This window comes from Lactuca serriola, chromosome 1, assembly GCF_051521515.1.
Source record: "Lactuca serriola cultivar US96UC23 chromosome 1, Lser_US96UC23_V15, whole genome shotgun sequence".
NCBI classification, from domain to species: Eukaryota; Viridiplantae; Streptophyta; class Magnoliopsida; order Asterales; family Asteraceae; genus Lactuca; species Lactuca serriola.
In genome coordinates this window covers 118,337,926-118,410,014 of record NC_136408.1, presented here as the reverse complement: position 1 = coordinate 118,410,014, position 72,089 = coordinate 118,337,926, and the positions used below count along the sequence as shown (strand labels likewise).

At 38.5% G+C, this 72,089-nt stretch overlaps 1 protein-coding gene across 1 annotated transcript; it reads left to right on the top strand.

Annotated features, from left to right (window-relative positions):
- Positions 1-42,643: 42,643 nt before the first annotated feature.
- Positions 42,644-55,010, top strand: LOC145097905 (uncharacterized). Its single transcript, XM_079035569.1, has 10 exons — positions 42,644-42,719; positions 42,937-42,994; positions 43,135-43,886; positions 45,674-46,657; positions 52,390-53,334; positions 53,985-54,068; positions 54,158-54,221; positions 54,329-54,435; positions 54,588-54,653; positions 54,767-55,010. The coding sequence occupies exons 1-10, from the start codon at positions 42,654-42,656 to the stop codon at positions 54,893-54,895; spliced, it is 3,255 nt and encodes a 1,084-aa protein (XP_078891695.1). The 5' UTR covers positions 42,644-42,653; the 3' UTR covers positions 54,896-55,010.
- Positions 55,011-72,089: the final 17,079 nt, after the last annotated feature.

Genomic DNA, 72,089 nt, shown 5'->3' with positions numbered 1-72,089 from the left:
ATAAAAGTGTACACCATCAAAAGAAAAGACGAAAACACACTCATAGAAAGAAACTTACCTTGTCGATATATCTGTTGCTGTTCCTTTTTCTGTGAAAAACTCACCAGGGCCCAACAGACTTTGGGTTCCTAAATCTGCTTAAATTTGCAGGTTATAAGTGACGAGCAGTACGATGGCGAATGGTACATAGACAGTGGCTGCTCACGTCACATGACAGGGAGAAAGGAAGGGTTAAGGGAGTTTCAGTCCCTTAAGGATGGTGGATGTGTGAAGTATTGCAAAAACTCTTATGAAACAATTAAAGGATATGGAATGATAACCAACAGAGAGTTCACAATTTGAAAAGTGGCATATGTGGAAGGATTGAAGCACAATATCATTAGTGTATCTCAATTGGTTGTGGGTACGGGGCTGAAAGTCTCATTCAATGATGAAGGATCAGAAATTGTCGAAAAGCAATCTAAAATAGTCTTGTAAAATTCTGAATGAAAAGGAGACACGTACCCCCTAAACCTCAGTCAAATTAAAGGCTATGGCACCGACGCCTCTCGCGCCTAAACTTAAAAGATATCAATAAGTTGGTGCTTGGTGATCATGTTTGACGTCTTCCATTCTCAAGTTTAACAAGGAACACCTATGTGCAGCATGTGAAATGGGTAAACAGAGCTGAAAGAGCCATCCAACACGTATCAATACCAAGATTGTTGAAGCACTTGAACTTCTACATATTGACTTATGTGGACCTTCAGCTATTGAAAGCATCGGTGGCAGTAAGTTCATTCTTGTTATAGTAGATGATTTTTCACGTTTCACCTAGGTATTCTTTCTTAAACAGAAGTCGGAGGCGACTCCAAAGCTGAACTTACCACCACCGATGCTTTCAATAGCTAAAGGTCCACATAAGTCAATATGTAGAAGTTTAAGTGCTTCAACGATCTTGGTATTGATACGTGTTGGATGGCTCTTTCAGCTCTATTTACCCATCTCACATGCTGCACACAGGTGTTCCTTGTCAAACTTGAGAACAGGAAGACGTCAAACATGATCACCAGGCACCAACTTATTGATATCTTTTAAGTTTAGGTGCAAGAGGCGTCGGTGCCATAGCCTTTAATTGGCTCTTTCAGTCCAATTAAAGGTTATGGCACTGATGCCTCTCGCGCCTAAACTTAAAACATACCAATAAGTTGGTGCTTGGTGATAATGTTTGACGTCTTCCGGTTCTCAAGTTTGATAAGGAACAGCTGTGTGCAGCATGTGAGATGGGTAAACAGAGCTGAAAGAGCCATCCAACACGTATCAATACCAAGATCGTTGAAGCACTTGAACTTCTACATATTGACTTATGTGGACCTTCAGCTATTGAAAGCATCAGTGGCAGTAAGTTCATTCTTGTTATAGTAGATGATTTTTCACGTTTCACCTGGGTATTCTTTCTTAAACAGAAGTCATAGGCGATTCCAAACCTGAACTTTCTGCCACCGATGCTTTCAACGGCTGAAGGTCCACATAAGTCAATATGTAGAAGTTCAAGTGCTTCAACGATCTTGGTATTGATACGTATTGGATGGCTCTTTCAGCTCTGTTTACCCATCTCACATGCTACACACAGGTGTTCCTTGTCAAACTTGAGAATCGGAAGTCTTCAAATATGAACACCAAGCACCAACTTATTGATATCTTTTAAGTTTAGGTGCGAGAGGTGTCAGTGCCATAGCCTTTAATTGGCTCTTTCAGTCCAATTGAAGGCTATGGCACTTACGCCTCTCGCACCTAAACTTAAAAGATGTCAATAAGTTGGTGCTTGGTGTAAATGTTTGACGTCTTCCGGTTCTCAGGTTTGACAAAGAACACATGTGTGCAGCATGTGAGATGGGTAAACAGAGTTGAAAGAGCCATCTAACACGTATCAATACCAAGATTGTTGAAGCACTTGAACTTCTACATATTGACTTATGTGGACCTTCAGCTATTGAAAGCATCGGTGGTAGTAAGTTCATTCTTGTTATAGTAGATGATTTTTCACGTTTCACCAGGGTATTGTTTCTTAAACAGAAGTCAGAGGAGACTCCAAAGCTGAAAGCTTTCATCAAGCAAGTCGAACTTCAACTACGAAAGGTGGTGAAGAACATTCGAAGCGATAATGGGCTAGAATTCAAGAATAAAGAGTTCGAAGACTTTCTGGCTGAAAAGAGAATTTCTCACAACTACTCAGCTCCATATACCCCACAATTGAATGGAATTGTTGAAAGACGAAATTGTTCCCTATGTGAGGCAGTCCGAACAATGCTGAGCTTCACTTCACTCCCTCTATACTTCTGGGTTGATGCAATTGCTACTACATGCTATACTCAAAACTGGTCCCTATTTAACAAGCGATTCGCCATCACTAGGTATGAAATTCTGAACAAACGGAAGCCCAATGTTAAATTTTTCCCCGTGTTCGGTTCCAGATGCTTCATTTTTAACTCCAAAGAGAATCGAAACAAATTTGATGTCAAGGTTGACGAAGGAATCTTTCTTGGCTATTCACTAACTTCAAAGGCTTACAGGGTTTTGAATAAACACTCCAAACGGATTGAAGAAACCTACTATGTAACGTTTGATGACAACTACATGAGGAAAGATTAGACAACCGAGAGTGTCACTGGGGAAATATTTCCAGAATCAAGTCAAGTCTCAGTTCCTATTTCCAACTTGTTTGAAGAATACATAAGGCTGTTCGACGGACCAGAGAATGCCATACTCTCAGAGGTGAAAGCAGCAGACAACAAAACCGACCATCTGAAGAAGTTTATCGATGAAGCTGCAAAAGAGATGGAAAAAGATCCTTTGAAACCAGCTGAAGGTCAACCCTCATCAGATCCTACAAACAAAAGCTCAATGTTCGAGGGGGAGGGTCCATCTGTCACCCACACAGCCGAAATGCCAATCGAGGGGGAGCATCCAACACTAAATCATGACGGTACAGTCGAGGGGGAGAACCCTTCTCCAACTAAAAGAGAACGTCCTACTCCAACCAAGGGAGAGACTCCTGAACCTGACATGGGATATACTTTGCCATTTGAGGGGGAGAATGAAAATACAAATGACGAAGACGATCAATCATAATTTGAAGAAGAGCTTAATGCAGAGTTGGGTCCAGTTTATGACCCCAACTACCCTCATCTCACAAAATAGACTAAGGATCATCCTAAAGCACATATAATTGGTAAATCATCTGAACGGTTTCTCACACGGTCTCAATTGAAAGCGAAGCAAACTACATTATTCTCTCATGTTGAATTATGCATGTTTAATTCGTTTGTTTCTAAAATCGAACCAAAGACGGTCAAAACTGCACTTGATCATGTTGATTGGGTACGTGCAATGCAAGATGAGCTCCATGAGTTTGAACGCAGTTGAGTTTGGAGACTAATACCCACACCAAAGGATGCTTCTGTGGTTGGATTGAAGTGGGTCTTCAGGAACGAAAGGGATAAAGAAGGCAATGTTATTAGTAATAAGGCTCAGCTGGTGGTAAAGGGATATTGCCAAGAAGACGGAATAGACTATGAGGAGACCTTCGCTCCTGTAGCCAGATTGGAATCGGTTCGAATCTTTCTAGCATATGCTACTCATAAAAACTCGAAGTCTTTCAAATGGATATGAAATGTGCCTTCCTAAATGGAGAACTAGAAGAAACGATATATGTTGAGCAACCACCTGGGTTCGTGAATGAGAAATACCCTGATCATTGCTATGTGTTAGATAAAGTTATGTATAGACTGAAACAAGCACGAAAGGCCTGGTATGAAACACTAACTCACTTTCTAAAAATGTCTAAATTCAAGCAAGGATCGGTTTACCGAACCTTCTTTAGCAAGAAAGAAGGTGAACATCTAATGATAGTTCAGATTTATGTCGATGATATCATCTTCGGCTCCAAGAATCCCAGCTTAACAGCTGAATTCAGGAAGCTGATGGAGACTAAATTTGAAATTAGTGCAATGGGTCCAATTAACTTTTTTCTTGGGTTAAATATAAGACAGGGAATAGAAGGTATCTTTATTAACCAGGAGGCCTACACGAAGAATTTATTGGAAAAATTTGGTATAACCGTAGACTCAAAGGTGAAGGTTCCTATGGCGTTTGGCACTAAGTTAACACCATCTCTGGAAAAGCCTATTGTTGACATGACTCTCTATCGTCAAATGATAGGATCTCTATTGTATCTACCTACTAGTAGACCGGGCATGATGTTTTCGGTCTGTTATTGTGCCAGGTTTCAAGCTAATCCTAGTGAACCTCACATGGTGGCAGTGAACAATATTTTTCACTATTTGAAGCGAACCTCTTCGCTCGGTCTCTGGTATCCAGCAAAATCCGGATTCTTTGTTCAAGCCTTTTCTGATGCTGATCTGGGTAGATGCGGTCTAGATCGAAAGAGCGCAACTAGAGGCTGCCAGTTCCTTGTTGGCAAACTAGTTAGCTGGATGTCCAAGAAGCAAACCTGTGTGTCTCTCTCAACAGCCAAAGTAGAGTACATAGCTGCTGCTTCGTGTACCTCACAAGTAGTCTGGATACAAAGTCAACTTAGAGACTATGGACCGAGTATGAAGAAAATTCCTCTTTATTGTGACTCTAAAAGTGCGATAAGAATTTGTCACAATCCGGTGCAGCACTCAAAGACAAAGCACATTGCACGTAAGTACCATTTTATCAAGGATCATGTTGAAGATGGAAATGTGGAAGTCCATTTCGTTAGGTCGTCATATCAACTTGCAGATATTTTCACTAAAGCATTACCAGAAGCAAGATTTAATAAAATTTTGCAAGGATTGGGAATGATGGAAGCAGAGTCAGTACCGAATCCTCAAAGCTCTCTCTGAACAAAAAAAAAGGCAAGCGAAATAGAGGGAACTCTCGGTCTATTTTCGTTCCAAAATTTTAGGAATCGAAATGAATCGAACGCTCTACTTATTTCGGCTCCTTAATTTTTGGGAACCGGAATGAACCGATCGCTCGGTATATATCGGCTCTGGAATTTTAGGGAACCGAAATGAACCAAACGCTCTGCTTATTTCTGCTCCTCAATTTTTTGGAACTGAAATGAATTCATCGCTCGATTTATTTAGCTTCAATTATTTATGTTGTAGGTTCGGTTGTACCTTTTTATACTCTTTCTTTTTGTCCGTTATTTTTTTATTTTTTTTCTTTATTTCTATCTTGTTTTAAAGTTATTTTTTTTTGCTATTTTTATTGTTTTTATTATTTGTCATAAATTGCTAAAATCCAAAAAGATTTTTTTGTGTGTGGTTTGTTTCTTTCTTCTTCCTTAATAGGTATCAAGTGCACATTCATAATATGAACTCGTGGAGGGGCAGGTATGTCAATTTTGTGTGTGGTTTGTTTCTCTCTTCTTCCCAAGAAGCATGTTGTTGCATGTAGACCAAAGCCTCTTAAAACTTTGAGTGAGGCCTTAATGATTCGATTTGTAACTATCATTTCTCCCTAATTAGGCCGTAACATTCACTCAAGTCCTGCGCTATCCTACTCTTCTCAAATAAGTCAAGAGCTTTCTGCTATGTCACTGTTTTAAAGTAGGGGTACATTCTACTCTTTAACCCTGTCATCTATCTTCTCTATCCACTTTCGGTTCATCAATGTAACCCTTGAGACTCTTAGAAATTACCACTGAGGTTTATGGTTACACAAACTCTGTGTTTATGATCTTAGATGCGTACACCACGTGCTAAGTGAGACCCAAAATCCAACACCAATGCTGAACTGACGGTGAATATTTATATTCAAGAACTCACTTGTTACCCAAAAGAAGTCTCTTTTATTTTTCCCTTGCGAGATCTTTATGAAACTGTCTAACACCAAGGCATTTCTTCCCAAAATATTCAATTTAGTTGTGGTTTGGATATTTCTATTATAACTTTTGTTACTTTCAAACTATCCAACCTATTTGTTCAACATATCACATCGGTCTCACAAGTACTTCTTCCAACGTTCGTTCTTATGCTAAGTATCAAGGTTCGACTGAAGATTAGCTACCCTCTATAGCCTATGTTTAAAAAGAATCCTTTCAATGTTTCTTAACAAACATTTGATCATATTCTCACAGGAAAGCACACAAGCACTTCAAGTCTTTCTCGACTTTAAAGGAAGAGATTCGTGCCTGGGATCCTCAGCTTTATGTCATATTTGACATCACTCATATCCCATACACTTTATTGCTTTATTTCTCATTTGTTGGCACACTAATGCACGCAAATCTTCGTGATTTTCCAACACTCTGGTTCGTGACCATTGTGAGTTGTTTTTACTTTCGGCTCTAACAATTAAATAGATTTATGGACGTAATAAGGTATTTTGTATCATGTATGAGTACTGAATCGGAGAAGTTGAATGGATATGAAGTTACAACGTTTCTTTGGATAAGTTCAAAAATGGGCGCATGAAGTTGAAACGGCTTGTAAACCTTCGCCGTATGACATGTATCTGGGGAAAACCAAGCTGTCAAATCTCGCTTTTACAGGCGCCTTTTCAGAGATCGTTTCATCATTATGGCAGATTCTTTCTCTCTCATGGAAATCGTATATAAAGGAGTTCTCGCTCTACTATACCTCTTACCACACTCGAATTCTCTCAAACACACCGGCATTTTTAACAACTGTTCATCGTCTTCACAAGCTTAACAATGGCGGATTCTTCATCTCTTCATGATCAAACTGCATCGTCGTCCCTGCTTTCGATCAAGCCCAACCAAAACATGATCATTCAGATGACTCCATTCCTATATGATCCATACATGCTTCAAGTTGTGGAATGTCTCAAGTATTCCCCTCTTGTAATCGCTCAAACTCAAGTAGAATCCGTTCCAATGTCACTACTTTCTCAAGTATACTCCACAACAACTTACGAAAAAATCAAAGAGTGCATCTACTTTCATATTCATTCTTACAAAGCTTCTATTTCCAAAGGTCGATTTTCCTCTCTTCTAGGGTTTGCAGTAGACACCTCAGTCATCTCACCAGACTTTATCACCACAACTCAATTGTTCTTGATGTTCTACGAGATGGGCTACGCTAAGGTGCTTACCACCCTTCTTCACAAGGGATTAGTTGAGCGTGTTGGTGGATCTGACGGTTCGAACAACTGCTTCATGATGATCCTATACGGACTCTATAAAGGAATCAACCTGGACTACGGGTCCTTGATATGGTCCCAACTGGTACAGAGTCTGTCTTCCTCGACCAAGCATTCTAAAATCTCATGTGGTCATTTTTGGACCATTGTCGCTCAAAGGGCAATAACTTCCCTCAAGGTTCCGGTCATGAAGGATTCTCTGCTCTCCTCTATCTCCTCCTTCCATACCAAGAAGATATTTGTAGCTAATCCAACCCATTTTTCCCATAATGGTTCCATTTCGGAGACAATGTATCGGTCTGTTTCATAGGAGAGTAGGTTATCTCTGAATACAAATTGCTTCCTCCCAAGAGTCCACGAAAATTGACTCCTGAGATGCAAGTTGCCTTAGACAAGGTGGAGAAACATGCTAAACGAGGGAAGAAAGCAATTGTTAAGAAAGAAGAAACCGAAGATCCCTTTTCCAAACGCACTATGCCAAAGAAAAGGAAAGCTGACAAAGGTGATTCCTCTGCACCAAGGAAAGTAAAGAAAATGGCTCACAGAAAACAAACTCCTTCACCTTCCCATTCAGTGCAGAAACATGAGCAGTCTGCAGGTGAGGAAGAGGAAGAACAACATGAAGGTTCACCTAGGGGGACTACACCTCCCCGATCTCCAACTCCAGAGAAGGTTGTTGATGACAATATTCCCACTCATCCTCCATCTCCACCCAAATACATTGTTCAGGATTCGATTCCACCTCCGCCTATATCTCAACCCTATTCTACAACTGCTCCATTACCACCTCCTATTTTTTCCCAAGCCACCTTCACCACTATACCAATCATCACCTCTACCACATATTCTTTGGTCAAAGCCAACACTTCTGATGTGGGGGCTAAGACTGAAGATCTGCCTAAAGTTACTACCGAACCAATTTCCCCAACTCCCTCTAGTGACTCTAATCCAGTTCTTGGAGGAGATGAGTTTCAGTTTGATTCCACTTACTACAGTCCCTACCGAATCCCTAGTGAGGAAGATGATTCTACTCCAGCAACCAAGAACAAGATCGACAATGTTAATGAGAAGCTTGATACATTGATCGAGACATCCAAAAAGTGCAACGATGTTGTCATGAAAGCCTTTATGGACACTGCTCTGGATCAATATCATGAGTCTATTTACAAGTGCATTGTAGCTGTGGATGACTCTACTTCTCTGTGCAAACGAGCTACATTTGATATTAAAGAACTTATCCAAGACTCCAAAGTTTTTCTTGACTCTCTCAAGGGTCATGCTAAGACGAATGCTGTGAAGGTGACTGCATCTGTTGATTCTCTATATCAGTCTCTTCAAAGGGAACAAGCCAAGTTCATACACTACGCTCTAATATTTTTACTGATAACAAAATGTTCCTGGCTTCTGTTGACTCCCGGTTAGAAAAGCTCCATGCTGACTTCCAGGTAGAAAGGCAACTCTGAGATGATCTTGCTCAACAGACTGCTATAAATGTAGTACAGAAAGCCGAACTTGCCAATGCAGAACGAGAAGTTTCCTTGTTAAAAACCGAAAGAGCCATTTTTCGCAGTTGTGTTGGGGATGTTCTTTCTCAGTTTCACAATGTACTTCAGGCTCACGATACCATTCTCACGCTTACAATTCGCAATCATTTAATCTCCAAACTCCTTCCCTCACTTGAACTCTTACGCGAAATGAAGGGTGTTTCCGAGGACAAACCAAAGTCACTGTGAATACCGAACCGAAGGTTAATGTAGCTTTGGGTTCTGGTAACAAAGATAAGAAGCATCATGTTATTGGGGAAAATGATGACAGTGACGAGGATCAAGAAACGATTTCTGAGATCCTGAAACGAAAGAAAAGGGATCAGGAGATAGACGAAACTCTTTGTGTCGCTAAGGAAGCCGGAGACAGAGAAAGAAAGAAGAAAGAGAGGATGATACACTAACCTGCAAGCAGACATTGTTCCCTCCTTGGACCAGGGAAACACTGATCAAAGAAGCCATAGAGTCTCCAAGCACATTCTGGCTGGAACCTGTGACTTCGTTTGACTGTGATAATACAAGGGATTCACAGGTTGATATGCCTATAACACGAAAGACATTAATTTTTCATTGCTTTCATTCAACTGTAGAAGCTCCTTCACCCCATCCTCAGATTGACCGAGAACTTATTGACTTCTATCTTTAGTTCGGTCAGCCTCAATACCTGACTTGGAGCGCAGAAAATATCACAACAGTCAAGGTGTTGAAGTCGTTGCCTACAGGGAAATTTATTAACGTTCAATTCAAAATAACTCGAGGTTCAAATAACTCGGTGTCTTTGATTTCCCTAACAGATCTTCCCAATTTCAATCCACATGATTGGATCCTGCTTTTTAGCATCCTGCTCACTAATGCGAAAGAATATGAACGATCCTGGATCATTTGAAGAGAATGCTGGCTTCCTACATCCTTGAGGTTGCAAAGATAGATCAAGAAGTAACTTCTGTTTTGAGGAAGAAACCAATGGTGAAGCCTACTGGAAAGCCAAGTGATGTCACTAAAATGAACTTTGGACAGATTGATTCGGCTCACCTCACCGTTTTGTTTACAAGAGATAAAGGTGAGAATTTTTTGTTTGCTCTTGTCGAAAAGCACTTGTTTTCAACTGAATGCCTCGAACGCATTATCAACATTATTCATCGGTGCAAAGAGAACTCTGCTTTAGATAAGAAGAACTTCACGGACATGCTTCTGTGGTACATCACATTCAGGAAAATTCTTTTGACCATCATACCGAGCGTGTTCAAGGCGATCAAGAATTCGGCTGTAGCTCAACCGAATTGAGCTCTCAGATCCATTGATGCAAAGGGGGAGATTGTTGGGTATTATGTGTTGCATCATGGGCCAGTCTTTTGTATATCCGGTTTAGGCCTATCCAACCGTGATTATAAATTAGGGTTACATAGTATTATATATAGTGCATGCATGTATGCCTTAAAGGGGATGATAGTCATTTATTATCATTGTGGCTTTGTAACCCTAAACATCTCTACAGTCGAAGATCTTAATCAAGCTCTTCTGAGGTGTTCAAGTTAATCATTCGACATCAGTTTAACCATTCTTGTGTTCATTAATTCTTTATCTTTATTTTTCTGCTTGAATCTAACGATCATTAAGGAGTTTATATTCCAACAGAGAACATGTATGATCCTGACATTTATGTGTTTATTTGCAGTATGGTGATCACACGGCATGGAGTGTGAGGTTCAGGATCAAGATCAGGATCAGGCTCGGATGCAGGATCTGAGCAGGTTGATAACGGGCTACACGAGTTCATCACGTCTGAGATCACGAGAGGCATCTTTGAGTCGACCCCGGTTATTTTCGGGTCGATCAAGGAAGGGATTGTTGAGCTGATGGAGGATCGCCTCCGAGCATTCAGGAGTGACTAGGCGTCCAGCCTGTCGGGTACACACACACACTATCCTTGAAGGACTTTAGAGGGAGTGGTGTGTCGGATTTTCACGGTGTGAAGGACCCCATTGCTGCCAGGAGATGGATCGCAGACATTGAGTCTACGCAGTTGACGAGCTTCTTCCCGGAAGGTTCGAAGGTCCGCTTTGATGCGAGGTGTCAGAGGGATAGAGCTAGAGACTGGTGGGAGTCGTTTGGTTACTCATTGGGATCCCCAGCCGTCGAGGCTATGACGTGGTTAGATTTTGTGACCAGATTCAGGGATGAGTCTACGCTGGCTGTAGAGCTTCAGTAGCTGGCCAGGGAGTTTTCGGATACGAGGCAAACGACTGAGACAGTGGCGAAGATCACCACCAAGTTCAGGGAGAGGTCCCTGTTGGTACCCCAGTATGCGAGGGATGAGGAGATGTGGAATACCCGCTACCATGATATGTCGAGGGTTGATATTCAGGAGCATGTCAGCTATTCAGCCTGCCCGACCCTGGAGTCCATGATTGCATGGGCGAAGGAAAGGGAGCTCGATTTGGAGCATGTTAGCAAGAGGAAATCAGAGACTGAGCAGGTGACAAGGGTTTCGGGGAAGGAACCCAAGGGATCTGACATCAGGTCGAAGCGCCAGCCAAACCAGAGCCGTTGTAGGAAATGCGGCAGGCCACATGAGGGAGCTTGTAGAGCAGGATCGTCAGGCTGCTATAAGTGTGGCAAGACGAGGCACTTTGGCGGGGATTGTACTGCCACCTCCCCCTCCTTACAGATGTTAGACCTGATTTGCTTCTATTGCAATCAGAGGGGCCATAAGAAGGCCAACTACCCTAGATTGACAGTTGCGACAGCCGCAGCCCCAGTGGTGGCGCCGACCCCAGTATTAGCACCGGTTACAGATGGCCGGAAGGCCATGGTAGAGGCTCTATTGCTGCGGAGCCGAGCATTTCATTTGACAGCTGAGGAGGCACGAGCTACACCCGATGTGGTGACAGGTATTATTTCTTTCTTACACTTTTATGATATGTCGCTGTGATTTTTATATGTTATGTATGTGCTCTGTTTAGGATTGTTCCATGTGAATGGTATCGTAGTTCAGGTATTGATTGATTCGGGTGCTACTCGATCGTTTGTCTCTCTTGCGCTTAGCAAGAAGTTTCCTGAGTCTTCGGGCATGTTGGATTGCCCTCTAGAGGTCGAGATTGCAGACAACCCGTCAGTACGAGCATCAGAGGTCTACTGAGATTGTGTTTTGAGGCTATTTGAGGAGTGTTACCTGGTAAATCTGGTTCCCATACCTTTGCAAGAGAACAAGGTTATTATTTATATGGATTGGCTAACTCCCAATGGGGCAGTTGTTGACTGCGCGTAGCAGTTGGTGCGCATCAGGACCCCAAGTGGGGGACCGCTGGTGATTCAGGGTGAAAGGCCACAACGAGGACCATCTTTATGCTCAGCAGCGAGATCTAGGCGCTACCTTCAGTAGGGTTGCACAGGATTTGTCGCCTATGTTATGGATACCCGGGAGGCGGGTAAGGCGGTAGTGGGCAATGTGTCAGTGGTATGAGAGTTTGCAGATGTATTCCTCGAGGAGTTGCTTGGGATACCTCCGAAGAGGCAGGTAAAGTTCAAGATCGACCTAGTCCCTGGTGTAGATCTGATAGCCAAGGCACTGTATCGGTTGGCTCCTCCTGAGATGTAGGAGTTGTCTACACAACTGTAGGAGCTGTTAGACAAAAGATTCATTAGACCGAGTAGTTCACCCTGGGGAGCCTCGATTTTTTTTGTGAAGAAGAACGATGGGTCGCATCGGATGTGTATAGACTTTTGGGAGCTGAATAAGGTAACGGTGAAGAATCGTTACCCACTTCCGAGGATCGATGACCTCTTTGACCAGCTATAGGGAGCATATTGGTTCTCCAAGATTCATTTACGTTCAGGGTATCATCAGATGAGGGTCAAGGAGGAGGATGTGTAGAAGCCTGCTTTTCGGATGTGTTATGGCCACTATGAGTTCGTGGTGATGCCTTTCAGGCTTACCAATGCTCCTGGCGCATTCATGGATCTCATAAACCGCGTGTGCAGACCGATGTTGGATCGGTATGTGATAGTTTTCATCGATGACATCTTGGTTTATTCCAAGACGCGAGAGCAGCATGAGGAGCACATACGAGAGGTTTTGCATACTTTGAGGAGGGAGAGCTTGTATGCTAAGTTCTCCAAGTGTGAGTTCTGGTTGTGCGATGTGTAGTTTCTTGGGCACCTTTTCAACCAGGACGGGATTTCAGTTGATCCGGCTAAGGTGGAGGTCGTGATGAGGTGGGAGGTTTTTAGGTCTCCATCTGAGATTCGGAGCTTCCTAGGACTAGCAGACTACTATCGGAGATTCATTCAGGACTTCTCCAAGATAGTCGTGCCTCTGACCCGGTTAACAAGGAAATCAGTGGTCTTTCAGTGGGGCCCTGAGCAGTTGGCCGCATTTGAGACGTTGAGACAGATATTGTGAGAGGCGCTAATCTTAGCCTGCCAGAGGGCATGGAGGACTTTGTGGTATACTGCGATGCGTCCATCTCGGGTTTGGGCGCGGTATTGATGCAGATGGGGCATTTTATAGCTTACACTTCGAGGCAGCTGAAGCCACACGAGGCGAATTACCCGACGAAAGATTTGGAGCTGGGGGATGTTGTTTTCGCCCTCAAGATTTGGCGTCATTACCTCTATGGGGTTCGTTGTACCATTTACACGAACCACAAGAGCCTGAGGTATATCATGGACCCGCTAAATCTAAATATGAGGCAGTTTCGGTGGCTTGATGTGGTGAAGGATTATGATTGCAAGATCCTCTACCACCCAGGGAAGGCTAATGTCGTGGCCGATGCGCTTAGCCGCAAGGCAGCACCGATCAGGGAAATCTTTCTGAGAATGACAGTTGTGACTCCGCTGTTAGAGCAGATTCGTGAGGCCCAGCAGGAGGCCCATGAAGGAGGAACATCGGAAGAGTGAGCGAATTATAGGTCAGGTTTCCTCCTTCGACTATGATAGTTGGGGATTGTTGACTCTTCACCATAGGGTGCATGTCCCTTATCATGGAGGTGTGCGCCAGGTATTGATGGTAGAGGCACAAAAATCCAAGTTCTTTATCTATCCCGGGGCGACGAAGATGTACATAGATATTCGTCTCGATTATTGGTGGCCCTGTACGAAGAGGGACATAGCTTGGTTTGTAGAAAGGTGCCTGACCTATAGGAAGGTCAAGGCTAAGCACCAGAGACATCACGACAAGGTCCATCCATTGGATATCTCGCTATGGAGGTGGGAGGATATTACTATGGATTCATTACAAAGCTTCCCAGGACCGCACGAGGGGTGGATTCGATTTGGGCCATCATTGATCGATTAACCATGAGCGCCCATTTTATTCTCATTCATGAGAGTATTTCGGCTAAAAAGTTGGCCGACATCTACATCCAGGAGGTAGTGGCGCGGCACGGGGTGCCAGTTTTAGTGATTTCAGACAGGGACGTGTTGTTCACTTCCAGGTTTTGGAAGAAGTTTCATGATGATCTGGGTACTCGACTGCATTTTAGCACCACCTTTCACCCGCAGATGGATGGTCAGAGCGAGCGGACCATCCAAACTCTGGAGGATATGTTGCGGGCATGCGATTTAGACTTTGGAGGTAGTTGGGATACTTACCTTCCGTTGGCTGAGTTCTTCTATAACAATAGCTATCATGCGAGTATCGACCGTCCTCCCTTCAAGATGTTCTATGGGAGGTAGTGCAGGACCCCGATATGCTGGGCAAAGGTTGGGTAAAGAGTCATAGGGAGTACCGAAGAGGTACCCAAGACTACGGAGATGATCCAGCAGGTTCAGAGTAGGCTTCAGACTGCTCAGAATCGGTAGAAAAGTTATGTCGATAAGCGGCGGTCAGACTTGGAGTTTCAGGTAGGGGGTGTGGTGCTCCTGAAGGTGTCACCATGGAAGGGCATCATTCGATTCAGGAAGCGGGGAAAGCTGGGACTAGGTATATTGGTCCCTTCATGGTTATGGCCCGGGTGGGCAAGGTAGCATATAGGCTGGATATGCCATCCGAACTCAGTCAGATTCATAGCACTTTTCACGTCTCCCAGTTGCGGAAATGTCTGGTGAAAAATTCGGCAGCGGTGCCTCTAGAGGATATTCAGGTTGATTGCAGCCTTAACTACATCGAGCGGCCAGTAGCAATCCTTGACAAAAAGTCAAGGGATCTAAGAAACAAAAGGGTGGAGCTGGTAAAGGTGCAGTGGCTGCACCGCAAGGGCTCGAAATGGACTTGGGATCCGGTGGACGAGATGAGGAAGCATTACCCCGAGCATTTTCAGGATCGAGCTACAGACTTCGAGGGCGAAGTCTAAGATAAGTGGGCATATTTGTAACACCAGATTCCTGGTATGCCTATTATCCATGTATTTGTGTTTTTCTCTGGGACTCGACGAGTTGGAGGCCTAACTTGTCGAGTAGAGTCGTGACCCGCGGACAGTTTAAGTGACCTACTTGACGAGTCGGGGGACTGACTTGGCGAGTAGGTTCTGGTTGAGTGAAAACTTAAATCTGAGGCTTTACACCCTATTTTAACACCTTATCTCATCCTCCATTGCCCTTATCACTTCTAGAAAGTTGTATATCGTAACCCTAGCCGTTTTTTAGTGTTCTAAGGCCATTTTGGTACATTTGGTGGTTTGTGAAGCTTGAAGAAGAATAAAGAAGCTTGAGGGTTCGATTTGGGGCTTAGAAATTCAAAGATCTAGTTCCATTTTCAGCACAATCAAGGTAAAATGCCCCTGTTTTGGTCTTCTATGTGTTTATTCATCTTTAGACTTGGGTTTTGGTCACATTCAGGGCTTTCTAAGCCATATTCGGATTTGTGGACTGTTATTTTGGGTCTTCGCTTCAGTTTTGAGTCATTGCAAGGTTCTCAGGGCATAAAGGTGCCAACTTTATGGTCATGAGAGCCCAATGCATCTTGTAGAGCACCTTTTACGGCTTTTTGAGCCAAAGCCCCCATGCATGTGCACCAAGTTTGGATCTTTATGTATGAAATGGATATTAGGGGGCCAGATCTATGGTTTTGAGGTGTTAAGGCTCATCTAAATCAAATGTATAGTGTTGGTCAAGGATGGACTCGCTGAGTTGTTCTTGGGACTCGGCTAGTCGTGATGTAATGACCACCAAATCCTTTATGTGGATAGACCAGGTGTTATGGAGGAAAGTCCCGTAGATATTTAGACACGAAATGGGACCTGGGAATCACGGGACTTGACGAGTGTATGAACAAACTCGTCGAGTCCAAGGCAGTCTCCCAATCTTTGAAGATGGACTCGACAAGTTTTTCATACAACTCGGCGAGTCGTAGACTGGACACGTTCTTAGAGGGAGGTGAGCTCGCTAAGTTTAAGGATGAACTCGGCGAGTCGGATGAAGATGGTCCCGATGGCTTGAATGAAGAAGAACTCAACGAGTTCTTGCTAGACTCAAAGAATGGAGTCGGGGTTGGATCAGGTTAGTGGACTGTGGACTCAACGAGTTGGTAGACCAACTCGGCGAGTCAGGTCAACTAGGTCTTGACTTTGACCAATGTTGACTCTTCCTAGTTTTGGTATTGGCCCTGGTTAGGGTTGTATGTTCTGTTTGATGACTTGAGGGTTGTCGTGTAGGGATTAAGGAGTCGAGGAGAGCCAACCTTCACGCCGAGGACAATTCAGATACTACACGACATCGAGGTGAGTTACCTTCCAGTAGGAGTGGGTCTAAGGTACCAAGGCCGGCTCACTAGTAGTTGTTAGTTGGGATGGTTATCTTTGTGATAACTGTCTATTCTGATTGTTGGATATGTGAGTATGCTAGACTGCTAGATATGTGAGTATGCTAGTTTGCTAATTGCCATGTTATATGAGATAGTATCAGTAGAAGGGGACTAGTCCCCGATTCGGTCGTTAGGACCAATGGTTAGGTCGGACACCCCAGATATGTCTGATAGCATGATTATGATATGATGTTATGTGTTAGTAGTCGGGGGTGAAATAGTCCCCGTGTTCGGTTGAGATAGACCGGTGGGTAGGTCATCACCCCAGAATAGCTCAACATGGGTAGGTCAGCACCCCAGAATGGCTTGACATGGGTAGGTTCGCACCCTAGAATGGCTTGACATGGGTAGATCAGCACCCCAGAATGGCTAGACACGAGTAGGACGAGCGCCCCAGAATTTTCCGATAGTAGATATGCTATGTGATTGTATGGTGTCTGGTATGATAGGGGTACTCACTAAGCTTTGTGCTTACAGTTTCAGTTTTGGTTTCAGGTACCTCTTCGTCCAAGGGGAAGGAGTTGGCGGTGTAGCAGCACATCACACATGCATACTTATGATTTCCGCTTAAAGTTTCTGGGATTGTACTTTGATATTTTGTTATTTTAAATGATTTGGTTTTGAAACATGATATTATGGTTTTATGTATTGACATGATTTTGGCAATGTTTTGATGAACCATTTTAAAAATCACCTATTCAAAAATAAAATTTTTGGCCTCGAATTTTTGGATGTTACATAGATTTTACATTTTTTAAGATTTACTAAAGTCTTCCATTGCAAAATCAATAGTTTCATATTTTAAATTCAATGTTGAACAGTGTATTTCCATCAATTAGTATTAGATCCATCTTTACATGCATGCATAAATTTTATGGATGGAATGAAAATTTGGGTTTCGGAAGCTATGGACAATTTTCATGCTCGCATAAGAGGTTCATTGATGCTTCTTTAGCAACATGTAATTGTCGTTTTATGATAATGTAATTGTCGTTTTATGATAATATGTTATCAAAATTTTTTTATTAAAAACAATTGCATGCTTATGATCAGCTAGATGTTACCTTAGAAAAGAAAACGTTATTTGATAATTTTGTATGATATTATATGCATAAACAAGCCATGGACAATGTGTCGTCTGTTGTTGGACTTTTCAATATGGTTGTAATAATATTTATTCATTCAAATGGTTATAATATTAAATATTTGTTTTCTTTATTTTGTTTGTTTTGTATGTGTTAGATTAATACCTGACTAGTGTATATATCTTAACATGTAACTAGACATGAAGATGGAGGCCGTATTGAAGACCAAAAGATTTAATTTTTATTTTTTCTCCTGCCTTGCTACTCTCGGCTTAAAGGATAGAAAACCAAAATTTGGTTTTTGATTTTTTGATCTAACACTACATGGATTCTTCAACATCTTACATTCATTGGATGTTTTAGAAAGTAAGAGCTTCCACAACAGCTTCACATGAACATTTTGATCTATATTGTCCCCTAGGAAAAAGGACTTGATAGTTTAGGTATGGCTCACATGAAATATCATTTGGTTATGATTTGGCTTTTGCACCTATACATGTTATTATGTTTATGTGGATGAAAGTACAATTTCATATGTCAGACAACCAAATAATAAAACATATATAGTCATGGAGTTCGATAATTAAAATTAATACATTTTATATAAGATTCTAAAATAAAATTTTAAAATAAAATGGGAGTTTTATTGTAAAAGTCATAAAATTTTGAAATTGAAAAAATGGGTTAAAATGGAGATTATAAAACTCATAACGAACTCCAACACTAAAGAAATATGATTGTTCTGATATGTACCATGTATTATTGGATGCATGTAATATACATGATACAACATGTTTTTTAAACTAAAAATATAATACATATAAATTCCTATAAAATTTTAAGTACATCATGTCCCCTTAAGAGACACTCACTCGTCAGTTGTATAATCCTTGTGGGAGTAAAGACCACCTAAACACCTGGATTTATCTTTTAATGTTCGAGGTAGTTTTGCAATTTCTATTGAGATAAAGGTCACCTAACCACTAGTTATGTGTAAATTCTACATGTTTTGCAAGTTCGATGACATGATCAAGAATCTTTTATAGACTCAGACATTAATGAGACTAAACATGCCAATTAATAAATGTGGTTAATGATCCCATATAACTAAGAATTACATCTAGGTGTATTCAATAATGTTACCTACCTTGTTCAAATAAATAACAAGATAAATGTCACCAAACCAATTATTTGATTTGCAACATTGAATAATAGACTCTAATTAATTAATGTTTAAGAAAACAAAAAGATATTACTTATTAATGTAACAGCCGGATTTCCAGGTATCTTTATTGTTTTTGGATTTTGGTGTTTTGAGAAGGGACTCGGCGAGTTAGAGCTCAGACTCGCCGAGTAGGGTCGCGATTCTGGACGCGGGATTCGCCTGGACTCGGAGAGTCCAGGATATGGACTCGGCGAGTCCGCGCTGTTTAGTGAAACCCTAATTTCTTGGGTTTGTGTCACACCCCCGAACCAGGCGGCGGAAACGTCCGGGGGCTGTTGTGACTCAATTGAATACCATAACATTGAATATATATGAAACATAACAACATTCGTCACCATGCATTAATATAGTACAACCAGTAGCGTTTACATGAAATACATTATTTAAACATTACATTCCCAAAAATAAATTGTTCGACTCGTACATAAACAAACTGCAAGCCATCACTGAATATGATTTCCTGTGATTCACTGGTTCCCTGAGAATACAAGTATTTTGAAAAACGTCAACATATGAAATGTTGGTGAGTTCATAAGTAGTGTTTTGAAATCCAATGTTTCGTATTGTTTGAAAAACCACCAGAAAATCCGATATTTTCTGAAAATAGTATAGTCAAAAAGATGTGAAGATCCATAGGTATGCTTGTTTGTTTCTATACTTGTAAAAATTGTTCGTTAAAATTGTATGCATTTCGAATCCAATATGTATTGAGAAACCTAGGAAAACCCGATGTTTTCCTAATCCTTTGAGTTCCATTAAGTTGCGTTGAAACCATTACAAAAATAGTAGTCTCATTCCCAGGCGACGTTGGATTATTTTTTAGCATGATTAATTACTACAAACCCGCATTACACAAACGCCCAGTTTATAGCTATACTAACGATCCCGAAGGCGTCGTCCGTACTAATCACGTTATCCAGCCGCCCTGACTACGTGTCGTCCCACATTCGAAGACAAAGAGGACACGAAGGCCTCGATGACTCTATTAGCCGGTTGGGGATAAAATGTGTACGAGGGGTCCCCGACCCGCGTCGCAAAAATATGTAGACTTTACTAGCAATACCAAAGGACCCTTGGGGACCAGTGGTATACAAGCCATTGAAAGTCCCTCTACGTTGTGCCAAGTCGGTGAAACCCAACACTTCGTAGAAAAAAAAAATGTCTTCGGGCCTTAAGATCAGGTCATTGGGCTAGCTAGGCCCAACAAACAAGATTTTACACTTTTGGGGCCCAAAGATGGTGCGTAGACGTCTGTGCACACTCGTATGTAAGTTGAGTTCCCAAACGTTATTTGTATGTATCGTAGTGTCGCCATGTTAGTAGTTTCAGATTTTCATTGGTTCGAGACCGAACCAATTCGTTTTACAACGATTTTGGTATTGTAGTGTATTGTATTTCGTCGATAGTCGCGGTACCATTGTTTGATCAAATTGCATGTATTGAATTAGCCTTGAAAGTTTTCTGTTTTCAGCCCCTTATTGTTTGTAAACTTTACTTTTTCAACCCTTTAGTTAAATACTTTCCGGTTTGGTCCTTAAATCAATTTTCTTGACATTTTAACACCAAAAATTATTGAAATTAATATTTTTCAACATATTTTTCAATGAAAACAGTTTTAAGTCCCTGAAAATGTAGTTTTCTCGGTTATAACCCTTCTTTTTCGCAACTTTGACAATTTTGGCCCAAATTGTAAAATTTTTGTAACTTTGGTCCTTTTTAAATTTAAAAAGCATTTTAAACCTTTGAAAAGGATTTGGAACACTTATAGTCCACTGTTTTACAGAAAAATACAGTTTTGGCCCTCCAAAACAGAAAATCTCGCATAATGGGCCTCATTGGGCCGAAAATGTCATTTTTAGCCCATTAAGCTTGAAATTTATGTTTTTAATCCTCTAAATGAGTAAATTTCCAGAATTTGTTTTATTGAAACTGTTTTGGCACACCTCATCCATCAGAATTCGTGATATGTCAATTTGGACCCTTAATTTTGTATTTTTCACATTTTAGGCCCAAAATTTGTGTTTTTAGCCCAAAGAAAATTGTTACTAAACTACTTAGCCATTTTTCTTGAAACACTTTGTATGTAGAAACATATTTGATGCAAAAATCATTTAACATAAGATATATCTCGGTTTTGAGGGGTTTTATGGCTAGATCCAACATTTTAGCACACAAAAGCATACATGTAAGCATGGAAATCATACAAGGCATACAAAACACATATAGATCTACACTTTCACTTGTATTCCCCCCCCCCCATAAAACTCATAAAAACAGAAAATAGGGGGTATGAAGCTCACCTTGTTTGAAGCTTTCGGTTTTTGAGGAAAAGATGGAAGAAAGATGAAGTGATTTTTGGCCTTAGCACCCTTTGATGAAGATCTCGAGTTTGAGATGGTTCTAGGATGCAAGATCACGATTTTTGCATAGATTAGGAAAGGATTTTGATAAAACAAAGAATTTAATTCATAGATCCAAGCATAATCTTACCTTAGATGAAGAATTTTGTGGAAATTTCCTCTTGAATGCTTCCTAAAACTCGAGATTTTTGAGTGGAGAGGGAGGGATGTTCTTGAGTGATCTAGAGAGAATTTGTGAGAGATTTGTGAATGTGTGTGTGTGTGTGTGTGTTTCGGCCGAGAGTGAGAGAGAGGAGAGAAGAGAAGTGATTTTGAAGTGATGTGCATGGAGGTATGTGAGATATTTTGCATGGAAGTCCTTTGGTTAATTATGAGGTGTCACTTGAAAGTCAACTCTTCCTTGGATTTGGGCCTTGGGCCGAGAATTTTAAAGGGAAAAGGAAGAATTTGGGCCTTTGCCCCTAAGCCCAATATTAGAGTTAATTTGGGTGAATTTTCTCATAAAAGAATATAGTATGATTTTTCCATTTTTGTTGAACTAGTTTAGGGTATTCATGGATCAAAGCTTTCAATTCATTTCATTCTAGGCCCAACATGGCCCAAAATGTTGAAATAAATTAGTGTGGGTCCAATTAGAGCCCAATTAGGGTTCTAAGCCCTTGATAGTCAAATTGGAAGCTTATTGGTCCATTTGGATCCAATAAGGAAGTTCTAGTCCAAGGTGTACCTAAACAAGAACTTCTAGGGTTTCCAATTGTTTGATGACTATTTGTAGTACTTGTATAATGTATTTGATTGAAGTTTTTGAAGTCATAATCATAGGTGTCAATCATGTCCTTAAGTTTTTGATTCACATTGACTTGAGTGTATGGATTACATGACACAAAATTTCCAGTTGTGACAGTTCGGGACCTATTTAAACGGCCTTATGGCCGTCATTTGTACCCAACAGTCCATAGAGAGAAACCCTAGAGTGCTTTAGCGATTTGAGAGAGAAAGGAAGCATTCCTTGACCTTTGTGTGTTGTTTAGCAAAGAAGAGGGAGGTTCTTGCCAAGAGGAGGCAAAGGAGGCTGCTATTCTGTGGATTTGAAGCTTAGATCTTCGATCTAAAGGTATGATTTCGGCTCATCTTCTGTTTTGTGAAGTATATTTGGTTTTAGGGTTTCTTGTGACCTTTGTTGGCTTGATTGGATGGCCAAATAGTCCCTTGCTTGTGATGAGGTTTTGGATCTGGATCCATAGAGGTCCAGAGAGCCTCATTCATCAAGCTTTATGAAGAGCAATGGAGGTTATGACCTTGAGTAGTGATATTTGTTGATAATCCTTCATTTATGGTCATATAGAGGTTGTATGTGCACCAAGTTTGGGGCTTTACATGGTGAATCAGTCTAGGAAGGCCAGATCTATGAATTGTTGGAACAGATCTGAACTTAGAAGCGAGTTTGAGTGATTGCATGGCATGGACTCGCCGAGTCCGATGAGCAGACTCGGCGAGTAGCTTGAAGATTGCCTTGGATCGGCCAGTGAGTGGTCAAGTCGAGTCACGGGTTGACTCAGTGAGTCAGGGCGAGTTGAGTCGGGGTGGCCCCGCGACTCTCCCAGGTGGAACTCGTCGAGTCAGGGGAAGTACTCGACATGTAAGAAGGGAATCCTAGAGAGTTGGTGAAAACGTCTAGACTCGCCGAGTTACCCTTGTGCACTCGCCGAGTCCGGTCAAAGTTGACCATTGACCGTTGACCAGAGTTGACCTGTGTTTGACTTCTTAGGGATAGTCAAGTCTAGAAGATAAAAGTGTTAATAAGAGATGTGTAATGTTATAGGGAGATTGTAGCTCGGAGGATCGAGCACGAGTGATTCCGGGATTTGATAGCTATCGATATTCACGAGGTGAGTCTTCTCACTATACTGTACCCGGAAGGGTTTGATTGTGTGACCGGAAGGTCGGATATGATATGAGACATATGTGCTAAATGTGATATGTTATATGTGCTATGTATGATATGCTTAATGTGGGCCGGAAGGCATTATGTTATGGGCCGGAAGGCGCTGTAATATGGACCGAAGGGTTGGCGTGGGTAGGACCGGAAGGTTTACCCAGCAGGGACGGACGTCTCCTGAGACACATGGACCGGAAGGTCAGGGCCTGGAAAGGCGTATGTGCGTAAGTTGTATTTTGGGAACTCACTAAGCAATTATGCTTACAGTTGATGTGTATGTGTTTCAAGTACTAGCGAGGACCGTGGGAAGGCGCCGGCGTGATTTGTACACACTGATAGATGATTTATGATCTTGGGATTCATATGATTTGTATTACGATATGACACGTTGAATGTTTATGCCTTGTTTTGGATAAAAACACTTTATTCTGAAATGAAAAAAATATGTTTAAAAATTTCCGTTGTTACAAATTGGTATCAGAGCCTAGGTTTGAGGGATTTGGGTGCACCTTCGGGCGTAACTGAACTCAAACCGAGGATTTGAGGAAAACTTTTAAAATAAAGGCATAAAATTTTATAAATGATTTTGTGGTAAACAAGAATGAAGCAGTGTGTACGATCAGCCAGCGCCCGAACGGTAAAGATCCCTAAAATACCTTACAATGTTATGTTAAGGGATATGATATGATATGAATTGTTATGCATGCTAGAAGACTAGGTATTCATGATAGGACTAGAGTGGCCTGATTTGTGATGCCTTAGTCTAGGGAAGTCTGTTGTTATGAGATGCTTTGATAGCGAGCGGGTAGTTAGTGCATAACAAGAGTAGAGTACTCACGATCCCGGGTTTGGGGAGGAAGACTTGGGATGAATACTGATGCGGTGTGGTCGGTAGTATTGGGCCCGTACTATCGAAGACACCGGGTCAGTGGGCAACCCAAGTAAGAATCCCTAGATATTGGAGACTGAGTAGGGTTGCGTTATCGAGTACGATTATACTCGATAGAGTCTCTGATAGTTTTATGTTGTATTTCAGAGGCATCATGGTTGGACCACGCCACAGACCGAGTACGAGCAGTGTGAGTGATGAGGAGATTCGTCAGATGATTCATGAGGAGGTGGCTGCGGCGATCCGGGCTGAGATTCCGGAAATGTTTGGGTCTATTAAGACCACTTTGATGGAGACTTTTGATGAGAGGTACGCCGCGTTGACTGAGGCTACAGCCGCTGCAGCTACCGCAACTGTGACCGCTGCCAGGCCACAGGGAGGTGACTCGTTGCTGTTTCGGGAGTTCAGCAACACGAAGCCACCTGAGTTTGACGGGACGCAGGATCCGATTGCTGCGATGAGGTGGATCGCTGATATCGAGGGGTGCTTCTACACTTGTTCATGTCCGGAGCATCTGAGAGTACGGTTCGCCTTGAACCAGCTCCGTATGGGAGCGAAGGATTGGTGGAAGTTCGTGACGGCGAACTTCACTTTGGCAGAGATTTCAGCTGTGACGTAGGAGAGGTTTACCTCTATGTTCAGAGACGAGTACGTTCCCCCGGTGGAGAGGGAACGGTTGGTTCAGGAGTTCTTGACCCTCAAGCAGGGTACTGATTCGGTTACGGTGATCACGCGGAAGTTTCATGAGAGGGCGATGTTCTGCCCCGAGCAGGTGTCCACAGAGCAGGCTCGGATGAGCCGGTATTTGGGTGTGTTGAGGAGGGATATCCTAGAGTTCGTGTCGAACTCCACATATCATACCTTTGCTGAGCTTCAAGCGAATGCCAGGAAGCGCAAGATCGAGTTGGAGACCCAGGCCAGGGAGGAGGCCGAGTCTCAACGGGTGGATTGGCGGCCGGCTCAGTCTCAGCCGGTAGCCAAGCGGACTAAGTCCACTGATTCGAGGACGAGAGGTCCGAAGGGCCGCACTTGCGGAAAGTGCGGCAAAGGTCACGAGGGAACCTGTCGATCTGGTGCTTGCTACAAGTGTGGCAAGCAGGGACACATCGCTAGGGATTGCCCCAAGGGGTTTATGGTTTGCTTTCATTGCAACCAGACCGGCCATCGAAAGGCCGAGTGCCCTCAGCTTCTTCAGGGATCTGCACCTGCTGCCAGGGCTACTGAGACTCGACCAGTGAAGGCCGAGGCCCCGAGGGCTCGTGGGAGAGCCTTTCAGCTGACTGCGGAGGAGGTCCGCGTTGCGCCCGATGTTGTGGCAGGTATGCTTTATTTCACGTAATTATTTTGATTTTGAGATGTTATGCTTATGTTATGATATGTGTAGGTACTTTCCTTGTGAACTCTGTACCTGCTTTAGTGTTATTTGACTCGGGTGCGAGTCGGTCTTTTGTATCTCTGGCCTTTAGTCAGCAGATCAGTGTTAGTCATGAGCCGTTGAGTCGGCCTCTGAGAGTTTCTATAGCTGATGAGAGAGTGATTTGTGCCACGGAGGTTCTCCGGGGATGTGTTTTAGAGATTTTCGGGGTTGAGTTTCCGATTGATTTGATTCCTATTGCGATGGGTGATGTATGTGTCATTGTGGGCATGGACTGGTTGAGCCGTTTCGGCGCGGTTATCGATTGTGAGCGTCAGCTGGTGACCATACGAGACCCTAGTGGGGGAGTTCTTTCAGTGTACGGCGAGGGTACCCGTTCAGGATCAGCTTTTTGTTCGGCCGCTAGGGCGAGACAGTGTCTACAGCTGGGCTGTAAGGGTTTTGTGGCGTATGTGATGGATATGCGGGTGGCTTCCGAGAGACCGAGTTCAGTTGAGGAGGTTCCGGTGGTGCGTGAGTTTCCAGATGTTTTCCCCGAGGAGTTGTCGGGTGTACCTCCTGTGAGGCAAGTGGAGTTTGGTATTGATTTGGTTCCGGGGGCCGCGCCTATCGCTAAGGTGCCTTATCGTCTTACACCTCCAGAGATGCAAGAGTTATCCTCGCAGCATTAGGAGTTGCTGGGGAAGGGATTCATTCGGCCGAGCAGCTCGCCGTGGGGAGCACCTATTCTGTTCGTCAAGAAGAAGGATGGTTCACACCGGATGTGCATTGATTACCGGGAGTTGAACAAGCTGACGGTCAAGAACCGTTACCCGTTACCGAGGATCGACGATTTATTCGATCAGTTGCAGGGAGCATCTTGGTTTTCCAAGATCGATTTGAGGTCGGGATATCATCAGGTGAGAGTACGGGATGAGGACGTCCATAAGACAGCATTCAGGACGCGATATGGGCATTATGAGTTTGTGGTGATGCCTTTTGGGCTCACCAATGCCCCGGCTGTGTTCATGGATCTCATGAACAGGGTATGCAGACCGATGTTGGATCGGTCGGTGATTGTATTTATCGATGATATTCTGGTGTATTCGAGATCTAGAGAGCAGCATGAGGAGCATTTGAGGGAGGTCCTAGGGGTTTTGAGATCGGAGAAGCTTTATGCAAAGTTCTCCAAGTGTGATTTCTGGTTGCGGGAGGTCCAGTTCCTAGGACATCTCGTTAACCAGGAAGGGATTCTGGTCGATCCGGCCAAAGTTGAGGCGGTGATGAGTTGGGAGGTGCCGAAGTCACCATCTGAGATCAGGAGCTTCCTTTGGTTGGCAGGGTATTATCGGAGATTTATCAAGGATTTCTCCAAGATCGTAGTGCCGCTCACCAGATTGACCCGGAAGGGTGTCACATTCTCATGGGGTCCCGAGCAGCAGACCTCCTTTGAGACATTTCGCCAAAGGTTGTGCGAACCCCCGGTATTAGCTCTCCCGGAAGGGATGGAGGATTTTGTAGTATATTGTGATGCATCAATTTTGGGGCTGGGTGCGGTGTTGATGTAGAGGGGTCATGTGATAGCATACGCATCCAGGCAGCTGAAGCCTCATGAGACGAGATATCCCACGCATGATCTAGAGTTGGGGGCAGTAGTGTTCGCTCTCAAGATTTGGCGTCACTACTTGTATGGGGTTCGATGTACGATATACACGGACCATAAGAGTTTGAAGTACTTGATGGATCAGCCCAACCTAAATATGTGTCAGAGGAGGTGGTTGGATGTCGTCAAGGATTATGATTGTGAGATCCTGTACCACCCAGGCAAGGCTAATGTGGTAGCCGATGCGTTGAGCCGCAGGGCGGAGAGCACTCCACTGCGAGATGTGTGTTTGAGATTGACCGTGATAGCTCCGGTATTGGGTGCCATTCGTGGGGCACAGGCCGAGGCTATGCGACTGGAGATGTAGAAGAGGGAACGGGTCGTTGGCTTGGTTTCAGAGTTCGTTACGGATTGTCGAGGGCTTATGACTTTTCAGGATCGGATTTGGGTACCGTTTGTGGGCGGTACCCGTACTACTTTGATGGAGGAGGCTCATCGGTCGAAATTTTCGATCCATCCGGGGGCCACGAAGATGTATTTGGATTTGAGGAAAGAGTATTGGTGGCCCTGTATGAAGAGGGATGTAGCCTGGTTTGTTGAGAGGTGTTTGACCTGCCGCAGGGTTAAGGCCGAGCACCAGAGACCGCATGGCAAGTTGCAGCCATTGGAGGTTCCCGAATGGAAGTGGGAACAGATCACTATGGATTTCATCACCAAATTGCCGAGGACTGCCAGAGGAGTTGATGCAATTTGGGTGATTGTGGATAGGTTGACGAAGAGCGCTCATTTCCTTGCCATCAGTGAGAGTTCTTCAGCGGAGAAGTTGGCGGAGATATATGTGAGGGAAGTGGTATCTCGGCATGGGGTGCCGATCTCGATTGTTTCGGACCGTGATGTGCATTTCACTTCCAGATTCTGGAAGAAATTTCATGAGGAGTTGGGTACTAGATTGCATTTTAGTACCGCATATCATCCCCAGACAGACGGCCAGAGCGAGCAGACGATTCAGACGCTTGAGGACATGCTTCGAGCATGTGTGTTAGATTTCGGGGGTAGCTGGGATGCGTATTTACCCTTGGCAGAGTTTTCCTACAACAACAACCATCATTCGAGCATCGGTATGCCACCCTTTAAGCTGTTGTATGGTAGGAGGTGTTGGACTCCCATTTGTTGGGGAGAGGTTAGGCAGAGAGTGATGGGCAGTACGGAGATCGTGCTTCAGACGACAAAGCAGATTCAGCAGGTCAGACAGAGGTTATTGACCGCCTAGAGCCGGCAAAAGAGTTATGCAGACAGACGCCGGTCTGAGCTTGAGTTTCAAGTCGGCGACTTCGTTCTTCTGAAGGTCTCTCCTTGGAAAGGAGTGATTCGATTCAGGAAGAGAGGCAAGTTGGGACCACGGTATATCAGGCCATTTCGTGTGATTGCAAGGGTTGGCCGGGTAGCCTATCGTTTGGAGTTGCCAGCAGAGTTGGGACAGATCCACGACACTTTTCATGTGTCGCAATTGAGGAAGTGTATAGCCGATGAGTCGGCAGTGGTTCCATTAGAGGATATTCAGGTGGATGCGAGCCTGAATTATGCCGAGAGACCAGTGGCCATCAGGGATCGGAAGATCAAGGTTCTGAGGAACAAGGAGGTACCCCTGGTGTTGGTTCAGTGGCAACACCGGAAGGGATCGGAGATGACCTGGGAAACGGAGCGCGAGATGCGGGAGCAGCATCCGGAGCTATTTTCAGAGCGAGACTTCGAGGGCGAAGTCTAGTTCCAGTGGGGGAGAATTGTAACAGCCGGATTTCCAGGTATCTTTATTGTTTTTAGATTTTGGTGTTTTGAGAAGGGACTCGGCGAGTTAGAGCTTAGACTCGCCGAGTAGGGTCGCGATTCTGGACGCGGGATTCGCCTGGACTCGGCGAGTCCAGGATATGGACTCGGCGAGTCCGTGCTGTTTAGTGAAACCCTAATTTCTCGGGTTTGGGACCTATTTAAAGGGCCTTATGGCCGTCATTTGTACCCAACAGTCCATAGAGAGAAACCCTAGAGTGCTTTAGCGATTTGAGAGAGAAAGGAAGCATTCCTTGACCTTTGTGTGTTGTTTAGCAAAGAAAAGGGAGGTTCTAGCCAAGAGGAGGCAAAGGAGGCTGCTATTCTGTGGATTTGAAGCTTAGATCTTCGATCTAAAGGTATGATTTCGGCTCATCTTCTGTTTTGTGAAGTATATTTGGTTTTAGGGTTTCTTGTGACCTTTGTTGGGTTGATTGGATGGCCAAATAGTCCCTTGCTTGTGATGAGGCTTTGGATCTGGATCCATAGAGGTCCAGAGAGCCTCATTCATCAAGCTTTATGAAGAGCAATGGAGGTTATGACCTTGAGTAGTGATATTTGTTGATAATCCTTCATTTATGGTCATATAGAGGTTGTATGTGCACCAAGTTTGGGGCTTTACGTGGTGAATCAGTCTAGGAAGGCCAGATCTATGAATTGTTGGAACAGATCTGACCTTAGAAGCGAGTTTGAGTGATTGCATGGCATGGACTCGCCGAGTCCGATGAGCAGACTCGGCGAGTAGCTTGAAGATTGCCTTGGATCGGCCAGTGAGTGGTCCAGTCGAGTCACGGGTTGACTCAATGAGTCAGGGCGAGTTGAGTCGAGGTGGCCCCACGACTCTCCCAGGTGGAACTCGTCGAGTCAGGGGAAGTACTCGACATGTAAGAAGGGAATCCTAGAGAGTTGGTGAAAACGTCTAGACTCGCCGAGTTACCCTTGTGCACTCGCCGAGTCCGGTCAAAGTTGACCATTGACCGTTGACCAGAGTTGACCTGTGTTTGACTTCTTAGGGATAGTCAAGTCTAGAAGATAAAAGTGTTAATAAGAGATGTGTAATGTTATAGGGAGATTGTAGCTCGGAGGATCGAGCACGAGTGATTCCGGGATTTGATAGCTATCGATATTCACGAGGTGAGTCTTCTCACTATACTGTACCCGGAAGGGTTTGATTGTGTGACCGGAAGGTCGGATATGATATGAGACATATGTGCTAAATGTGATATGTTATATGTGCTATGTATGATATGCTTAATGTGGGCCGGAAGGCATTATGTTATGGGCCGGAAGGCGCTGTAATATGGACCGAAGGGTTGGCATGGGTAGGACCGGAAGGTTTACCCAGCAGGGACGGACGTCCCCTGAGACACATGGACCGGAAGGTCAGGGCCTGGAAAGGCGTATGTACGTAAGTTGTATTTTGGGAACTCACTAAGCAATTATGCTTACAGTTGATGTGTATGTGTTTCAAGTACTAGCGAGGACCGTGGGAAGGCGCCGGCGTGATCTGTACACACTGATAGATGATTTATGATCTTGGGATTCATATGATTTGTATTACGATATGACACGTTGAATGTTTATGCCTTGTTTTGGATAAAAACACTTTATTCTGAAATGAAAAAAATATGTTTAAAAATTTCCGTTGTTACAATTAAAGATTTAAAGATTGAGAATACTAAATGAACTTTGTTAAATTTTAAATGCCCCAAAATACAAACCAACTCAACTATTACCTTTGATCACTCATCGAAAAGAAGAACCAAACCAAACTAAAATATATTTAGTTAAATATTATGTACAGCCCTTCCCAGAGAACAGTCTGATCACTGCCCTCAAGCTTCATTCTGGGCAGAACCAAACCAAACTAAAATATAATTAGTTAAATATTATGTACATCCCTTCCAACAGGCATGAGCAAAGTTAAGTAAACTGTAACAGCCCGGAATTTCAAGTATTGTAATAATTATGTTTCTGGGGTGTTTTAAGAGGGGACTCGGCGAGTTGGAGCCTAGACTCGCCGAGTAGGATCGCAGACCGGGTCGCGGGTTCGCGACTGGACTCGACGAGTCCAGATATGGACTCGGCGAGTCTGCGCTGTTTAGCGAAAACCCTAACCGTTCAGGTTTGGGACGTATAAGAGGCACTTATTGGCCGTCATTGTTCATTTTAGCCTTCTGGGAAGAACCCTAAATCGATTGGGTGCATCTGGAGCAAAGTTCAAGGGCCATTGTTGATCTTGGAAGTGTTGTTGTGCAAGGAAGAGAAGGGCTTGACTAAAGGAACAGCAAGGGAGTCACGTTCTGAGGATTTGGGGACACAGAGGGCACATTATTCAGGTAAGAATTCGAGTTATGCTCTGCTATGTTGATGTGTTTATGGAATTAGGGTTTGTGGAACCCTTTTGTGATTAGATTGAATGCTACCCTAGTCCCCCAAACGATTGTGACTCTGTATTGGGACCTTTGGAGGTCCAGAATGTCCCATGCCTGTACATTTCGGGAATTAATGAAGGTTTTGGATTGGAATCCTTATGCCTTAGGTCAATACGTATGTTATGAATCATGGGGTGTATCATGAGCACCAAAATGAGGACCTTACGTGATGGACCAGTCTAGGAAGGCCAGGCCTATGAATGGTCGGAGCAGTTCTGCCATTAGAAAGCAGTTTGAGCGGTTGCATGGCATGGACTCGCCGAGTCCGATGAACAGACTCGGCGAGTAGCTTGAAGATTTACTGGGACTCGTCGAGTTGTTCTTCAGACTCGGCGAGTTGAGTCGGGGTGGCCCCGCGATTCTTCCAGGAGGAACTCGTCGAGTAAAAAGGGGATACTCGACGTGTAGAAAGGGAATCTTAAGGAATCGGTGAGTCAAGGGCGAGTGGACTCAGAGTCGTTGAACTCGGCGAGTCTTGGGGTGACTCGGCGAGTTAGGTCGCGGGTTAAGTGAAGTTCTGAGTATGGGGACTCGGCGAGTCATAGGGTTGACTCGGCGAGTAGGGTCAGTCAGGGGTTGACTTTGACCTTGATTTTGACCAAGGATTGACCAGTGGTTCCAGGGGTATTTTGGTAATTGTTGTTTATTGTTTGAGTTCAGTGCATTGGTGACTGTCCAGAGAGGAGATCGTATCAGTGATCGGAGCAGCTTGAGCTATCTGTTCAGTCGGCAGTTTCGAGGTGAGTTATCCTCACTATATCGCTAGGGTTTATGGCACCAAGGCCGACCCTTTTATCGGATGGAAATCCGGGTAGTTGTCATTGCATGTTATGGGCCGGAAGGCGTTACTATGTGGACCGGAAGGTCATGGCCTGGAAAGGCGTATGTATGCAATTAGTATGTTGACTGGTTTATAGGGTAATGTTATGATAGTGACCGGCTAAACCGGTATCTCGTTAGAGTAATGCTATGATATGTGATCTGTTGATCAATTGTTGTCTATGAACTGCTATATGATTGCTTGTTATGTTATATGTGCATTTTATGCTTACGGGCCGGAAGGCAATATGTTATGGGCCGGAAGGCGATTATGTTGTGTGATGGACCGGAAGGTCGGCGTGGGTAGGACCGGAAGGTTTACCCAGCAGGGACGGAAGTCCCCTGAGACACATGGACCGGAAGGTCAGGGCCTGGAAAGGCGTATATGTGGTTGGTATTCTGGGGGTATCTCACTAAGCTTTCGGGCTTACAGTTGTGGTTTTATGTTTCAGGTTCTCAAGAGTATGTGACAAGGCAAAGGCGTGATCGTACCGTTCCTCGCGTTGGTGTTTTATGATATGAACCTGGGAAATTACTCTGTTAAATAATGTATTGAAAACCTTTTTGTAACAATGTTAATAAAATGGGTGATTTTGAAAAGTTTTAATTGTTTTGAAATTTTGGATGTTACATAAACTTGACAGAATTCTTGTATGCCATAAGTTTCTTATTAACTTCCCTCAAGCTTCATGTACAACCCTTCCCAAAGAACAGTCTGATCACTGCCCTATTCTGCTTGAACTTAGTTCCAGGGAGTTTGGACCTGTGCCTTTCAAGATGTTCAACTCGTGGCTTCTTAGACCTGGTTTCAACGAGGTGGTCATTAAAGCAATCTCAGAATTCAAGGGGTATGGCGCTGCAGATTCATTTTTCTTAAATAAACTAAAGTTCATAAAAAATAGCATAAGAAGTCGGAAGGCAGTGAATCTCCCACAGGAACAAGTGGAGGTTGAAACAATCAAAAAACGAATGGTAGAACTTGATAAGAAGGCTGAAAGGAACGATTTAAATGGATTAGAAAAAGTTGAATGGGCTAAGATTTCAAATAGACTCACCGACTTAGAAAAACTGGCGAGTCTGGACATCAAACAGAAAGCGATAATAAAATGGTTGATTGATGGTGATGAAAATACTCGGTTCTTTCATGGCTTCGTTAAAAATCGCATCAGAAAAAACCACATGAATGGTCTTAAGATAAATGGTGTGTGGTCAAATCAGCCGGACGAGATGAAAGCTGAGATCTCCAGATTTTTTTCTTCAAAGTTCAAAGAAAAATGGAAGAAGACCAGATTTCAGGAGTTCAAAATTCAAGACCATCTCGGCCGCTAGCAAAGATTTTTTGGAAGGTGATACCTCGATTGATGAGGTGAAAAGGGCAGTGTGGAACTGTGGGAATGACAAGTCCCCGGGGCCCGATGGCTTCACATTCAAATTTCTGAAACAATATTAGAACGAATTAAAGATGGATATCCTAGCATATGTAAAACACTTTGAACTTTGGGGTAGCTTTTCTCCAGGTTGTAATTCCTCTTTTATAACTCTTGCGGCAAAGGTTAAAGACCCAATCTCCTTGGGGGACTATAGGCCAATCAGCCAAATCGGTTCCTTATATAAAATAATTGCAAAACTACTAGCAACAAGAATCCGTGCGGTAATGGGGAAATGCATAGATGAAGTGCAAACGGCTTTTGTGGAAGGAAGAAACATCTTGGAAGGACCCCTCATTGTTAATGAGATTTGCTCGTGGGGGAAGAAAACCAACAAAAAATATTACTCTTTAAAGTTGACTTCAATAAGGCTTTTGACTTGGTGAATTGGAGATTCCTAGATTCGATGATGCAACAAATGAATTTTGGATTAAAATGGAGAGTATGGATAAAGGGATGTTTAGAATTAGCTTGGGCATCGGTTTTAGTGAGTGGCTGCCCAACGGATGAATTCCAATTAGAGAAAGGCGTAAGACAAGGAGATCCCTTATCACCGTTTCTCTTCATTTTAGTTATGGAGGGATTAAACATTGCGTTAAAGGAAGCAGGGTCAAAAGGAGTTTTTCATGGAATCTCTATTCCAAACTCCAATATACAGCTTTCCCATCTATTCTATGTTGACGACACCTTATTCATTGGCGAGTGGTAAAAAAAAATAAAAAAAATTTGGCTAGGATCCTCAAGTGTTTTCAAGTATATCCGGGCTAAGTGTTAATTTCAACAAATCAAAAGTTTTCGGCATTAATGTGGATCCACACGAGCTTGAAAGATGGTCCTCACCATTAGGATGTGAGTCATGCTCATTACATTTCACGTATCTAGGAGTTCCTGTGGGAGCAAACATGAACCGTAAAAGCTCTTGGCTGCCGGTGATAGAAAATTTAACAACAAACTCTCCAGGTGGAAATCAAAAACATTGAGCTTCCGTGGGAGGATGACTCTTGCAAAGTCAGTCTTGGGGAGTCTACCCACTTATTATTTATCAATCTTTGCAGCCCCGTTAGGAGTGATTAATAACTTGGAGAGAATAAGGAGGAACTTTATATGGGGAGGACCTAACAATACTCCAAAAATTCGATGGGTGGCTTGGGATAAAGTAATTGCTCCAAAAGAGGTGGGTGGTTTAGGCCTTGGCTCCATTAAAGCACTAAACTTGACGTTACTCTCAAAATGGAGATGGAAATTCTTCCATGAGAGGAGTGCATTTTGGGCGAAAATCATACACGACATACACAATCTCGATGTGGGGCTCTCAACTCAGATGTCATCTAGATATTTAACTGGTGTTTGGAAAAATATAGATAAATGTAAAATTACACTTGATAAATTGAATATTGCAGGTTCTGATGTTATCCGAAGGAATCAAGCCGAAACTGGATGGGAATCGGACTTTCAAATGGACGATCAGTTCTGTGTGGCAGCTTTAAGGGTGAGGATTGATCGTGCAGCTCATTTGATTCCAGATTGTGTATTTCAATGGAGCAAGTGGATTCCAATCAAAGTAAATTGTTTTATTTGGAGAGCAAGAATGGACCGCATTCCAACTGCGGTTTCTCTTGATCAAAGAGGAGTACAAGTTCATTCTACACAATGTAGTGCTTGTGTCTCAGGAATGGAATCAGCAAACCATTTTCTCCTTAAATGCTCGTTTGCTGCTGATCTATGGAACCGGATATGGGAGTGGTGTGGTATCAATCCAATGATATTTCCTAGTATAAAGGAGCTGCTAAATTATATTGCAATGTCTTGGAAATGCCCAAAACGCAGATCAACTTTACTCTCAATCATATATGGGGCACTATGGGGTATGTGGCGAGCGAGGAACGATAGACTCTTTAACTCAAAATTCATCTCCCCAGAATTGGTGTTTGAAGGAGTTAGATCAATGGTCCTTGTTTGGATCAAACATAGGTATGGGAAAGGAAATTTTGTATGGGGGGAATGGCTTAAGTCTCCTTTTTATTTTGTGTAAGTGATGTTGTTTTGTATCTTTGGCTCCCTCTAGCTTCTTGTTAGGGGGTTGTCTTTTAATAAAATTGTCGGTTCCAAAAAAAAAAAGTTAAATATTATGTTAATTAGTCAGAATATCTTTATCCATGTTTTTGAAATTATTATCTTGGAATTAGTTAAACTTATACCATAATGATTAGTATACAAATGAACCTGCCCTTAATTCTCTCTCTCTCTCTCTCTCTCTCTCTCTCTCTCTCTCTCTCTATATATATATATATATATATATATATATATATATATATTAATAAAAAATGTATTTTACTTATTTTTATATGTAGAAAGTATATTTTATGTATAAAAAATTATATTTTTATGTATTTGTGTATGTCGAAAAGTCATATTTGGTGTATATGAAAAAACATATATATATATATATATATATATATATATATATATATATATATATATATATATATATATATATATATATATACTTTCTACATATAAAAATAAGTAAAATACATTTTTTATTAATATATATATATATATATATATATATATATATATATATATATATATATATATATATATATATATATATATATATATATATATATATATATATATATATATATCGTCTTGGTATGTGTTTTATGTTTTCTAAAATATGGGTATACGAAGAACGATATTATGTACAGTTTATACATACCTATAAACATAAAAAGGGTTTTTTACATGTAAAAAATATGAAAAAAAAAATATTTTATACACATAAATTACATATAATACGCATTTTATACTTATATTAGCATGTTATATGTTTCAACATTAAATAAGTTTTTTTATAGATATAGAAATACTATTTGTGTCTATAAATCATTTTGACGAATGAAATGACAAATACTAAAAGAGTCTCAAAGTTTTATACATTTAGTTGGAAAAAACATTAGCTTTTTTTAGGTAAAAACTATGAATTTTCAAAAAACCTTATATTTTCAAAAAAAAAACCCGGTTAATTTCTGTTTACGACCGGATAATATGATAAAAATGAAAGGTCATCCAAAAAAAATTTGGTTTTAACCGACCTAGAAAAAGTTATCACTTTTTCTCTGATAATGATTGTTCGTCTCTGTATGAAAATGATCATTAATTTGAGTGATCCTACTGCAAAACTTTTTTCATATTACTAAATAACCTTTGCATATTTAACCTTTTTTTGTGCGGACACAAAAATTTCAAAATCTTTCTAAACTAACACTTTGCTTCGCATTATAACATTTTATCCCCACAAAATTGCTTTTTGAAAGTACTCATATCAAAAAGATTAAACAAGCATTAATATGATTTTACATCTTTAAAAAAGATTATTTTCCACTTAAAGATTCGTTTTACATTATTTTTTTAATAAATCACTGTTTTAGAAGTAAAAGTTGAGGGTAGAGGGTTCTAGCACTGTCTCGCTCGGCCTCTATATGTGTTCTTGGACGAAGCTCGGAGACTATGTTTGAAGAAAAATATCCTCTCTCTCAGTCCGTTCATCTCGGCCTCTCCCTTTCTTCTTCTACTCTTATCTCTCACGTAAGTAATACTTGAACAGGATGTGAGTTACACTTGGATTATATTAGCGTAAAGTGATGTATTATGTGTGATTGCGAATATATGAAATTACAGTAAATTGGATTAGCTATTTTGACCTAATTGATGTTTTTTTTATTAAAATATTTTATTGTCAGTTATCTACTATTTTGTGAGCATTTAGATTTAGTTTTTCAATTGTCAATAAATGTCTGTGTGTTTTGTTTTTAGCAAATTGAAAACAAAAAAAAAAAAAAAAAAAAAAAAAAAGCAAAAACATATCGTCTTCATTTTTTTCGATTTTGACATTAATTTGTTTTTTGTTTTAACACTAGAAGAATTCCGGGCTATAGCGGCCACAATAGTCTCCAGTAAAGAGTTTATCAAAAGAGTTAGATAAACGTCGGTAAAGTCAATAGCGGAGACACGTTGCCGGTAAAAAGTTGCCGCTATTGCTATGTCGCTATTGATCCAGTTGTCGCCGCTAAAGAGAATTATCAACACAAATGCCCCTGTCACCGGTAGTACTTCGTGTCGCCGCTAATGATATGGTCACCGCTAATGCTTATGTCGCCGGTAATAACATTTTTCATTTTTTAGTTTTTTTAATCAACGATTTTGGGTATAAAAAACCGATACATAACAACGTTAAAAAATAAAGAAAAAAATTACATAACAACTTCCAATTAAATACCAAATACTGTTATAATTAATTCAATGCTAAAATAAAACAACCAAAAGTTTATAATTCTAACAAATAGCAAAGTAAATTTTACAATTTTAAATAGTAGCAAAGCGTGACAACAAGTGTAACATACAAATACAACTCCTCCCTACATACCATCATTTCCGTTCCCATCGTTTCCTCATTGATTAATATGTGATTGAAAAAAAGAATAAAGCTCATCCTCACATGTCGGGTCATTGAGTATTGCCCGAAGATTTTCCAACTACATAATAAATAACAATATATATAAACTTATAAGTTAATATATCAAAAATAAACAAAAACTACCAAAGTACATTACGAATTCTTGCACTTAAATACAAGATATACCAAAAGCATATTGCTATTTTTTGCACTTAGGACAAAAACACAATTACCAAATCCACATGCATTTATCGATGCCAAAGTACATTGCTATTTTTAAACTAAGACAAAAAAAACCAAAGTACATTGCTATTTCTTGCACTTGAGACAAAAACCCAATTACTAGAGCTTTTAGTAAATAATCACCACAGAAACCAAAATTACCAAATCAACATGCATTTTATGATGCCAAAGTACGTTGCTATTTTTAAACAAAGACAAAAAACTAAAGTACATTGCTATTTCTTGCACTTGGGACAAAAACCCAATTACCAAAGCTTTTAGCAAATAATCATCAAAAAACCAAAATGACCAAATCAACATGCATTTTATGATGCCAAAGTACATTGCTATTTTTAAACTTCAGTCAAAAAAGCAAAGTACATTTCTATTTGTTGCACTTAAAATATAAACACTTGAAATTAAGTAATTTTACTCTATTTATCCTAAAAAAAACCTTAAATATAAGAAATACCAAAGGACATTGCTATTTCTTGCACTTAAGTACCAAAAATACATTGTTATCTCTTGCATTTGGGACAAAAGCACAATTACCAAATCAACATGCATTTATTGATGACAAAGTACATCGTTATTTTTAAACTAAGACAAAAAAACCAAAGTACATTGCTATTTCTTACACATGGGATAAATAACTAGTTACCAAAGCTTTTAGAAAATAACCACCACAAACAAAAAATAATAAATCAACATGCATTTATTGATATTAAATAATCTTGTTTTATATGTGATGGTTGTAATGGATGTGGTCGTGGTTGCGATGGCAGTGATTTCGGTGGGCGAGTAGAAGGTTTACTGTCGATGCCTCTTATATGGTCATGTCGCTCTCCTAATACTTTCTCAAAAGCAGCTCTTTCTTGAGCGGGTGTTAACTCACTTTCACATTGGGTTTGTTCTAAGAGCTCTTTTACTAACCGATTATGTATTTCCTAAAAGTGGGTAACAATTAAGTATAAATAAACACTTAATTATATGATAAAATTATAATTAAATACTTACATATTGTTTTTCCACCTCGACTGCAACAAATACACCATCCCTATCCGTATGAGCCTTGCGAAGCATTTCCACTATCTTAAGGTTCTATTTAACATTAAAAATTAGGTTATATTTTAAATAAATAATTACATGTATCGTACGTTACCTTCTTATAACAAGTACTGCTATACGACCTCGACCCCCCCCCCCCCAACGATTGACGGTGGTTTGCATTTGACAGACTTTTTTTTTACCTTTGTGAAACAATTTTATGTTCGTCCGTTTGGAAATACTTAACTGCTTTCTTCCAATTATCAACATCCATACCATCTAGAGAGTTGGCTAATGCTCTCGGGATATCATAATACCCTCCAAATTGTTCGTCCATTTGGAAATACTTAACTGCTTTCTTCCAATTATCAACATCCATACCATCTGGAGAGTTGGCTAATGCTCTCGGGATATCATGATACCCTCCAACTTCCAAAAAATATTATTTTGCATCAGCTTTACGCTCTCGATAACCTTTTAATTAATGTAGATATTACAACTTTAAAAAAGATATATATTATTTTTGCCTCTTTTTACAAACGATGGGCCACACGTTTATTTTATGTATAGTAGATCTAAAAACATATACATTAATATTAAAAAAAAATTGTTTGTTTCTTTTTATATGTTTACCGATTAGCTTTTATTAAATAAATTCATTTAATTAAAATTTGTATTTAATCCTATGAAACTTTATCTTTGAGAGCTAATATAGTATATATGAAACTATATGAATATAACATTATAAGTTAAGTTGAAATTTTGAAAAAGGAGGAATCAAACTTGCCAAAAAAAAATTTTAAGAATGACATTGACTTCTCTTTCAAAAAATAAAAAAATAAGTGTGATATTGACTTACTAGGTTTGGAACTAAAAAGTTAAGAAATTAACTTTATAGTATTCGTATTTAAGTTTTGGAACTTATTGGTTAATATATAAGTTTTGAAACTAATTGGTTAATTTGGAGTTAGTTTTGGAATAAAGTAGAAACTTTCTAGTATTCGTATATAAATTTTCAAACAACTTTATAACATTTTTTGTTTTGTTTTTGTTTTCAGTTATAACTATATTTTTTATTTCAATTATAGCATCCTATTTATACCAAAACCACATGCTTCACATAATACATAAGAGCATCAAATACACATACTTTCACATACACATACCACATATACACCAAATACAAATACATTGACATGCACACAAAATAACATCCTACGATACCAAATACACATACTTTAACATATATAGATAATAACATTATATTTATACCAAATACATAAATTTCACATTTATATACCACATATATACCAAATACACATACATTCAGATACACATAATAACATCCAATTTATAACAGATACACATACTTTTACATATGTAGATAATAACATCGTACTTCTACCAAATACATATATTTCACATTTATATAACACATACACACCAAACACAGATACATTAACATATATACACCAACTTTACATAGATTCACATACATATATCAAATATACAAACATATGCCAATTTTCACATAATTTATACAACTGCACATATTTTGCAATTAAACTCAAATTTCACAATAAATAGAAGTAAATAGAACATGTGGTGGCGGAAATCAACGAAAATGGTCCAGTGGTGGCGGTAGTTGCGGGTGGTGGTCGCGAACACAATCAAAAATTGAAATTGACATTTTTTGTAATTAACCACTACAATATGCTTAAAATCGATGTTACAAGTGAAAAGAGAAAGGATACTAAATTGAAAATACCTCTCAGTTGCCGGAAATTGAGTAATGTCGCCGGAAAAATGGGTCCTCACCGGAAAATAGTCTCATCGCCGGTATCTTCTTCTATGTGGCCGGTATCACCCACCGTAAAATTGAGTAATGTCGTCGGTATCACCCACCGCCATTGTGAATTGACGAAAGTATGCAGAGAGAAATACGTAGTAGTGAATGGAGTCAACAGAAGTTAAAAGGAAAAAAGCGTCAATTTTTTGGGTTAACTGCGTCGACCTTTAGCGGCGACGTTTAGGGCTTTAGTGCTAACTTCTATCAATAGCGGCGACTCTTCGGAGGGAATTACTGTCGCGTCATTTTTTCGATCTTTAGCGACGATAGTTGTAGGTCTTAAGTGGCGACAAGAGTCATCGATATTGCTTTTGTGCGTTCCACGAGTAACCGAGCCGTTGGATTTGAAACTGGATCGGACGATTCTTGTTTACTAGAACGTCGAAGTGCGGACCCATGTCATGACCCTTTAGTGGCGACACCAATAGCGGCGACTTTTCAATATGTCACCGCTAAAGGTCAATGTCGACGCTATTGGTGTGGCGGCTAAAGGCTGTATTTCTTGTAGTGTAACTCCACATGAAAATTTAGATTTAGTATCGTCAATTATGAATAATTGTCCGTGGGTTTTGTTTTGGTCAAACTAAGAAAAAAATAAAAACAATGTAATTTGGACACTCAATTGTCCACTTCGACCACTTGACACTCTTTGGCAGACGTAACATGCTATTTATTTGGTGACATTTTCTGGGTTGTCAATAATGATTTTAGGTGTTAATAATGATTTTTGTTGTTAATTTCTTAATTACTTGTTACTTTTTGCATTTTTAGTTTGAACAGGAAATGGAAGGTATCTGTGATAGACAAATTCCATTTTCATCAACATCAGCCGATATTGGTATTCCACAACCTGCTTGTACTTCTATATCTAAAGAAAATATTACTTGAACCTAATTTTTGTTTTATAATTTTCTATTATATGAGATTGTGATTTTGTGAAGTTAAGCTTAGATCAGGTTAGTATTATGTGACGTATTATATGTGAATTGTGGAGTTCCAGTTAGATTTGATTAGCTATTTGCAACTAACTTTTGTTATTCTATTTTTTTCAATTCAATTGTCACTTGTTATTATGTGAGGCTACTGTTAGATTTAATTTTGTCAACTGTCAGTTAATTAATGGCCAATATATATATTCTTTGAATTCTATCTTTTGATTTTAGTTGTAAATATGTTAATCACTTATCACTTGTTACTTTGTGTATTTGTATTTTGACCAGAAAATGGAAGGTCTTTCTGAAAGGCAAACACAATCTCCATTAACATCTGTTGATATCGGTATTGTCCAACCGACTTTTTTTTTTGAATGACAAATACAAATATATATACTAAACTACTATTAGTTATTTTTTATTTTTTATTTTGTAAATCATAAAATTTCATGAGAATGTGATTTTGTGAAGTTACACTTAGATTACAATAGCATTATGAGATATTATTATACATGATTGTTAATTGTGAATTTCAGGTTAGATTAGATTAGCTATTTTGGACCTAACTTTAATTTTTTTTCTTTAATTTGTCAGTAGTCAATTAATCGTTATTATGTGAAGTTACAGTTAGATTCAGTTTTGTCAATTGTCAGTTAATGGTCTGTAGGTTTATGTATTTTGTGACTTTATTTATTTCAATTTTAATTTATTAATCTCTTGTATTTTGTGGGTTTGGGTTTTCACCAGAAAATGGAAGGTTTCATGCTTTCTTCATCAGCATCCGCTGATATTGTTATTCCACAACCTACTTCTACTTCTATCTCTCAAGTATGTATTACTTCAATCTGTTTTCATTAATTAAATTTTGTAAACCTGAATTTATCAGATTATGAATTTGTGAAAGTTACAACTGCATGATTTATTTTTTGACTTTTTTTTTTCTTTTAAATTTGAATGTTTGTTTTTTCAAGATACAATTAGTGTTATTGTTACTCAGTTACTTGTCGGTAGATTTATAAATTTTGTGAATTTGGATATTCGCCAGAAAATGGAAATATCATCACAAAGGGAAACACCATGGTCATTCTCATCTGCTTCTGTTGGTATTCCTCAACCTCGTTCCAATTTTACGATGCCTATAAATATAATTAATATAAATGATTTCCTTGGATTTTTCTGTAAGGCCTAGAATCTTGCATTCCATACACAGTCACCTAACATCATTGAACAATGTATTTTTCAGGGAAAAAAATAATAAAGTCTGCACGATGGGAATACCATGAAAACATCATCCCATTCATTGTCTGCGGCTACCAAAAGAATGAGTGGATTATGGTTTCTACATATGCTGACAATTATAGCCTACAAGATCATCTCCAAGACCCCAAAAAGAAGCGTTCCCTAAAGTGGCCACAACGCCTCAGGATTTGCTTAGGGGCAGCAAGAGGACTGAGCCACCTTCACTCGGGTCTTGGAAAAGGCCGTGTATTAGTTCACAGAAACTTCAAGTCCTCAAACGTATTATTAGATGAGAATCTGAAACCAAAAGTTTGTGGTCTGTGTTTGTCAAGATTACTCGACCGAAATCAGCCACAAGTCTGTAAACCTCTTTCAGGTATCCGATATTACTTGGATCCAATCTATGAAGAAAGTTGCATCCTTACAATGGAATCAGACATCTACTCATTTGGGGTGGTTATGTTTGAAATGTTGACTGGGATGCTAGCTGATAATGAGAAAAGCATAGGTGAAGATCCGCCACAAACACTCATAAATTTGGTACAATGCCACTATGGTGATGGAATGGACAAGCTCATTGACCCTGATATAAAAGATGAAATTAATGATGGTTCTTTGCATACATTTATGGATATTGCATATGATTGCATTAGTTTGAGGTTACAATGTCGCCCTACGATGAACAAGATTGTTGAAAGGATTGAGGGAGCATTGGACAGGATCAACAAGCGGATTATGGGAACACCGTGTCATGAAGTAAGTTTTTTTGTTTATTTACGATTAAGTAATGTAGTTTTATAGGGAAGAATGAAAACTACCATTAGTAATTAAAGGAAATCTAATTTAAGAGAAAATCGTAATAGCTTGAGTCCTTTAAATTTTCCTCCAAATGTTTAACATCATTTCAATATGTCTTGACGAACTTTATTTTACTAGTCTCGCGAAACATTTTATTTTAATTTTGTAAACCTCCGAAATCTATGAATTTTGTAATTATATCATTTTATTCTAATTTTTATGGGTACATGAAAATAGTTTTTAGGAGAAAAAATCCCTACATCACACCACATTTAACAAAATGGACCTTTAGAGAAAGACCAAGTCCTAGAAAACATATCTATACTAGGCCTGGCAATCGTGTCGTGTTCGGGTTGGCGTGTCGCGTGTTGGCGGGTTGGCGGGTCAAAATATGCCAACCCAAACACGACCCATTTAAATATACAGGTCACGTGTTGGCGGGTCACGGGTTGGCGGGTTTGGAACATAAACCCATATATGACCCACCAACCCATTTATTTATACGGGTTCACAAGTTGGCGGGTTCGTGGGTCAGATTTGGGTTCATGGGTCTGAATTTTAGATATTTAATTCTTAAACATCCAAATGAAAACTAAAAACATTCATAGAAACATGTTACAAACTTAGTCTTATAGGTTACGACTTATGACATTAGACCATCCACCACGAGTCATAATGTCGAAACATTCAAATGGTCTATGAATAAATGGTATATATTATGTAATACTTATTAAATATTAATACTTGATACATAAATACATTTAAAAATAAAATAATTTTTTTATTAACAATATAAACGGGTTGGCGGGTCAACCCGTTTATTTTTTGAGAAACCCATATATGACCCGTTTAATAAACGAGTTGGCGGGTTGGCGGGTTAGCGGGTTGGTGGGTTGAAAAACTCAACCCAAACCCGTTTATTTCGTGTCGTGTCGCGGGTCGTGTCGCGTGTCGTGTCGAGAATTGCCAGCCCTAATCTATACAAAACAACCTCCATCATACCGCATTTATTGGGGCTGAGAAATGGCTTAACAACTTTCTCATGTCAACTTAAAAAGAGTTTTAACTATGCGAATATGTGGTATTGGGTGCTTCGGGAACATACTATATGTAACCTCGATCATTTGGAAAAAAGTGGAAACACCTTCTCAAAACCAAATAAATTAAGCACGAAGGATCAATTTTCTAGAGTTGTAACGAATATAGTTCAAAGTCCACATACCAAGCCGTCGATCCCGGATGTCTTACTATAACAATTATTATCATATATATCGTTCTATAAAAATTTCATGTAAACTTTTTCTAATTCTTCGTTTTTATACCCTATGCTACAAAAGGAGTTTCATAAACTTCATGGCTGACATTTTCTTCTCGACCTCAAGTTACGTGGTTTCTGTTTTCAATTTACGATTATTTTTGTAATTACATCATATGAAGAAAAACAAAGCACTATTAGAAAATTCTAGAGTTCCATTTTTTATCACCCTAGAAAATTGCCTTACATAAAAATACAAATAAAGAATAGTAACATCATATAAAAAACAGAGCTCTATTAGTAACATCATATAAACAAGAAATAGTACTTTACATCATATGAAGAAAAACAAAGCAGTATCAGAAAATTCTAGAGTTCCATATTTTATAATCCCAAACATTTGACTTACTAAAAAATATAAACAAGAAACAGTAACATGCATGTGAAGTACTGAGATTTGATTTCTTCAATTGTTGTAATGTTTTTTCAGCCAACGGCAGAATCAGAGGGCCATCACAGTCCTGGTTCAACTGTTGCCATAAGAAGCCAAAAATATCAAAACCCAGAAAGCTTTTTAATTCCACTTGAGGAGATCAAATTGGCAACAAGAAACTTCAGTGAAAACACTCGTTTTAGAAGTTATGGATCTGCTGCTGTCTACAAAGGGCGACTTTCTGAACGTTGGAAAAACCGTGAAGCTTGCTTCAAATGTCGTCAACATTGGCAAAGCAATGGAGCTAACTACGAAGGTACTCATAATGACAGCCAAGTAGAGCATAGGTTCCGTAATGAGGTTGAGATGATGCCCAACTTCGCCAATGAAAATATCATCCCTTTCATTGGCTACTGTGATGAAGTCAATGAGATGATTATTGTTACCGAATACGCTATCAATGGAAGTGTTGATCAACATCTCCCATACTACAATGAGAGAGGTTGCCTAACATGGGCACAACGCCTGAAGATTTGCATAGGGGCAGCAAGAGGACTCGAGTATCTTCACTCGGGTCTTGGAGAGGGTCGTGTAGTAATTCACAGAAACTTCAAGTCCTCAAAAATATTATTAGATGATAATTGGGAAGCCAAAATTTGTGGTTTTGGTTTCTCAACATTACTCGATCGACACCTGCAGCCACAAGTCCATGAACATCTTCCAGATGTCGACGATTACTTGGATCCCATTTCGGAAGGAAATGGCATCCTGACAATGGAATCAGACATCTACTCATTTGGGGTGGTTATGTTTGAAATTTTGAGCGGGATGCTCGCTAGTCGAACACAAGGACTCATAAATTTGGTCCGGAGGAACTATCGTGACGGAGTGCTGGACAAGCTCATTGATCATAATATAAGATATGAAACTAATCTGCATTCTTTGCATGCATTTGAGAAACTTGCGTATCGATGCATTAGTTTGAACATAAAGGAACGCCCTACATTGAGCATGATTATCAAGAGGTTGCAGGATATTCAAGTAAGTCTTCTTCATTTTACATAAAATCCATTTTCATAAGGGAGTCATTTATACAGATGATTCCATTTGTAAATCCCTTCGTAAAAAATATTGCGTATTTTGTATAAAAATGAAATATCCTAACAAAGAAATCTTAAATCGTTAAAGATTTTTTATATTATATTTCATTTACAGCTCCTTTAATATAAAATATTTACATAACTAAGGCCACTATTGTTAAGTTTTTTATTTTTATTTTTTTCTAATATCTTTAGCATTATTTATTAATTAACTTAATTTATCATAAATCTATAATCAAAATATATGTAGAGTTTTTAATAAATTATATTTGTAAAAAGATCTTGTCAATTATAATTAAAATTTTAATTTAGAAAATCTCATAATCATATATAATTTTCTAAATTCTGATTTTATTACAACACAAAATACGTGTATAAGAAGGTTACAATTTTGGACAAACACATAATTATGAGTAGTTTAGATAAAAATTATAACTTTCATATGGTAGTCTGAAACTTATATGTGTAATTTATAAAATTTTAAATTGTAATTGCCTTTCTTATTCTTTATTAATAGTTTTTAGTCAAAGAATTACATATTTACGTATTAATTTTTTTTTATCTCTAGTAATATATGTTTAAAATGTCATTTTACTGTGATAAAAATACTGGAAAATTTCATATTTGCCCTATCTAAATCTAAATATCATATATATGCTAAATACAACAACAACAACAATATGACATTTACGAAGGTGAATCTTAATTAGAGATGGCAACGGGGGCGGGGAACACAGGGGACCCCAATCCTCATCCCCATCCCCGAATCCTCATTCAAATCCCCATCCCCATCCCCATCCCCATCGGGGAATATAAATAAACCCCCATCCCCACCCCCAACGGGGACTGGGGATCCTTAACGGGGAAACGAGAATTTTTTTTTCTCTTTTAATTTGCAAACTTTTACGTAAGAAAAAAAAATCTATATTTCAATTTTACCAGCATAAATTTAAAGATTTTATAAAATATATAAGTACCCATAAATTGCAGAAAAAATATAAATAAATTTTCTACCAAATTTAAATACATACATCAAAAATCAAGTAAAAAAAACTATCAGATTGATATTTAAGGTAAAATAGATCAACCAAAGAGAAAAAAATATATATACACGAGTTTAAATTAGATAAAAAAAAAAAGCAAAAAGTATAATTTCAACCAAGTAATTACTAATGAGTTAGGTTACTTAGCTCAAATTTTATGTATTATAAACTATATTATAAATATATGTTTTGTATTATTTTTATATATTAATATATGTCGGGGACGGGTCCAGGGTCGGGAATTAAGGGTATCCCCATCCCCACTTTTTTTATTCGGGTATTTCCCATCCCCGTTCCCATCCCCGGTCAACTTGGGGATTCCCCAGTCAAAACGGGTGCGGGTTTCGGGTTCCCCATTGGGTATGGGGATTTTTGCCATCCTTGATCTTAATAAACATAATAACGTTGCGTTCTTGCAAACAAAATGAAAAGACCGAGAGTAAGTGAATTTAGGCAGTAAAAATTAAAGATAAACAAATAAAATAAAATAAGATAAGCTAAAAAAAATAAAAATAAAAATCAAGTAAAATAAAATAACCCAAATAAATACGTAAATAAATAAAAAACGAGCATATAATTAAAAAGCCTATTGGGATGGTCGCCTACTCTTGTAGCCTGATGTGTACCCTATACACCTACACCATCCTATTTGAAGTCATGTCCTCGGAAAGAGCAAGTACCTTCATGTCTAGCCTCAGATTATCCTCCCTTTCCTTATACGACCTCATATCCTCCTTTTACCGTCAATTAACATTGGCTCTACACTTTTTACCATTCTGATGGTAGCCTTCTAAAGACATGTCCATACCTCCAGAACAACCACTCTATTACTTTTTTCGTGATCGGAGTCACTCCTAACAAATTTCATAAAACCTCATTTGGTATCCTATCCAACAGCCACAAGTCCACCTCAGCATTCTCATTTATACAACTTTCATCTTCCTCTCATGGTTGTTCTTGCTAGGCCAATATTTGATGCCAGTCATCATGCCAGGCCTAACAAGTACTAAGTAAAATTTACAGTTTAGTTTTGGTGGAACCTTCTTATCACACAACACTCTCTTAGTAGCCCCGACTTTAACAGGTACCCCCATTATGCGATAGGTGACGTCTAGATAATTAATGCTTTCCTTTCGGGAAAGGGTTTGTTGCACTATTCTTACATCTACTCCTTTATTCGAAATGACACCAAACATACTCTGTTTTACTAGTGTTTATTTGTAGCCCTTTCACTTTTATAGTCGACCTCCAGACTACATATTTAGTCGGACATTCAACTAAATTATGGGCTTGACCATCAAGACATTGTCATCAGCAAAGAGTATACACCATGGAACATCCTCTTAGATGTCATGTAACATCCCGTCTAAGATTAAGGTGAAGATTTACGGGTTGAGAGACAACCCCTGAGGATGATGATGAAACCCAATTTCAACTTGAAAGGACTTAGGTGTCGTTTGTTAAAAAAAAAAAAAAAAAAAAAAAAAAAAAAAAAAAAAAAAAAAAAAAACCTTTCTATTGTGCGGTGCAGCACACGCACAACACTTTCCCTCTTACAGCAGTTTGTTTTTGGGAAGGCTTCAGACTACAAAATATATGTGTGTGTGCTATATAGCGCAGCACTTGACTTGCCTCTTCAAACCCTTTCAGCTTTATTTTTTCCAAGTGTGTTTTTTAGAGTTTTGGTATCACTTATTTATTTTTATACTTTTTTTTTAAACTTCGATTTTTTTTAACTTTTATTTACGGATTTGATGCAATTTCTTTTTATAGCTTCCAAAAAAAAAATTAACATGATTTTTTTAAAAAAAAAAAACTTTGATGTTTTTTAGTTTTTTTTACCATTTATTTTAATAATATTTTCAGTTTCAGTTGCATTTTTTAATGTGTGTAATTTTTTACGAATTTTATAGACATTGTTTGCAATACTTTGTTAAATTTTTTTATTATTTCCTTTTTTTATGTTTTTTAAAATTAGTTTTTTTTCTAGAATAAAACTGTTAGCTTCTTTTATATTTTTTTTAAGTTTTTTTTTAAAGTTTTATATTTTTGTTTTTTTACATGTTCTTTTTAGTATTGTTTTTTCAATGTTTTAAGACTAGAATTATTAAAATATCGTTGTTGAGAACTATTTTCAGTTTATAAAATTAGTTTATTTATATTTTCAGTTTCTTACAGCAGTCTGTAGATGTTAAAAAACAAACATGCTTCTTATTATAGGCTGCAACCATTTGTTCCACCTCTTCTGCTACAGAGGATTGCAGAGCTGGTCCACAGACTTCATGGATTTTCGTTTCGTAAAAACAAACAGTAGCTTAGTGTCACCACCTCGTCCAATTAAGGAACACACCGTGGTCCAAAAATACAAATTTTGTAAACCCATGACATATCTTTTTGGGACCACTATAACTTCCAAGGTCCATCGAATTGCCTCTCGGGGACCACTATCATACGCTTTCTTTAAATTGATAAGATCCATATTTGTCTTTGTATATTCCTCCATAAGACGTTTGAGGAGATCGATTGTCTGGACCTCTTAGGCATGAAGCGAAAGTGGTTTTCTGTAACAATCATTATGCTACATAACCTAGCCTCCAAAACTCTTTCTCATAGTTTCATAGTATGATTAATTAACTTAATACCTTTATAGAATCCACAACTTTGAGCATCACCTTTTTTTTATTATATATTGGGATCACAATACTAGATATCCACTCCTTAGGCATCCTAGAGGACTTTAATATAATGTTAAATAAAATAGTCTACAATGAAACTTCTTTCTTCATGGCACAACCACACACTAATAGGAATACGATCCTGCCCAAAGGCTGTGTTCCTTCACATTTACGTCAAAGCCCTCTTAATTTCCTCTTTGTAAATCCTCAATCAAGAACTCTCTTCCTTGTTTTGTAACCTAATTAATAGTTCATCTCCATTCCTATAAAAAATAATCATATATAAAGATTGAAAGTAATTACCTCATTTCCTCATAATATCTTCATTGTTTACAAGAACTTGACCATTCTTCTCCATAATATACCTAACATTCCATAGGTTCCTTTTTCTTCTTTCTCTGGATTTAGCTAGCTTGTAGATTCCATGCTCCCTTTCTTTTGTGTCTAATTTTCTATACATCTTCGCGTAAGTTATGGCCTTAGCTACATCCATAGCTTTCCTAGACTCGCGATTGTTCTCTATATACATATCTTTTGGCAAAGAGAAAGTTCCTCGTCTCTTGAGAAGACCATTATGCATGGTTGTTGTTGGTAAGGGTGTCATTGTCATGCATTTCTTTTGGGTAATCTGATGCGTGGATGTAAAGTCGTGAGTTGGAATTTGATGCACCTTCGGTCTTCTTGCTTCGTTGTGCATCACCGGTGATACTTGTTTGTTAGGGTTTATGTCGAGCACGGTTTAGGTTAAGAACCACTCTGATATCATATAAATATTAATCAAAGAAAATACTCTACACATTTGATTAATTAAAACCTTTTACAGAAGTAGGTATATATAAGGGGAAAACTATATAAGTATAAAAGGCAACAAAGATAAATATGAAGAATAACATTTTATTTCCAATAATAATTGATAATGTGTAAAACCGTGCATTACACAGGTTGATTAAAGAAAATAAAATATTAAAATGTAAATAATAAGTATTTTTAAAATAAAATTTTCAAATATGGAGTGAAAAACATATTAATTGCAATTTATTATAATATTTATTATATTTGAAATTTTACGTATATAAGTATAAGATTATGTGCCTTTTTAATTTTAAAATTTGAAAAAAAAAAAAAAAAAAACTTAAATTGATATGTAGATATTATTTATTTGAAAAGATGACAAAATGAAAAAAGTGTCAAAACTCTTTAGAGATTGAAATGTAGCAAAAAAAACCTTTATTATAGACGATTAATATTATTTAAAAGTTATTAACCGCATCAAATCAGTGCTGAAACTTATCATGTATACATTTTGTAATATATTGTTAATACATTGAAATTTTAAGGATATAAAACAAAATTAAAAAGCCAAGAGATGCAAATAGAAACAAATGTCTAATAGATTCTAAATTTTTTTAGCCTTAAACCGCAGCCCACGATTTTTTTTGTCAAATTAAACAAATAAAATTTTTAATTTAATCAAACGAAGACTTTTTTTTACTTTTTGTAGATAAAAGTTAAATAGAATGTGAAATTAATATAAAAAGGAATCTTAAATAAACCCTGGGCGGACATCAGACATGTGTTTGGAACATGTATTTATGGTCGTATGTGTAGGGCCCACACACACTCCCATTACATATGTCAATGTTGGAGTAATTATAAGAGTGTCAAATGCTATCATTTTAGTGATTAGAATTCGGTCAATTCGAAGATCATCACCAGAGCTAAGAATTGACAAAAACGTAGCTATAAAGAGAGATCACAGAAACCATGAAATTGATTCCTCTCTTGCGTCAAATTTTTTTCTTTGATTGAAATTAAAAACATAAAGAAGAAACGTAACATGTGAACAAGTAGTGGGATTTATGTTTTGAAGGACTCTCTTATTGTTAATTATTCAGTCAAGGGTGAACATGGCAGTACGTATCTCTAAGCAAATTTGGTTTTGTTTACAAATGCAGAACAACGGATCAGCTTCAACAATTACTACAAAAGGCCTAGAAAGTTATTTTATTCCGCTGATGGAGATCAAATTGGCAACCCGAGACTTTAGTCCTGAAACTCAGATTGGATATGGTGGATTTGGTATGGTCTACAAAGGCCAACTCTCCGAAAGATGGGGGAATCACACGGTTGCTATCAAACGCCGCGATCCACAAGGTAAACAAGGAAAGAAAGAGTTCCAAACCGAGCTTGAGTTGATTTCCACCATTCACCATCCAAACATTATCCCTTTCATTGGTTACTGTGATGAAGGGAATGAGATGATTATAGTTAACAAGTATGCCAACAATCATAGCCTTGATTATCATCTCGAAGACTTGACGAGGAGGTATTGGCTAACATGGGAAGAACGCCTTAATATTTGCTTAGGCGCAGCGAAAGGACTCGATCACCTTCACTCAGGTCTAGGGAAGAACAACATGGTAATACACAGAGACGTCAAGAGTGGGAACATATTGTTAGACGAAAATATGGAAACCAAAATTTGTGATTTTGGTTTGTCAAAACAAAGCCCAAGAAATAAGCAATATTCCCAGCTCTTTACAAAAGCTGCGGGTACCTACTACTATGTGGATCCCGCTTACAAAGAAAGTGGCATCCTCCGTAAAGAGTCAGACGTGTATTCCTTTGGCGTTGTGTTGTTTGAAATTTTAAGTGGGATGTTGGCTTATCACCAAATGAGCTTCGGAGATGGTGACCCACAATCTTTAATAGAGCTTGTCCGACGCTACTATAACAATGAGCCAAAGAAATTAATTGATCCCATCATAATAGATCAAATTGGTAGCTGTAGTATTGATACGTTCAGCAAACTTGCATATGACTGCATAAGCTTGAATTCAGCGCAACGCCCTACGATGGATGCAATCATCGATGGCATTGAGGACGCGATTGGTTTTCAAGTAAGCTCTTTTCATCAAGGTTTTTGAAAGAATTCTGTTTTAAAATGAAATAATGAAAACTTTATAAAATACGTTAAGTAATTAGAATTAACTGATGGCTGATTTGATTTTAAAGGATTATGTAGCTTCTGTAATAGCCCCAACTACATTGTTGGTAGGTTAATGGCTAAGACTTCCTCTTTTTCATAAGATGTAGTTAGGCAATGATCCTACAATCTTTCTCATGAACATGACAACAAACATTTTGTAGATAGATTGGAGAAGGAAGCTAGATGTCTGTTACTACCAAAACAATTCTACCCAAAGCACTTACATATAGAGATAAAATCTCCCTCAACAGTTAAGAACCGATAGAATCAAATGCCAGCCAAAAACTGCTTTTCAGCCAAAAATAACGGATAAAACTGTAACAGTGACAGGCCGTTAGTTTTCTGGACAAAAATGATATATGAATTATGTTCCCCCTGAAATGTCATTTAAACATTTCAAAGAGGTTTTGATCTTGATAAACCTTTTCCTTCCTTTCTTTCCCTCCTTTGTGATTGAGTTAATATACTAAATCAAGACTTGGCCCCCTTGCAAAGAAAGAAAGCCATCAGACTGCTTGGATACTAGCACATATTTTTCATTATTTTGCCCACTCTTTATAGGAGGAGTGGCGAAGGGATCAGAAAGCGTCACATGCCGATTCTCCATTTAATTTAAAGAAGGCACTTCATGAGCTGGAGAAAAAGGTATTTTTGGTTACTTGTCCATTTTCTTTAACTCTAAAGATAAGGATGTTTATATTGCTAATCTTTTTTTCCCATTTTCTGTCTTTTAGAAGCTCTGCTGGTCATCAGATTATGTGGAGTTCTATTCTTATGCATTTCGTTATTGCCTAACTGGTACAATAAACCTTCACCAGTTTACTGTCTAATATCTCTTTTTTTTCTATCTTTTTCTCTTTCTCATTTTAATTACTTTTCCTCTATTGTTTTCTTTGCGTATGTAGAGGAGAAGCAAAGGAGCATAAATATTGAGAGCATATGTGAATTATTGGAGCTTGTTTTGGGGTCGCAATTCTCTGGTCAAGTGAATTTGTTCATTCGGTATCTAAAGGTGAGCTGCTTCATGTCTTTGTGGTTCGGGGATGTTGCAATAATTTTTCTTTTTCCCTCTCTATTAAAATAAAAGGTTATCTTCCACACAAATATACCCAAAATAAAGATTATCAAAATGAAGCTTCACATCAGTTTTTGGGCATTTTGTAGACACAAAATCATTACAAGGCCATAAACATGGATCAATGGATGGGGTTCTATAGATTCTGCAAGGAGGTAATTAAACTTCAGAGTACATTTTTCCTATTTTGATTCCCCACTTCTGGTTCTCATAATTATTTTTGTTCAACACCTTTATCATAATGAATTCTTTTTTGTTTTATATACAGATAAGTTCATCGGATTTCAATAATTATGACAAGGAACATGCTTGGCCTTTGATCCTAGACAACTTTGTCGACTGGGTGAGGTCTAACAAAGCTCGACTTCAAAGAAACGCCCTACGGCAGACAGAATAAGCAATAGGATTAAGGACACAATTTGTCTAGAAGTAGGTCCTTTATTTAATTAGTTTGAATAAGTTCTGACAAGAATGAAAACAAGGATGGATTGTATAACATGATAAATGTTTAGTTGCTAGGTTTAAGAATACTTTAATTTCAGTTTTTTTTTCTTTTTTTTTTATTGAATTATTATTTTATACCTTCTTCATAATTAGATTTATTTACTTACTTTTTAAACATTTTTAACATAAATATATAAATTGTTTTCAGAAAATATGTAATAAGAAATATCTAATTAACGTCTTTAAAAAAAGAGCAATAATTATATGGTATCTATACTAAGTGTATTATTATCTAGTAATGGGATTAGTAGCTTGGTTCAACCACTCCTTGGATTCTACCTTTCATGGATGTGTAATAGCTATTCAACCATTTTATATCTTTAAGCAGCAAAGGGGTCTAAATCTCATAATTATCTAACAATTGCATTGTTTTAACAGGAAAAATGATTGAATACCAAACCTGTAGTAAGGTTTTCCTGCTTTTAATTCTAGGACAGCTTAATAGGTCTTGTACAAATAAAGCTATTCACTCGTTGATTTCAACGACATGTCATAAAGATATGAGACTTTCACTACAAGAATAATGACCATTAGTGGCGACAGACGTCGCTGCTAAAGGTCCCCATTCTCGCCGCTAATACCTTTAGTGGCGACCCGTTGCCGCTAAATGGTCGTCGATGTTGGTTCGTCGCTAGTACCCCATTTGTCGCTGCTAATGATTACCGTCGCCGCTAATATTTTGCGTCACCACTAAATGTGTCGTCGCTAATTGTAGTTTTCTCTTTTTTTAGTTTTTTTTAAAACATTCTTTCCATATACAAAACAAACATTATAAAATTATGAAAAATGTTATAAAAATATAAAAACATATAACCAAAAACACATCCATACATACACAAATACATACATAATACACATACAAAAACATATACATACATATACAAAAACACATATACACATGATACACATACTAATACACAAATACATACATAATACACATTAAAACACACACACACACACACACATATATATATATACACACATACTAATACACATATAAATACACATACATATACAAAATACACATTCAACATATAAAATTTAAAATAAACATATATAGAACATGTGGTGGTGTGTAATCCGGCAGAGAAGCATGGTGGTGACAAAGAGAAATGAGTTCACACAAGAGGAAAGAATGAGCTTAAGGGGTTATATCTGCGAAGGGAATTAACGGCGACAGCTTTTAGCGGCGACATATAGAGTATTAGCAGCAACACCTTTGGGGGGAATTTTGATGGTCAAAATTTTTTAGTATTATCGGCGACAACTTTGGGGGGAAACTTTGGCAGTCCAAATTTTCGAGTATTAGTAGCGACGTCGTTGCCGCTATTGGTATGTACGTTATCGATTTTCAGTCATTGTATTAGGGACAAAATCAACGGATAAGTTTTCACCTCATATTTCGACGTGGATCGGGGTCAATAGGCATTAGCGGCGACAACCACCTTTAGCGGCGACACATAACGCAAAAGTTATGTGTCGACGCTAAAGGTGGTTGTCACCGCTAAAAGCGTCGCCGCTAATGCCCATTATTCTTGTAGTAGTGTTTAAGCTTCATAACAGTTGTGCATTACCAAATTAACCTTTTACATAACTAGGACGTGAATATCCCGTCATCATTTGAAATCACAAATCAAACGCATTCTAATGTTTATTTGAATTTTCATTTAAGAGATGATAATGGCTTACTATGAGCACAACTAAGCAACAAAAGAAGTTGCATAGGTACTGTTGTTTATGATGGCCAACTACTGCCATAGCTTTAAATCAAGCATCAATAAGCAATAGTCCAACTTCCCGTGTAAAAGAGTACGTTCATCTCAATGTCAAAATCTACATGTACATAGAAAAAATATCAATTTATATTTTCATCGGTATGAAGATTAATAGAATTTTACTGAAAGTAGAAGAAGCTAGAATTACCAAAATGACATAACTCAATTATACGTGATGATGGATCAGCCATCAGTTTTCTATAGTTGGCAACAGATGAAAAATAAAAAATTAGAGATGATGAAAAGTAAAAAATGACCTTAATGACTCGGTTAAGAAAATAATCAAACATTTGGTGGGCAAATGATAATGCAAGACCAACAGGAAAAATAAAATAAACAGGAAAATAATCAAACATTTGGTGGGCAAATGATAATGCTAAAAGTCAGAAATTTATGCAATGTATGGATCATGAAGCTAAAAACAGGAAAAATAAAACAAATGACAAGAGCATATTATTCATCTCGTTTGGCAAATCATCATCATCATATGAGTTTTGATGAGGCATGTCTTTGATTAATGGTTATTGATAGACATAAAGGAATGAAAAAACAGGAAGCGTGTAGAGGCAGTGGAAACAAAGCAAGACTTACTGATTTGGGAGAAGCGTCCATATAAGTTGGTGCAATACAAAAGAACTCTTTCCTTTTCTCAGTTCTTTACTACAAACATCGGAAAACTGATCTAGTTAATTAAATAAAAAAATATCGATGGCTGCTAATTTCTCGGATTCATTTGCTAATTTTTGGGATGGATAATCAATTTGAGATTTGAAATGTTGCAATAGGGATGAAAGTGATGTAGGCGGGAAAAGTGAATAAGGGCAAAGAGCTTCTAGCCCAGCGGTATCTAGTATTGCTTTCATTCCTTGAAGTTGAGGGTTCAAACCCATCGTAGGCATAGATGGATTTAAAGAATAGGTTATATTTGTCGTTTAAAAAAAATAGATTTTATGCAATTCTCTAGGTTAGTAACTCCTATTTTATTTTTACCAATCAAACCATACAAGTTTGAGACATTAAACGTTGGTCATGTTATCTGATGTTTTCCGATTACATATGGCATTTAATTTAATGACATGAAATTTAAGAATTTTTTTAAAGAAATGACATGGCATTTGAAAAAACAATGACATTGAATTTTCTTTATTAATTGCCTCACTTTCAAAAATAATTCCAATAGAAGGTTGGAGGGGAGGTAGCTAGGTTTACTAATTACTAGTACAAAAATTAGCAATGGTCACTCTAGAAAACCGTAGCCCAATGCCTATAGCTACATATGGCTACTTTAAACTTTAGTGGTTGTGTTATATGAAAAAGTATAGTTGTAGCATAAAAGTGTGGTTATTGAGTAGAGATGTTTGTTGTTACAATCAATTATTACATCCAATATTATGGTTGTAAACCTTTTTCTAGAAATATTTTAGTTATTTTAGTGATGATTTTTCATCGAATGGGCACATGAACTTTTTTTATTATGAAGTTTTGCTAGTAAATTGTCACATAAAAAAATTGTTCATTATGACCACTAATCTTTGAAGACATGAAATTTTGTGAAGCATGATCATGTTCACCGAATGACCACATGAATTTATTTCCACTGTGGGGTTTTGATAATAATTGGTCATAAAAAAAATATTTATTGTGACTATTTTCTATCATTTAATGGCGCACAATTAAGTAAAACATGACCAATAGTACGTTAAATAGATAATTGTTTTTTAATTATGGTTATCCTACAACTTACAAAAACATACGTATTATTTATTTAGGTTGTTGTTACCATTTAGAACTATAAAAACTTGTCGGTGTTAATATTTTATGTATTTTCAACATAGAAAATCAATTGATTGTAATTGATTTATAGACACAAGAGTGTATAACTGTCACAACTAGAAATTTTGTGTCTTGTAATCACTATACTTAAGTAAAATGTTGAACCAAAAACTTAAGAGCATGTGTGATGCTTTCAAAAACTTCAATCAAATACACTATACAAGTACTACAAATAGTCAACAAGCAATTGGAAACCCTAGAAGTTCTTGTTTAGGTCCATTTTGGACTAGGACTTCCTTATTGGACCCAAATGGACCAATAAGCTTCCAATTTGACTATCATGGACTTAGAACCCTTAAATGGGCTCTAATTGGACCCACATTCATTTATTTCAACATTTTGGGCCATATTGGGCCTAGAATGAAATAAATTAAAAGTTTTGAACCATGATTAACCTAAAATAGCCTAACAAAGTGTAAAAATCATATTATATTTCTTTTAGGTCAAAAATATCCAACTTTATTTCTATATGGGCTTGAGGGCAATAAAGCCCAAAAACCCTTTTTTTCCTTTCATATTCTCGGCCCAAGGCCCAAATCCAAGAAGAAAAGAGGAAGGGTTGACTTAATGCATGCCACCTCACTTATATCCCACATATCTCCATGCAACATCTTATACTTCTATGAATACATCACCTCAAGGTCCATTTCTTCTCTCTCTCTCTCTCACTCTCGGCCGAAACACACACACACACAATCCTCTCACAACTCTCTCTCAAGAAAACTCCCTCCATCCTTCATCAAGATCTCGAAAATTAGGAGGTTTTCAAGGGGATATTTCCACAAACTCTTCATCTAAGGTAAGGTTATGCTTGGATCTATGACTTAGATTCTTTTTTTATCAAAAATCTCTTCTTAGTCCATGCAAAAATCATGATCTTGCACCCTAGAATCACCTCAAGGTCGAAATCTTCATCAAAGGGTGCTAAGGCCGAAAATCACCAAACTTTCTTCCATCTTTTCTTCAAAAACCGAAACCACACCCTAAGGTGAGCTTCATACCCCCTATTTTTCTGTTTTATAAGTTTTTTTTTTGGGGGGGGAATACAAGTGAAAGTCTAGATCTATATGTGTTTTGTATGTCTTGTATGATTTCTATGCTTATATGTGTGTTTTTGTGTGATTATGATGTTAGATCTAGTCTTTAACTCCTAAAAATCGAGATATATTTTATGATAAATAATACTAGCATAAATTATATCACAACATACAAAGTATTCCAAGAAAAATAGCTAAGTGGCTTAATAACATCTCCTTTGGGCTAAAAACTCATTTTTAGGACACAAAATGTTAAAAAAATAAAGTTAAAGGGCCCAAAATGACATATTACGAATTCTGATGGATGAGAGGAGTCAAAACAGTTTCAATAAAGTATTTTCTGGAAATATACTCTTTTGGAGGATTAAAAATATAAATTTCAAGCTTAATGGGCTAAAAATGACATTTTCGGCCCAATAGGGCCCAATATGCGAAATTTTCTGTTTTGAAGGGCTGAAACTGTGTTTTTCTGTAAAACAGTGGACTACTAGTGTTCCAAGTCCTTTTCTAAGGTTTAAAATGCTTTTCATAATTAAAAAGGACCAAAGTTGCAAAAAATTTCCAATTTGGGCCAAAAATGTAAAAATTGCGAAAAAGAAAGGTTACAACCGAGAAAACTGTATTTTCAGGGACTGAAACTGTTTTCAATTAAATAGGTGCTGAAAAATATCAATTTCAATAAGTTTTGATGTTAAAATGCCAAGAAAAATAGTTTAAGGACTAAACCGGAAATTTATTTATTCAAGGGGGTTGAAAAGTAAATTTACAAAATAAAGAGGGGTTGTAAACAGAAAAATTTCAATGCTAATTCAATACATCCGTTGTGATCAAATATTGGCACTGTGACTACCGACGAATTACAATACACAACAACACCAAAAATCATTATCAAACGAATTGATTCGGTCTCGAATCAATAACAAACCCGAAACTACTAACACGACGATAACTCGATTCATACACGGAAAATTTGGGAATTCAATACACACGTGAGAGTGCACAGACGTCGACGCACCATCTTTGGGCCTATAAGTGTAAAATCTTGTTTGTTGGGCCTAGCTAGCCCAATGACCTGATCTTTAGGCCCGAAGACTTCAACCTTACGAGTTGTTGGGTTTTACATGATCCAACACAACGTAAAAGGACTTTCAATGGCTTTTATACTATTGGTCCCCAAGGGTCCTTTGGTACTCTAGTAAAGTCGGTTATTCAAATGCGAGTCGGGCCAAGGGCCCTTCGCACTCATTTTATCCCCAACCGACTAATGGAGTTATCGAGGTCTTCGTGCCCTCTTTCTCTTCGGATGTGGGACTACAAGAAGTCAGGGCGGTTGGATTACGTGAATAGTACGGACGATGCCTAAGGGATCGTTAGTATAGTTATAAACTGGTCGTTTGTGTAACGCGTGTTTATAACAATTCACCATGCGCAATAATCCGACGTCGCCTGGAATCAATGACTTCACACGCCGCGATGGTACAACAACTACATGGAATTCAAAGTGTTAGGAAAACATCGGGTTTTCCTAGGGTTTTTCAATACATACAGTTTCGAAATGTACACCAAGTTTGATGAACACTTTTTGCAATTATAGAAACAAACAAGCATACTTATGGATCTTCACAAACTTTTTCATAAACTCTTTTCAGAAAATATCGGATTTTCTGGTAGTTTTCAAAACAATACAAAACGTTGCTTTTCAAATACCGCTTATGAACTCACCAACATTTCATATGTTGACGTTTTTCAAAATACTTGTATTCTCAGGTAACAAGTAAACTGAGGGGAAAATGTATTCAGTGATGGCCTGCAGTTTGTTTATCTATGATCGAACAATTTATTTTTGGGAATGTAATGTTAAAACAATGTACTCAGTGTAAACTTTACCAGTTGTACTATATTAATGCATGGTGATGAATGATGTTATGTTTCATATATATTCAATGTTATGGTATTCAATTAAGTCACGACAGCCCTCGGACGTTTCCGCCGTCTGGTTCGGGGGTGTGACAGGTTGGTATCAGAGCTTTGTTTATAGTGAACTAGCATATCTAGCCACACATTGATATGCAACTATAAACCAAAAAGAGGGACTAACATAACTCTGAACAAAACAAGGAAATAAAACACCCTTGCTTGCATTAGGAATAAGAACATAACGCCGAACCAAACATGATAATACTAGTATCCCGGTTAAATCCGGACTGTTCTTAGTAGTATCCAGGGGTGGATGTAGCCTGATCAACTACATTCCCTCCAAGGTATAACTAATGCATGTCCCGATGAAATCATGATATCTAGGGAACCTAAAACTATACCCCTATACCACCAAAAAGAGAACGCCTGTTTAGCTTATGCAATAGTGGTAGAGTCATAGGAAAATGATAGCTTATTCGTATACCTTCTCCCAGTCTTCATGGAGAGAGAGCATCAGGGCATTCAGTTTCACCAAGCCCTAGTGGCACACGGGATACTTGAAGATGAACCAGAAGGGAATCAAGAGGGAGCCCACGACGTCGAGCCTGACGAGTACATGGACACCAACTATGAGTTCGAGGAGACCGACGATGACATGGAGGAGGATCAGGCCCCGAGACCTCTAAAAAGCAGCAGACAGTGGCGGTTAATGCTGTCGCCACACCGATCCCAGCCACACTACATGCTCCAACCTCAGCTGCACCAAATGCTCCCAGACCTTATTCCGGTAATCTTCCCAAGTGCAACAAGTGCGATCTCCATCATAATGGAGAATGCAAGGATTTTCAGTGCACCAGTTGCAATCGAAGGGGACACACTGCAAGGTACTGCAGGACTTACCCTCCCCAGAACCAAAATCAGGGAAACAACAACGACAACCATCGCAACAACAACTTCATCACCGGCGGCAGCAATGCAGGACCTAGCCACACCTGCTATGGGTGTGGAAGGACTAGGAATTTCCGTCGGGACTGCCCTAACAACAACAATTCAGGAAACGGAGGAACAGGAAGGATGCTGACCATGGGTCAGGGAGAGGCGATTCAGGACCCCTCAGTTGTTACCGGTACGTTTCCCCTAAACCACACTTATGCATGCATCTTATTTGACACCGGAGCGGAGCGAAGTTTCGTAAGCGATAAGTTTAAGCATTTATTAAAACAACAGCCCCAAAAGCTAAATGAAACCTTTACGATGGAAATGGCCAATGGGAAAACCGAATCCACTGGGGAAATCTACATCGGATGTACCCTAACCCTTAATCAACACGTCTTTCGAATAGACCTAATGTCAGTATCAATTAGGAGTTTCGATGTGATCATCGGCATGGACTGGCTAAGCCCCCACCATGCTGAAATTATGTGCCACGAGAAGGCCGTTCGTCTTCGTCTCCCAAATCACGAAATCCTAGTAATTTACGGAGATAAACCTAGCATGAACCTTCGCCTCATCTCGTGCATCAAGGCACAAAAGCACCTACGAAAGAAGGATTCGGCATTTCTGGCTCACATAGTGGATAAAACCAAGGAAGAGACTAACATTCAAGATATTCCGGTAGCGTGTGAATTTCCGGACGTGTTTCCTGAAGATCTTCCGGGAGTACCCCCAGAGAGACAGGTTGAGTTTCGAATCGACCTCGTTCCAGGAGCAACTCCTCTCGCTAAATCACCCTATCGGCTGGCTCCTGCTGAAATGCAGGAATTGTCCAACCAACTCAGTGAACTTCTGGACAAGGGATTCATCCGACCTAGTTACTCGCCATGGGGAGCTCCAGTGCTCTTTGTCAAAAAGAAGGACGGATCCTTTAGGATGTGCATCGATTACAGAGAGTTAAATAAACTCACTGTCAAGAATCGCTACCCACTCCCGAGAATCGATGATCTATTCGACCAGCTCCAAGGAGCTAGTTATTTTTCAAAAATAGATCTACGGTCCGGATACCACCAACTCAAAGTCCGGGAAGAGGATATTCCAAAAACCGCTTTCCGAACCCGCTACGGACATTATGAATTTGTTGTAATGCCCTTCGGTCTAACAAATGCACCTGCTGCATTTATGGATCTGATGAACCGGATCTGTCGACCATTCCTAGACAACTTTGTCATTGTCTTCATTGATGACATTCTTGTTTATTCCCGAAGCAAAGAAGAGCATGGCCAACATCTCCGACAAATCCTAGAAACGCTGCGATCGGAGAAGCTATACGCAAAACTCTCCAAGTGTGAGTTCTGGCTCCGGAGTGTGAACTTCCTAGGTCATGTAGTTAGCCAAGATGGGATTCATGTGGATCCCTCTAAGGTCAAAGCTGTTGAAGGATGGGTAATCCCGACAACGCCCACAGAAATTCGTCAATTCTTGGGTCTAGCAGGCTACTATAGGAGATTCATTCAAAACTTCTCTAAGATCGCCAAGCCACTTACCTCGCTTACGCAAAAGGGCGTACCATTCAAATGGACAGACAAACAAGAGATTGCGTTTCGGTCCTTAAAGCAAGCTCTCTGTAGCGCCCCTGTACTATCTCTACCGGAAGGAACGGAAGATTTGGTAGTCTACTACGACGCGTGAAATCAGGGCTTAGGTTGCGTTCTCATGCAACGTGGAAGGGTGATAGCATACGCATCCCGCCAACTAAAGACGCACGAAGTAAACTATACGACCCATGACCTAGAATTGGGAGCTGTAGTCTTTGCCCTAAAGATTTGGAGGCATTATCTTTACGGTACGAAGTGCACCGTCTTCACGGATCACAAGAGTCTCCAACACATCCTGAACCAGAAGGAGCTGAACATGAGGCAACGAAGATGGGTTGAATTGCTAAACGATTATGAGTGTGAGATCAAGTACCACCCAGGCAAGGCCAACGTGGTAGCTGACGCATTAAGTCGGAAGGAGTACTCTAATCGTCTTGCGAAAACTCTCTCAATAACCATTCAATCTCACCTGGCCACTCAAATTGCAGTAGTCCAGTCAGAGGCCATGAAGACGGAAAATAGAGCAAGTGAAGCATTGCGCGGAGTGGAGAAGAACCTAGAGGCAAAGGAGAATGGAGTACACTATTTCATGAACTGTATTTGGGTCCCTAAACTCGGAGGGTTCAGAGAAGTTGTTATGAAGGAAGCCCACAAGACACGATACTCCATTCATCCCGGTTCGGACAAGATGTATTTGGATATTAAACAACACTATTGGTGGCCTAACATGAAGGCGGAAATTGCGACCTATGTTAGTAAGTGCCTTACGTGCGCCAAGGTGAAGGTGGAGTACCAAAAACCCTCAGGATTATTACAGCAACTGGTAATCCCTGAGTGGAAATGGGAGGGGATTTCTATGGATTTCGTGACCAAGCTACCCAAGACGTCGGACGGACTGGACACCATATGGGTAATAGTCGACCGACTGACGAAGTCTGCCCATTTCCTGCCTATAAAAGAATCCTACAAGATGGAAAGATTGACACGTTTGTACATTCGAGAGATCGTAAGACTCCACGGAGTACCAGCATCTATTATCTCGGATAGGGACAGTAGATTCACTTCGCGTTTTTGGCAATCTCTCCATAAGGCACTAGGAACTCATCTCGACATGAGCACCGCGTATCATCCACAAACGGACGGTCAAAGTGAACGAACCATTCAAACGCTTGAAGACATGTTTCGCGCATGTGTGATAGACTTTGGGAAGTCATGGGATACCCATTTACCTTTAGTCGAATTCTCGTATAACAACAGTTATCATTCAAGCATTAAGGTCGCTCCTTTCGAAGCACTGTACGAGCGTAAGTGTAGATCACCGTTATGTTGGGCTGAAGTAGGCGACACCCAGCTAGCAAAAGCACTCACGTCGGATCAGGTGCTAACGGGACCGGAGATCATTCGTGAAACCACAGAAAAGATCATTCAAATCAGAGCTCGATTGCAAGCCTCACGCGACCGACAAAAGAGCTATGCCGATAAATGGCGAAAGCCCTTAGAATTTCAAGTTGGAGATCGAGTACTATTAAAAGTCTCGCCCTGGAAAGGAGTTATTCGTTTTGGGAAGCAGGGAAAACTGAACCCACGATACATTGGACCTTTCGAAATCGTCGCCCGAATAGGTCCGGTAGCATACAGACTGCAACTACCCGCAGAGCTAAATAGTGTACACCCCGTGTTCCATGTCTCTAATCTAAAGAAGTGTCTATCAGATGAAACACTCGTCATTCCCCTTGACGAGATCGAAATTAACGAGAATCTCCTGTTCATTGCAGAACCAATTGAAATCATGGACAGGGAGGTAAAGCGTACTAAGCAAAGTCGCATCCCAATCGTGAAAGTACGGTGGAACGCAAAGCGTGGGCTAGAATTCACGTGGGAACGCGAAGACCAAATGAAGAAAAAGTACCCTCATCTATTCTAGTATTCTCAAATCTAGCTTTCAAACAGAATTTCGGGACGAAATTCCCTCTAACGGGGGGATGATGTCACAACTAGAAATTTTGTGTCTTGTAATCACTATACTTAAGTAAAATGTTGAACCAAAAACTTAAGAGCATGTGTGATGCTTTCAAAAACTTCAATCAAATACACTATACAAGTACTACAAATAGTCAACAAGCAATTGGAAACCCTAGAAGTTCTTGTTTAGGTCCATTTTGGACTAGGACTTCCTTATTGGACCCAAATGCACCAATAAGCTTCCAATTTGACTATCATGGACTTAGAACCCTTAAATGGGCTCTAATTGGACCCACATTCATTTATTTCAACATTTTGGGCCATATTGGGCCTAGAATGAAATAAATTAAAAGTTTTGAACCATGATTAACCTAAAATAGCCTAACAAAGTGTAAAAATCATATTATATTTCTTTTAGGTCAAAAATATCCAACTTTATTTCTATATGGGCTTGAGGGCAATAAAGCCCAAAAACCCTTTTTTTCCTTTCATATTCTCGGCCCAAGGCCCAAATCCAAGAAGAAAAGAGGAAGGGTTGACTTAATGCATGCCACCTCACTTATATCCCACATATCTCCATGCAACATCTCATACTTCTATGAATACATCACCTCAAGGTCCATTTCTTCTCTCTCTCTCTCTCTCACTCTCGGCCGAAACACACACACACACACACAATCCTCTCACAACTCTCTCTCAAGAAAACTCCCTCCATCCTTCATCAAGATCTCGAAAATTAGGAGGTTTTCAAGGGGATATTTCCACAAACTCTTCATCTAAGGTAAGGTTATGCTTGGATCTATGACTTAGATTCTTTTTTTTATCAAAAATCTCTTCTTAGTCCATGCAAAAATCATGATCTTGCACCCTAGAATCACCTCAAGGTCGAAATCTTCATCAAAGGGTGCTAAAGCCGAAAATCACCAAACTTTCTTCCATCTTTTCTTCAAAAACCGAAACCACACCCTAAGGTGAGCTTCATACCCCCTATTTTTCTGTTTTATAAGTTTTGGGGGGGGAATACAAGTGAAAGTCTAGATCTATATGTGTTTTGTATGTCTTGTATGATTTCTATGCTTATATGTGTGTTTTTGTGTGATTATGATGTTAGATCTAGTCTTTAACTCCTAAAAATCGAGATATATTTTATGATAAATAATACTAGCATAAATTATATCACAACATACAAAGTATTCCAAGAAAAATAGCTAAGTGGCTTAATAACATCTCCTTTGGGCTAAAAACTCATTTTTAGGACACAAAATGTTAAAAAAATAAAGTTAAAGGGCCCAAAATGACATATTACGAATTCTGATGGATGAGAGGAGTCAAAACAGTTTCAATAAAGTATTTTCTGGAAATATACTCTTTTGGAGGATTAAAAATATAAATTTCAAGCTTAATGGGCTAAAAATGACATTTTCGGCCCAATAGGGCCCAATATGCGAAATTTTCTGTTTTGAAGGGCTGAAACTGTGTTTTTCTGTAAAACAGTGGACTACTAGTGTTCCAAGTCCTTTTCTAAGGTTTAAAATGCTTTTCATAATTAAAAAGGACCAAAGTTGCAAAAAATTTCCAATTTGGGCCAAAAATGTAAAAATTGCGAAAAAGAAAGGTTACAACCGAGAAAACTGTATTTTCAGGGACTGAAACTGTTTTCAATTAAATAGGTGCTGAAAAATATCAATTTCAATAAGTTTTGATGTTAAAATGCCAAGAAAAATAGTTTAAGGACTAAACCGGAAATTTATTTATTCAAGGGGGTTGAAAAGTAAATTTACAAAATAAAGAGGGGTTGTAAACAGAAAAATTTCAATGCTAATTCAATACATCCGTTGTGATCAAATATTGGCACTGTGACTACCGACGAATTACAATACACAACAACACCAAAAATCGTTATCAAACGAATTGATTCGGTCTCGAATCAATAACAAACCCGAAACTACTAACACGACGATAACTCGATTCATACACGGAAAATTTGGGAATTCAATACACACGTGAGAGTGCACAGACGTCGACGCACCATCTTTGGGCCTATAAGTGTAAAATCTTGTTTGTTGGGCCTAGCTAGCCCAATGACCTGATCTTTAGGCCCGAAGACTTCAACCTTACGAGTTGTTGGGTTTTACATGATCCAACACAGCGTAAAAGGACTTTCAATGGCTTTTATACTATTGGTCCCCAAGGGTCCTTTGGTACTGCTAGTAAAGTCGGTTATTCAAATGCGAGTCGGGCCAAGGGCCCTTCGCACTCATTTTATCCCCAACCGACTAATGGAGTTATCGAGGTCTTCGTGCCCTCTTTCTCTTCGGATGTGGGACTACAAGAAGTCAGGGCGGTTGGATTACGTGAATAGTACGGACGATGCCTAAGGGATCGTTAGTATAGTTATAAACTGGTCGTTTGTGTAACGCGTGTTTATAACAATTCACCATGCGCAATAATCCGACGTCGCCTGGAATCAATGACTTCACACGCCGCGATGGTACAACAACTACATGGAATTCAAAGTGTTAGGAAAACATCGGGTTTTCCTAGGGTTTTTCAATACATACAGTTTCGAAATGTACACCAAGTTTGATGAACACTTTTTGCAATTATAGAAACAAACAAGCATACTTATGGATCTTCACAAACTTTTTCATAAACTCTTTTCAGAAAATATCGGATTTTCTGGTAGTTTTCAAAACAATACAAAACGTTGCTTTTCAAATACCGCTTATGAACTCACCAACATTTCATATGTTGACGTTTTTCAAAATACTTGTATTCTCAGGTAACAAGTAAACTGAGGGGAAAATGTATTCAGTGATGGCCTGCAGTTTGTTTATCTATGATCGAACAATTTATTTTTGGGAATGTAATGTTAAAACAATGTACTCAGTGTAAACTTTACCAGTTGTACTATATTAATGCATGGTGATGAATGATGTTATGTTTCATATATATTCAATGTTATGGTATTCAATTAAGTCACGACAGCCCTCGGACGTTTCCGTCGTCTGGTTCGGGGGTGTGACAATAACTGTGGCCATTATTCACTTTATGACACAACCATTTGTTTTAAGAATGACCTATTTTATGCCGAATATTCAGTTTATGACCACGTCAATGTGTTTTCAATATGGCATGTTTATCATTTAGACACTCAAAAATAGATGAGTTTGACTATTGTTTGTATTATAATCATAGAAACGTATTTAATCCATGGTTGTAAATGCTTTATAGTCATATAATGTTTTTAAAAACTATGATTAATGTAGAACCTACAGTCACATGAAGGATATCGATATTAACAATAAAAGGATATTTAAAATAATAATAATAATTTGAACGACGAATTATTATGATTTTGACACACAATTATCTATCGTTACTAATATTAGTTAGTTATTAGTCACATTTATTAATGTTAAAACATGACTACAAAATCATTATACAAGCACAACTAATATTTACTATCCCTGTTGTTTAGTATCAGCCACACATACTTTTGATAACCATAACATTTGTTATTTTTTAGACACACTAATAATTTTGCATGTGGCTATTAATTACAATTTTGACGTCATGAACCAATAAAATAGTAGGCATTAGTGTTTTATTGACACAGAATTTCATTAAATGTTAATATTCTTTACCCTTTTGTGACATTAACTTTATCTTATCATGTCGATTTTGTAGATTCCGAGACAAGTATTGTTTGAACATGACAATACATAAATTATTATTCATGTGATTATTTAATAAAGTGACATGTTGTATCTTTTTTTGTCACACCCCAGCCGAGGCGAAACATGTCGGGAGTGCAACTAAGTTCATGGATCACAGATAAGCTGAATATATAGCATAAGTACAACGATAAACAAAACACCATTTATATTCCATCATTAAGTTTAAATACAAGGTTCTTACAGATAATAATAGTACAGTAGTTGCCTTAAACATGTAGGTAGATAACAAAAGCTAAATAGTTGGGTTGTGTGTAATCCATGACTAATCTTTTGTCTGAAAGCTTGTCTAATGATCTCCTGAGAATACGTGTATGTTTGAGGGTCCACACAAAGGTTGGTGAGAGTTACAGATTTTCAGTAATAATGATACATTTAATATGATCCAAAAGTATTGCTTTTATTTTAAGTAAAACTGGTTTGGAAAATTTTTTATAAAGATAGAAGTCTAAACTATGGTTTCTAGATAATGAAATATAGTTAAGTTTTACGAAATAAAGTTGTACGGATTACATATAAACAGACGTACGGATACATGGATGAAGTTATCTCCAAAGGTTGTACTTGGCAACCGCAGATACGGATAACGGATGAGAGACATGTATATTTGATAAGCGTTAGCATAAAAGTGTACGATACTTGTTTAAACAGTTGATAAAACTTAGGGTAGTGTATGCAAGCACATATTTGAGCCTAAGATACAAGTTCTATAACTTGTATAAATATACAAACCTATATATTTTTGTGTATATATGAGGTATATTGAAACTACCATGTTGATAACCGTCTATACAATCATAATACATTTGTAGTCGGAATGTATATGTTATTTTTATTAGTTATATTATTTTAACAACATAACATATATTGATATTGAGGTTTAAAACTAACTTGTTTACTTATAACATATAAACATTTAAACAAATAATTCACAAACTAGTAATGTGTTTACACAAAATAATAATATTTCAAGTGTATTTTGTATGATAGATATTACTTAGTACATGTAGTACCATGCACACATGAGGGCGAGGGCCAAGCATGAAACATCGGAGGGCAGGATCATTTTAGCAATTAAGTCGTTCTGAAATCCAACAACCCTATGCGGCCCTCCAAACCAGATTTCTTGTACTGTAAGTAGTAGAGTAGGTAATAATATTTTTTTTGTGATTTATATCGCATAAAAATGACGATGTTGTTTGTATAAAAATGGCATTCACACACACACACACACACACACACACACACACACACACACACACACACACACACACACACACACACATATATATATATATATATATATATATATATATATATATATATATATATATATATTAGTAGCATACCTGCGCGATGCGGCAACGGCGATTTGTTTCATTCCGGCGATTAGTTTCCGAACAAAAGTTAATGTCATTTTGGCGGTCGTCAGATTGTTTACTTTCGATTTGTTTTATTCCGTCGACGATAGTTTCTTACGATGAATAATTTTTTGTCGGGTATTCGTTTATTTTCGCCCGTTTGTTTCATTTCAATATGTCGTAATAATTTAAAGATAGATCTTTTGTCATGTATTTGACGAAGATGTATCAGATATAATTTAGGAAATGTGGCAGAGATTATTTGTTTAATTTCCAAGAATAATTTATTTTAGAAAATAAAATCATTTAGATTAAAACAATTTTCAAAAAGCATATAAAACAATTATTAAAAAACATCCAAAATGGAATATTCGAAAAGCATTCTAAAAAGCATCTAAATTTCGTTTTTTATTTTTTTATTTTTAAAACAATTATTCTTTTTAATTTATTAGATTTCATAAAAAGCAATATTCAAAAATTGATAAAACTAAGATTCAAAAATATCGAAACTACATATTTTGAGTCAAATGATCAAGTTGTTTATGTTATTTCAGGACCTATTATTTTCTCATTAAACAAATTAAATAACTCCCTAAAGCATATTGGTATTTTCCATTAATATTTTAAATCATACACCAATTAATCATCCATTTCGAATACTTTTATTATCGGTTATTCAATGATGTTTCAACTTTCAACATTGAAAAAATTAAACTCTTCTTTTAAAAAATATTAAGTTCATGTTAAGTAGTTTTTGTAGTAAAAAATAATATAAAAATAACTAAAATTTTGAAAATATTAAAAAGAGATAGTACAATGTGATATGACGTGAGAGAAGGGAGTAGGATGCTGATCTAGAATTATATTGTCTAATGCTTCTAAATCTTTTTATTTGTAATAATCATTTGAAGCCTTTGATATTATTTAGCAACCT

Excerpts from the sequence above, each read along its gene's own strand:
- LOC145097905 (XM_079035569.1), top strand. The coding sequence starts at position 42,654 with ATGCTTTCTTCATCAGCATCCGCTGATATTGTTATTCCACAACCTACT. Across the intron at positions 53,335-53,984 it reads AGGACGCGATTGGTTTTCAA|GAGGAGTGGCGAAGGGATCA; the intron begins GTAAGCTCTTTT and ends CACTCTTTATAG. Across the intron at positions 54,654-54,766 it reads TCTATAGATTCTGCAAGGAG|ATAAGTTCATCGGATTTCAA; the intron begins GTAATTAAACTT and ends TTTTATATACAG.